Source organism: Macrotis lagotis, chromosome 7 (assembly GCF_037893015.1).
Source record: "Macrotis lagotis isolate mMagLag1 chromosome 7, bilby.v1.9.chrom.fasta, whole genome shotgun sequence".
Taxonomy (NCBI): Eukaryota; Metazoa; Chordata; class Mammalia; order Peramelemorphia; family Peramelidae; genus Macrotis; species Macrotis lagotis.
In genome coordinates, this window is record NC_133664.1 from 106,845,713 (window position 1) to 106,899,306 (window position 53,594).

At 36.1% G+C, this 53,594-nt stretch overlaps 1 protein-coding gene across 1 annotated transcript; it reads right to left on the reverse strand.

Moving 5' to 3' along the window:
- Positions 1–8,716: 8,716 nt before the first annotated feature.
- On the reverse strand, positions 8,717–48,051 carry WEE2 (WEE2 oocyte meiosis inhibiting kinase). Its single transcript, XM_074195121.1, has 12 exons — positions 47,963–48,051; positions 41,688–42,149; positions 35,276–35,466; positions 31,502–31,553; positions 28,828–29,039; positions 27,599–27,720; positions 18,588–18,734; positions 17,015–17,125; positions 16,803–16,888; positions 11,123–11,293; positions 9,399–9,541; positions 8,717–9,263 (listed from the first exon to the last, which is right to left on the reverse strand). The coding sequence occupies exons 2-12, from the start codon at positions 42,111–42,113 to the stop codon at positions 9,098–9,100; spliced, it is 1,827 nt and encodes a 608-aa protein (XP_074051222.1). The 5' UTR covers positions 42,114–42,149; positions 47,963–48,051; the 3' UTR covers positions 8,717–9,097.
- Positions 48,052–53,594: the final 5,543 nt, after the last annotated feature.

Here is a 53,594-nt window from a genome sequence, read left to right on the forward strand (position 1 = left end):
ATTAATTTCTTTAAAATTCCAAATCAAGGAAGGTAGTAGATCAAAACAGAAATTAGAGCAATATATGAGATAAAAATATATAGTTGACTGATTCCTAATCCTTCCTTACCTCTTGAGACTAATCAATGGAAAGCAGTAGTTTTTTTCTCTTAATTTAACCTTTTTCATCAAAGGTAAACATATTGACTTCTATGCTAACTTAACTTCTTAAAGGAAGAATTAAGTTGCAGCATTTTTTTTTTTAGGTTTTTGCTAGACAATGGGGTTAAGTGGCTTGCCCAAGGCCACACAGATAGGTAATTAGTGTTTGAATTCAGGTACTCCTGACTCCATTTCTTAATTATTGAGACATTTCTATATTCTTATCTGGATGCTTAGGCTTCTAGTTGTGAAACTCACTTCCTAGATTCCTCTGGCTGAAACAGAAAGGACAATTTATTTTAGAAAGACACTACTAAAATGTTGAAAATCTTCACCTCCCTAAAAAATGAATATAAATTTAAGTATTGAACAGAGTAGTTATAGAAATGCATCTTTAAAAAGATGTTTTTAGTAGTAGTAATAATAATAAATATTGTAGCAGAAGTTGTGATATTATAGAAAGGACTGTCTATAACACTAGATTTAGACTCAGAAAACCTGGGTGCAATAAAACGTAAGACTGAAGCCATATCACATCTCTCTGATCAGTGTCTTCATTGATATAATAAGGGATGAAATAAATAATCCCCAAGCTTCCTTCCAATTCGGAAAAACCCATGATTTCCCATAAGACAGAGGAAGTTATCTTTCAAATGAGTGGCATTGTGAAAGACACAATGAATGGGAGAAAAGAAAGTCATCTTTTTGTACTCTGACAGTAGTGTTATATTTTTCAAGATGATGGTTTCTGAATCTGCATTTCCTATCTTTCCTTTAAAGAGAGTCAAAATTTAAATAGGAATATAGACAGAACACCTTCAAATCCTCCAGGAAATTAGGAAACTTTTTGATTGGTTCTTGCTACAATGAACTCAACTGATTGTCACCAGAAGAAGGCAGCTTATGGTGAGCATGGCAAATTAAAAATATTTTCTATGATGTTTTCTAGCTATGTGACCTTGGGTAAGTTACTTCAACATCATTAGCTGGTGACTTTCAAGTGTGTACCAGATTTGAGGAACACATAAACATAAATAGGTATTTATCAGTTTTGGGGGTCATATATGTCCTTAGTAGTTTATCAAATTTGGGGAAAACCCATCATTGCCAAATTATACCACTAAAATCCTTATTACAGAAAATTTACTATTGTCATAAAATGGAGTCTTAAAATAAAATGGAAATGCTTATCCTACTTTATTCCCACAACACATACCCAGCAATTCATCCAAGTAAGAATTTAAAAAACAGTAATACATAAAACAACAAAATTTCTTTAAAAATCTAAATATATCAAACATTACAAATAATGTTCCACACATGTAATCTCCTATCATTTTTTTAAGAGGTAAATTTTCTCATTTCTTTAGGAAGAATATTGGGGGTCCAGGATTTTTTCCAAGGCAGTCTCTAACTTGAGTAAAAAGAATGAAAATAGGAAAGAACATAACATTGTCTTTGCACAGAATATGTACTTAAGTATTTGTTGAACTGAGTTACCCAGTCCAGGAAGGAATTAAAGATGATAGTTTAATTTAAAACCATAGTGTAAAGTTGCCAATAAAATTCCAATCATAAAGATAAGGAGAGCCTTGAAGCATAGCACATAATCCCCACAAAGAATTATTTTAGACTTTCTTTATATATGTGCAATCCCCCATGGTGGAGGCAGCATTCTGATTCAATTCTATGCAAAGCAACTAAACTGAACAGTTAAAATAAGTCAAGGACAGGAAGTATCGTACTGGCTGTGGACATGTATAATTGCAGTCATTAATAACGAAACATTGGAAAACAAATAGTCTTTTTTGTTTTCTTCAAATTTCTTGATATTAAAACTATCACATGGGGCTAAAGGAATTTTGTTTTATTTTTTCTTCATTTTGTCCCTAGAGTAAATGATTGGGAAATCTTTAGTCTTTATGGTATGAACTCCTACTTGCCAAATTTGTGTTTGATTTAACACCACCTTTGTGCTGGATAAATCCTTTACCTGAATTGTTCTCTGTCCTCATTCCTGTCTCTTGCCTTCATCCCAGAATGAGTTAAACTCATACCTTTGGAGAAGACCTTCTCCAGTTCCATCAGCTACCCTTGCCTTCCCTCTGAGATTACATTCTATCTATTCCTATCTCTATCTGCCTATCTCCTCTAAAAGATTGTAGGTAGGAACTATTTCTGCCTAAGTAACTCCAGTGCTTAATACAGGACCTGGCACTTAGTTTGTAATAAATGATTGTTGATTGACTTTAAATCCATTTTAAGATCAAATGACTCACTAAAAGAACATCTTCCTTTTTCTTGACTCCTGCAAGTCATTTTGCCAGAGTTTTCAAGTTATGTTTCTTTAGGTATGTTGTAGCTTTTCTGTGAACATATTTTCTAGAGTCCCAAATCTTCCTTTCATCTCAGCATATTCTTGGCACTTAATGAATATATGTCACCAGTCAATTCAGGTAATTGCCAAAAGAAAGATGGAAAGTTTAATAATTTCTGTCTCTCAAGTTTCTAAGTTCTCCAGTCAAAACAAGTCTTCAGGAATAGCTCTTCTGAGACTAGATGTTTGAGTCTCTCAAACCCAAACACACACTTAATTTTTATAGGTGACCCACAAGTTGTTACCAAATTTGTTCTATCAATTTGAAATCATTTCCTGTTTAACATAATTTCAATTGATCAAGAAGTTTTCCCACATAGTATAAAGTCTATGGTTGATTGACTGAAAAGTACTATTCTTACCCTGGAAAGGTATCAAGCATCTAAAGGCTCAGCATCTTAATACTTTAAATGAGACGAGCCATTTACTTAGCTCCCTTTAAAGAACAATTTGAGAATGGTTCTAAGTTTTATTTTAATATTTAGTTTGAATGGCTCTCAGAGTTAAGAGATTCCACAAAGCTATAAAGATCCAAATGGAAATGTAGTAATTAATATATATATATATATATATATATACACATACACACACATACACACACATATATATATATTTAGGTTTTTGCAAGGCAAATGGGGTTAAGTGGCTTGCCCAAGGCCACACAGCTAGGTAATTATTAGGTGTCTGAGACCAAATTTGAACTCAGGTACTCCTGACTCCAGGGCCGGTGCTTTATCCACTGTGCCACCTAGCCTCCCCTTAATTATACTTTCTTAAAGACAATAGTCACTTTTCAATCCATCCATCAATTACACAAAGTTTTGTTAAAATTTGACTAAAATATTTTCATCTCCACCAATGTCAGTCAGTTGTTCTTGCAAAATAATTGGAAGGGATTACATTTTCAAAGTTCTAACAAATGGGTTCAAGATTCACCAATTCTTCATTTGTAAAAAAAAAAAATTCAAAATGTGTTTAGAAAATTTTATTTCTGAGTTCATCTTTAAAGATGTATAATTCTGTAAATAGTATTTACATGATTTTGATAATATAAGCAGGTTTTAAAATATCTTTTTAATTATGATGGCTTCATACTATCAACTAATCTCAAAAGGATAGCATATTTGTAGAGACTCATCATTGATAGTGAATATAACATATAATTGAGATTTCAGTCAACTTCTGTCAAGTCAATAATTGTTTTTAACCTCATAATCTATCTGAATAAGAGCTCATATCATTATTATTATTATTATTAGGTTTTTGCAAGGCAAATGGCATTAAGTGGCTTGCCCAAGGCCACACAGCTAGGTAATTATTAAGTGTCTGAGACCAGATTTGAACCTAGGTACTCCTGACTCCAGGGCCTGTGCTTTATCCACTGCGCCACTTAGCCACCCCAACAGCTCATATTATTAACTCAAAAGGTATCAGCTCTGGCATTTTACTACTTATTGTACTTACTTTAGAAGTATCTTTTAACTATAGTTTCTTTGTAGGAATTTATCTTGTCAGATTTGGTTAAGACTAAATAATGTGATCTATAAATGTACTTAATTGTATCTATATATCACAATAAGTCACAACATACCATAAACAAATAAGTAACAGAGTTATTATCAATCCTCCTATATGTGGACCTCCCACTCTGCCCCTCAAGATACTCTGTATACCTTGATAATGTATCTAAATTGCATATCAAATTGGAGCGGGGGGGGGGGGGGGGGGGGGGGGGGGGGGGGGGGGGGGGGGGGGGGGGGGGGGACACTAGTCAGTGTGTGTGTGTGTGTGTGTGTGTGTATATTCATGTTCTATATTAGTAAAGCTGATTTCTCACTTAAGATAAAAACAAGTGGTGGAGGTCAGATTTGAACTTAGGAAGATGAATATTCCTGACTCCAGGCCTGGCACTATAGCTACAGCAGCACTCAGCTATTATACCCCCTATTCTTGCCCAGGGGAAAATTCTAACTTTATACTGCCTGCAACTCCTGATTTCAAAGTTGGTGGTGGTTCCTTGACCAATGACATCAGAAGAATGTGATCCTATGTTGAAGGAAATGAAGGATTTTGGGGGATTTAGAAGAGGAGTGAATTCACAGCTTATGCACCGTGACTCAGGTTATTAAGTACTGTAATACTTTTTTTTTTTGCAAGGCAATGGGGTAAAGTGACTTGCCCAAGGCCACACAGCTAGGTAGTTATAAAGTATCTGAGGCTGGATTTGAACTCAGTTCCTCCTGACTCCAGGGCTGGTGCTCTATCCACTGTACCACCTAGCTGCCCTTATAATACTTACTGATTTTATGTTAAAAACTTTACTATTCCTTAGGGAACCAACTCCATTAGACTAAAGTGAAATGACTATAACATTCATTGAAATATAGGACACTTTAAAAATGCAGTAGGTAGGATGGGGGCTCAGAGCTAGTTTTGACTGGTAGATTCATAGATTCATATAACTTTTCCACAAGTGTGCTTTGAAACAAAGTATGCAAAATTCATTGGAACGAGGGAAGAAAAATATTAGTTAACAATTGTTCTTATCTTAAGTGAGAAATCAGCTTTACTAATATAGAATATATATACACACACACACTGACTAGTGCCACCACCCCCCCCTCCCCACTCCAATTTGATATGCAATTTAGATACATTATCAAGGTATACAGAGTATCTTGAGGGGCAGAGTGGGAGGTCCACATATAGGAGGATTTGACAATAGCTCTGTTACTTATTTGTTTATGGTATGTTGTGACTTATTGTGATATATAGATACAATTAAGTACATTTATAGATCACATTATTTAGTCTTATCCAAATCTGACAAAATAGACAAATTCCTACAAAGAAACTATAGTTAAAAGATACTTCTAAAGTAAGTACAATAAGTAATAAAATGCCAGAGCTGATACCTTTTGAGCTAATAATATGAGCTGTTGGGGTGGCTAAGTGGCGCAGTGGATAAAGCACGGGCCCTGGAGTGGAGTACCTAGGTTCAAATCTGGTCTCAGACACTTAATAATTACCTAGCTGTGTGGCCTTGGGCAACCCACTTAACCCCATTTGCCTTGCAAAAACCTAAATATATGTGTGTGTGTGTGTGTGTGTGTGTGTGTGTGTGTGTGTGTGTGTACTAATTATTACATTTCCATTTGGATCTTTATAGCTTTGTGGAATCTCGTTTAACTCTGAGAGCCATTCAAACTAAATATTAAAATAAAACTCAGAACCACTCTCAAACTGTTCTTTAAAGGGAGTTGACTAAGTAAATGGCCTGTCTCACTTAAAGTATTAAGATGCTGAGCCTTTAGATGCTTGATACCTTTCTAGAGTGAGAATAGTACTTTTCAGTCAATCAACCACAGACTTTATACTATGTGGGAAAACTTCTTGATCAATTGAAATTATGTTAAACAGGAAACGATTTCAAATTGATAGAACTGATAGAACAATTTTGCCCTGTTTGCCTCAGTTGCCTCATCTGTAAAATAAGGTGGAGAAGAAAATAGTAACCATAAAGAATCATATGTGACTGAACAACAATGACCACATAGGATATTTGACTCACATTTCCCAGAAGACTGGTCAGTAGGAGCTCTGAAATTATCTGCTCATTGGAGCCACAGAAGCTAATGTTCAAGATCCAGTGGATCCCAAGAAGTTTGATACTCTAAGCTAGGTTGGTTTCTGACCTCATCTGAACACAGGTCACCCATAACACAAAAGGGAGAACAGAATCAAATCAAATCTGGCAAGGAGCTTCAACCCAACCTGTCCCTGCAGGCTTCCCTTTCTCTTTGAACTTTCTAACAACTTCTAAAAATCTGCTGAACAGCATCATTTCCTCTTAGTCTTCTATTCCAAAGTTCCTGCTGTTGTTCCTCACAGTAAAGGGAAAGGAAGGAACAGAGAGTTGGAAAGCTGGGGACACTGCAGCTAATTACAATGCATATATTTAGCATTTACTTATGGGGCATCAATTTGGGCATCCACTAATGTAATATAGGAAGTTTACGGGTAGGGAATGTTTTCTTGTCCAGCACAGAATTGGAATGTTAGAAAGGACTTCAGCAATTCATTCCATACAAGAAATACCCTAAACATACTTGACAAGTCATCATTCAGTCTCTGCTTGAAGACTTCCAATGAGAGAATACCCTATGCTTCTTTTAGCAGACCGTTTCACTTTGGGACAGCTCAAACTGTTGGGAAACCTTTTGCTTGACAGCAATCCAAAAATCATCTCTTGCAAACTTCCAACCCCTGCTGTTTAGCTCTGGGGCAAAAGGGCAAATCTAATCTCTGATAGCCTTTCAATATGTGAAGATAGCTATCCAGTCCCTCCTGATTTTCCCTTCTTGGGTTAAACATCCTCAGTTCTGATATCCCCAGCAAGTACATAGCTGGGGCCCCATAAATATTTGACAATTGAATGAAGTCTGTCATCACAGGATGGACTGACAGAGTTCCTCAGTGTACCTAGTTTATTGTTGGAACAGGTTTGCATATACTCTTACTAAGGACAAAGAGTGTAATGTGATGGAATTCTAGTTTAGTTTAAGGAAGACTGGTTTCAAATTGTGCCTCTAGCATTCAGTGCTGATCTTTGAACAAGAGATCACACACTGATCGATGGGCAAATCATTTAAGTCTATGCAATTCAGACAATTACCAAGTCACATATGAGAAGAATGATAATTCCCCCTTGCCTAGAGGATTACAGATCTTTTGTTTATTCCCAAACTCATTACTAAGAGCAATAAGACAAAAGATATAATCAGGGCCTCTTGTGCATTGTATATATTACTTCTGCTTCTATCCTTAATTCTGTTGTATAGCAAAGATATTGGCTAAATTATTTGGATATGAATAAAAGGAAAATAACTGGGGTAGTTGAAAAAAAAACAAGACATACCAAAGAATGGTGAGATAAGAGTGAAATCCCAAAAAATATTCAATAAGTAGGGTTTTTTTTTTTACCTTTAGCAGCAAATTTTAAAAAGAAATAAATTCCAGTTCTTCTGGATCATTAGAAGGGGTACCAAGCCTCATTTTTTTTTTATCATGTTACTTTCTGAAAATGGGAATAAGTATAAGAAAAAGGAAAGTCAGTGAGGTGATGATATAGTGGATAGAGCACCAGACCTGGAGTCAGGAAGACCCAAGTTTAAATCCAGCCTCAGACATGTAGTGGCTGTATGACTCTGGGTAAGTCACTTAATACACATTTGACTCAGTTTCTCATCTTTAAAATGAGGATATACTGGAGAAGCAAAGGGCAAATCAGGCCTGCATCTTTGCCAAGAAAGCCCCAGAGGGGTCACATACAAACACAACTGAATAATGAACAACAAAAATAAGAAAAAGGGTGGTTATATTCAAATAAAGTAAAACATTTTAGACAATTAACAGCTGTTTTCCTTAGAACTGGAGATATTCCAAATTGACTCTGTCAAATGTTCAGGTAGATATAGTAATACATAGAGAAGCCAAGTAGTCTGCTTGTTAGAAGATAAAATGTTGTAAATACTATTCATTATCAGTTTCTTGAACTCTTATCCAAATCAATATAAAGTGATTTTTGTGGAGGATTTTTCAAGTTACCAAGTGTTCTCTCCAAAATAAGAGAATTTTCGCATATTTGGCTTTGGAAAAATAAAACCTTTATTTACTTATGTTCTTTCACTTAAAAAAGATGAAAAGGGGAAAACACTTAATAAAATTAATATCTTTAAAAATCACTAGAAACAAAGCCAAATTCAAGTTTTAAAATCAAAAGAAACTAGTGATTCCTAGGGGGGAAAATTAAAGCCAGTCATACAGTCACCAGAAGGAAAAGGGTAAGACTGTGAGAAGAGAGCAAAATCAGATTCCTCTTCCAATGTTTCATCAGAGTTTCTTGGCAACCTCATAAGTGTCCCTATTTGTAAATATAACTTCCCATTATAACTATGGCTAGACTATTATGTAACTACAGAAAGAACAGAGAATGATCTCTCCCTCCAGAAAATGTATTAGAAGAATCACCAGTTCCAAACCCATCAGGAATTCTCTATTAGGAGAAGGTATTACTAAAGTCTGTTTGCCTTATTTCCAAAGTTGAGGACAAGATCCCACCCCCCACCCCAGACAAAATGATATCTTTTTGAGGATTTTTTTGAATGTAATAACAACAACCTCCTCAGCCTGGCAAGTCACTCGACCATCTTACCATTTATCAATCTCTTAGAACCCCAAAACTTTTGTCTCTGTGTTCAAATGCACTAGGGGTGTGATGGTAGGCAGAGAGAAATGCCTACCAATTAGTATTATTTTTTTCAAGTCTATATCCAGTTGAAAAATCAATAAATTTAGAGAACTGTTAGACCTAAGCTACAAAACCCAGAAAGAGAACTTGAAGTGGAAAGTTGCAGTTATTCCCATTGGTCTTTTTTCCATTTTAAAGCAGCAGTAATTTGTGTCAAGGTCTAAATTGGAGGAGCCACCAAATGTTTCTAGTCATATTTTCAAAGTGGGGCCAGTGGGCATGAAAGGGAGCTCTTCCAGGGGTTGTATGGAAGGGGAGTAGGACCAGGTTTACTCTGATTTCCCAAAGGTGAAACTGTGTGACCTTTTGGTTTTCCCTCCCACCAATCTACTGGCTCCATTTGACACATTTTTGGCAATGAACTCAAGGGATCCGGGAGAGCCTTGACTAGTATTTTCTTCATGGCTCTGGGCAAGATGAACTTCTTTCAGTTCCCTAAGAACAAAATAAAACAAGAAAGTTTGTTTCACTTTATCCCATTAGTTAATGACAACAGTAAATATGACTTCAAGTTATAACATGAATGTTCCTTAACTAGATTCTTTATTGTCTCCAATACTCAGAACCCACCTCTCCAACTCAGCTGTCTTGGACTTTTCTCTGTCCAGTGCCTTCTGAAGCTTTGAAGTTATACTCAAAGAGGGTCTGAGGACTGTGTTCCTAACTAAAGCTGCTGCTGTTGGTCTCTCCTCTGGTTTAGGATGGATCATAAACTTTGAAAGGAAATAAAGTATTAGTGCCTTAAATGTGGTCCTGTTTGGAGATTGCATTAACATTTTCTCCATTCCTTTAAATCTGGACAGTTAAAGAGAATAAATCAAGCCCTGATTTGTAGAATTTGGCAGTTTTCAAGGAGCAAATATTAACAATGAAAATTTAACAGTTGACTCTCCTGAATCTGTAAGAGATGGTAGCATACTTCTGTCTTTGTTCCCCTTGACACTAGTGACTATTTGGTCTTCCTTGTGAAATGCCATTCTTTCCATAGTCTTTTTTGCTCTTATTGTTTAATTGGTCCTCCTTTTTATCTTTTTTTTTAATTTATTTGATTTTTTCCCCCACTTAAATGAAGAGATAATTTTCAATATTCGTCTTTTTGCAAATTTGTGAGTTCCACATTTTTCTACTATATAGGCTACACATGTACAGTCATGTTTAACATATTTCCATAGTAGTCATATTTTGAAAGAATTAGAACTAAGAGGTAAAAACCATAAGAAAGAAAAAAACACAAAGTTCAGACACTATAGTTTTTTTCATTGGATATGAATGGCATTTTCCATATGTGTATCTTTTTTCTTCTTCTTCCTCTTAACTGGAATAATTTCTGAGGGATCAGTCATCTGCTTCTGTATCTTTCTAAGCTTGCCTAGTCTTATTGCTTCCATTATTGTCTCTGTATGGGTGACTCCATAGACTTTGTGGCTGCTTTAACTTTTCCACCTGAGCTCCAGTCTCATATGTACCACTTATTAGACCTTTCTAATTAGATGTCTAATCACCACAATCTCAACAGGTATAAATTGAATATTTTTTCAACTTGCATAAAAATGCTTATTTTTTAGACATCTCTTATTTTTTCATGAAGACACTACTGCCTCTCTAGTCCAAGAGCTAGGGAATATTTAATGCTTTTCTTCACCTTCTGCCTGGGATGGCTCTACTGAAAAGGAAAGGAAGAAGAAAAATAGGGAAGTAGAGAAGTAAAAACTAAATTTATTTTTAAAGGGAAAGGATAGAGAAAAATTCTTTTGTATTTTTCTTCTCTCTACCATCCAACCTTAGCATAATAGTTGAGTAAACACTTGAACTGTAAATGCCTTTTTTTCTAAAAGTACAAAAGATAGGTGACCTTTTTAAAGTATTATAAAAATTGAGCAGCTAGGTGGTACAGTGGTTAGAGCACCAACCCTAGTCAGAGGACCTGAGTTCAAATCTGGCCTCAGACACTTAATAATTACCTAGATGAGTAATCTTGGACAAGTCACTTAACCCCACTGCCTTGCAAAAGCTAAGAATAAATAAACAAAGAAATTATTATAAAAATTAAGAAGGACCTAAACAATAAGAGAGCAGTTTTTAACCATTCCCTCTTACATTCCAAGTTCAAATCTGTGTAGCTTCAAGACCCTGATCCTGCCTTGATGTCTTCCCCTCTTTGCTCTCCCCTTTGGATTATGCTTTTAAATCTTTCCACTTCCTTCCACTCTAACTCCACCAATATACTTTATTCTTCTCACCCAGTTTCTATCCCTACCTCCCAAATGCCAACCTGATGTTATAAGAGATACCACCTTAAGCAAGTTGTAAAAGTTTTCAGAGAGCTTCTGTGGAAGAACTGGAAGGTTGCCTCGACGGATATGATGCCAAGGCTCACCATTGCTTGGTAATGACTTTGCCCCTGCAGCCACAGCGATTGTCAATCCAAGGGCAAACACATCTGCTTTGGGGAGGTATCGATAGTCCTTAAAAAAAAAAAAAAACCAAGTGAGGAGTCTACCAATGGTAATGAGACAGGGCACATCATTCCTAAGAGAAACTCCAGTTATTCTCTTATATACACTCATGAGTATAAATAGATACATTTCGAACTTTTAGGTTACTTTCTTTGTTCCTGGATGGAAGGAAAAAAATGTAAAGAAAAAAAGTTCATACTTGGCTCATGAGCACTTGTGAATTTGGAGATATCTGATGGAATCATGATATGCTCAGGAAGAAGATTTTAAAAAAGAAGCTAGTATACCTAACTACCCAGGAAAGAAGGTTCTTTCTCTTCCCCCATTATCAAAGTCATGAAGGGCTTGCCATGTTACACTATATTTCACAAAGTATATCTTCAAAGATAGAAGATTCCTAAGGCTAAAGCAATTACAAGGGGCAGTCAGTACTACCACAAGCATTGATGAGGAAAAAGAGGAATGAAGGCTTAATAGGAGCTTAGCAGGAAGAGAAGAGTTGAATTTATCTGACCTATTGATATTTTATCTCAAACCAACAAGAAAACTTCTCTACAAGCACGTAAAGTCCTTGAGGGCTAGCCCTATTTTTTTTAACCTTTTGTCTTTATGTCACCTAGCACATAGCAGGCACTTAATAAAAACTTAACCTGCACTGATCCATAATGAATGAAGAGATTCATGCATGCAAGGCAGTAGTTTTCAAACTGTCTGGTCTTAGGTTCCTTTTTATATTTTTAAAATTGAGGACCCCCAAAGATGATGGAGTAAGCAATAAATCGCCATGACCATCCTATATTCACCTACCAAAAACACCACAAAATAGCACCAAAAACAGTGGGGTCAGCTAGGTGGTACAGTAGATAGAACACTGGCTCTGAAGTCAGAAGAACCTGGGTTCAAATCCAACCTTAGACACTTAATAATTACCTAACTATGTGACTGCAGTGTGACCTTGGGCAAGTCACTTGTAAAAAACCAAGAAACTTGGAAGGTCAGCAAGAAGGATTTATGCAGGACAGGAAGTGTCTCAGCAAACCAGCAGCAAGCCCCATCTCAGCAAACCCAGTCAAATACCAGTATCAGGACACCCCTAGTGTCTCAGCATAGCCAAGGGGAATTGGGAAGACTCCAAGAACCATCTCATGCTTCAGCACAGTTGGGGTAAACAAGCATCCTCCAGCAACCAGATCTCCAAGTGCTTCAGCTTAGCTCCAGGCACCTATGGGTGTGCAAACAGGCAGCCTCCAATGGCTGGATCTCCATGTGCTTCTGCACTGACAAGGGAAATGCAGAAACATCCTAATACTAGGACCCATCCTAATACTAGGACCCCTGCTGAGTATCATGTATGTTAATAGACCTCTACGGCACCGTCCCACCCCTTACCCCACATCACAGTGCAGAACCAGACTCAAGGGTCTTCTGGGAGACTCAGGGCAACATCAGTGTATCAGGTAAACATCCAAGACCTGCAGCCCCTGGCACAAGAAGCCTGACAAGAAGCCTAAGATAGTGCTCCTTCCACCCCTGTAGCAGAGTTCAAATTTAAAAGAAAGGAAAATGCCAAAATAAAAACAAAAAATAGATGTGCAAAAAAACAGAAAAAAAAAAAGAATCTGACCATAGAAAGTTATTATAGTAACAGAGAAGGTCAAGACACAAATACAGAAGAGGACAATGATGTCAAAATACCTATGGGCAAAACACCAAAGAAAAATAGGAAATAGTGTCTCAAGTCTTTCTCATAAAAGGTTAGAAAGGAACTTGAAAATCATATAAGAGAGGTAGAAGAAAAATTAGAAAAAGAAATGAGTGATGTAAAGGAATTATGAAAAAAGAGTCAACAGTAAAAAGAAAACAATTCCTTATAAAATAGAACCAGCCAAATGGAAAAGGAGATACTAAAATCCACAGAAGAAAACAACTCCTTAAAAAGTACAAGTGTAAAATGGGAAAGCTAAGGAAAACAAATCCTTAAAAAGAATTGAGCAAGTAGAAGCTAATGACTCTATAAAACATCAAGAATCAAACAAATTAAAAAGAATAAAAAATATAAGAAAATGTAAAATGCTTCAATGGAAAAACAACTGACCTGACAATATCAGAAGCATTGGACTCATCTGAATCATCTGAAAGTTATAATCAAAAGGAAGGCCTGAACAGCATCTTTCAAAAAATTATCAAAAAACTGCCTTGATATTCTAGAACCAGAGAATAAAATAGATATTGAAAGAACCCATCAATCACTAGAGGAAAGAGATCCCAAAATAAAAACTCTAAGGAACATTATAACCAAATATAGATATCAGGTCAAGAGAAAAAAAATATTGCAAATGGCTAGAAAGAAACAATTATAATATTGAGGAGTTACAGGATTACACAGGACTTAGTAGCTGCAACATTAAAGGTTTAGAGATCATGGAATGTGACAGTTTGTGACAGGTAAAAGAGTTACGACTACAACCAAGAAGCTAACCAGCAGGATTACACATAACACTTCAAGAAAAAAAAAAGTCATTTAATGAAACAGGATTCCAGGCTTTCATAAGGAGAAGACCAGAATTGGGGAAAAAAAATCAATCTCTAGTATCAAGACCCACAAGAAGTCTAAAAAGGTAAAAAGAGAAAGAAAAATTAGGTATTCTATGAAACTGAACTATTTATAGCCTTTATACTGGAAGATGATCATAAATCTTAAAAATCATGCCATCAATGGTAGATCTAGAAAGACTGTACATAGAAAAAGGGTATGGATCTAAGAATTTTGAGGGAATGATATAAAATAATTAAGGGATGAGAATGAATTACAGAAGAGAGGTAGAATGAGGAAAATTATTTCACATGAAGCAGCATGAAAAACCTATTACAGTAGAGAGAAGATGAAAGGATAGGCAATGAGCATTGCTCAAATCTTACTCACAAACAGTTGTAGAAGAACAGATTAAGAAAAGGGGTGGGGGATTCTAATAGAAGAGAGGGCAGATGAGGCAAGGTGGAAAACAAATACAAAATACTGTTGAGTGGGGAAAGGGTGAAAGAAAGGAAAAAATAGGATGGAGGGAAATACACAGTATCCAAAACTGGAAATGTGAATAGGATGAGAAGATAGAGTAGATCAAAAACCAAAATTCCACAATGTTGTTTACAAGAAACATACTTGAAGAAAAAAAAAAAACACACACAAACTAAAGGTAAGAGGCTAGAACAGAATCTATTATGTTTCAACTGAAGCAAAGAAAGCAAGGGCAGTAATCTTTTTTTTAAGGGTTTTTTTTTTGCAAGGCAATGGGGTTAAGTGGCTTGCCCAAGGTCACACAGCTAGGTAATTATTAAGTGTCTGAGGCTGGATTTGAACCCAGGTACTCCTGACTCCAGGGCCGGTGCTCTATCCACTGCACCACTTAGCCGCCCCCAAGGGTAATAATCTTAATATCAGACAAAGCAAAAATAAACCTAATTAAAAGAGATAAAGAAGGAAACTACATCTTACTAAAAGGTACCATAGACAATGAAATAATATCAATATTAAACATATAGGTGGAGTAGTTAGGTGGCACAAAGAATAGAGCACAATCCTGGAGTCAGGAGGACCTGAGTTCAAATCTGATCTCAGACATTTAATACAAGTCACATAACCACATTGCTTTGCAAAAAAAAAAAACCCAAAACAAAACAAAAAGACAGCATTTAGTTCAAATACTAAATATATTTGTACCAAATGGTATAAGCATGCAGATTCTTAAAGGAAATACAGGTTCATGACCAAAAAAAAAAAGAAAGCATCACAAAATATAAAAGAGATAATTTTGATTATATTAAATTAAAAAGGTTTTGCATAAACAAAATCAATGAAACTAAAAGTAGAAGGAAAGCAGAAAGCTAGGAAACAATCTTTATGGCAAGTATCTCTAATAAAAGACTCATCTCTCAAGAACTAACTCAAATTTCTAAGAATACAAACCATTACCCAACTGATAAATGGTCAAAGGATAAGAACCGGTAGTTTTCAGATGAAGCAATCAAACTAAAAGCATATGAAGATGTATTCTAAATCACTATTGATTGGAGAAATGCAAATTTAAAAAAATTCTGAAACATAACCTCACACCTATCAGACTGGCTTATATGCAAAAAATGGAAAATAAAAAATATTGGAGAGGATGTGGGAAAAATTTGGGACACTAATGCAGTGTTGGTGGAATTATGAATGAATCCAGCCATTCTAGAGAGTAATTTGGAACTATGTCCAAGGGCAACCAAACTGCATAGCTTTTGATACAGCAATTCTACTACTAAGTCAGTGTTGCAGAGAGATCATTAAAAAAAATGGGGGGGAGGGAGGAAAAAGTAGCTACATAAGCAAAAATATTTATAGCAGCTCTTTTTTGAGGTGGCAAAGAATTGGAATTTGAGGGGTTGTCCATCAATTGGGGAATGACTGAACAAGCTGTGGTATATGACTAATGGAATATTATTATGCATTAAGAAATAATGAATAGGCAGATTTCAAAAAAACCTGAAAAGAAATACATGAACTGATGCAAAGTGAAAAGAGCTGAAACAGGAAAACATTGTACCCAGTATCAGTAACATTGTGTGATGATCAACTATGCATTCTTAGCTCTTCTGAGTAAAACAGGGATCCAAGACAAATACAAAGGTCACATGAAGGAAAATCCTATCCACATCCAGATAAAGAACTGATAAACTCTGAATGCAGATAGAAGCAAACTTTTCCCCCCTACCTACTTTATTCTTTTTCATGGTTCTTTTCCTTTTGACCTGTTTCTTCTTTTTTTTTGAACCATTTCTTCTTTCACAACTATGACTAATATGGAAATAATGTTTTACATGATAGCACATGTAAAAGCTTTAACAAATTTATCAAATTTAGGAAGCGAGGAAGGAAGGAGAAAAAATTTCAACTCAAAAATATTGTAAAAATGAATGCTAAATTGGGGAAGCTGGGTAGAGTAGTGGATAGAGAACGGGCCCTGGAGGCAGGAGGACCAGAGTTCAAATGTGACCTCAGACACTTAATGCTTACTTAGCTGTTGGACCTTGGACATGTCACTTAGCTCTATTGCCTTGCAAAAAAAAAATAAATGCTAAAAACTGTCTTGACAAGTAATTGGGGAAAAAATAAAATACTATTTTTTTTTAAAAAAAAAGCAAAAATATTAAGCCCCCCAAAAGCTTTTGATCATGAGGATTCTAACTATATATGTGTATATATATATACTATATTAGAAATTAAAATGTGTTATTATTCTGAAAGTTTTGATCTTTCAGACTACTTGAAAAAGTCTCAAGCAATCCCAGGGGTCCCATACTTTGGGAGCCACTAATCTAGGAAAATATTTATTTGTCATTTCTCTCCTACATCTGGGCTGACAAAGAGATTTTATATGAATATAGGGATATTTTTACATTTCCTAAATATCTGAATGTCAGCAGATTCAGCATCTGTTAGTATATACCATCCCCAACTACCTCCCTGATTTTACAGTTGTACCTCTTGTAAAATCTCATTGGCCAAGAAGCGACTATCTCCCTCCTCTACTTGGGGATTCTGGATTGAAGTCACAAAGCCCAGATCACCTAAGAGAAAGAATGAAAGAATCACTTTAGAGGAGTTCTCTCCTAGAAAGTGTTAAAACAGGAAAGGATTTAAGTATAGATTTCAACTGATCACAATCAAATGTTATAGAGAGAAAGCAGCCTCACCAATTTTATACATCACATTAGCAGAAAGGAACCAGTCATCTTCTTCATTCTCCATATCTTCGGAGACATAAGGGACATCAATTTCTTGCTTTTTACAGATGAAGATGTTACCTGTACAGAATTGGATTTTATTAGTTAATGTTTCTTCTCCCCAGAGCAGAAAAAAAATTGAAAAATATTTAATTTTGAATAAAGGCTCCTAAAATTACCCATGACTACATCTTTGAGAACTCTTTTCCTGCCTCAAATCCCCTTCCTTTTTTGTCCTTGCAGTTAAGGCTGAAATTTTCTCTCATCTTTAACATGATGCAATTCAACTGGATAAGATATGGATTATGGATTAAGACTAAAATTTGTCATCTGTTTCTCATGAAGGAAGATTTTCTCCATTTTCATCTGACCATCTTTTTCAATTGCTAAGTTACCTAACAAGAATAAATGAACACTCATACAAATGGCATTTATGGGTCCTTGAGAACTTTTCTAGGTGTACCTCCATCAACATTTAACATAGTGCTTAGCATATTTGTTTAAATTTATTTATTTTTGCTTTGCATACTTGTTGTTCAGTTATATGGGACTCCATATGACTCAACTGCCTTGGTCCATGGGGCTTTTTTTGCAGAGACAATGGAATAGTTTGCCATTTTCTTCTCCAGTGTGACAGCTCTTTTACAGAGGAACAAAAGCAAATGTGGGTTAAGTAACTTGTCCAGGATCAGGCAGTTAGTCAGTTCTGAAACCCAAACTGAACTGAACTCAGATGTTCTTGACTCCAGGCCTGATGTTCTATCCACTGTACCACCTGGCTGTCCCTTGAGTCCTTAGAGGTTAAGGCACTTAACTATAGCTGCCCAGCTTTGCATATAGTAGGCACTTAGTAAATACTTTCACTTTTCCCAAAATGGCAAATATCTTGATTAATATAAAACATACACTACCATTCTTTTTTTTTAAATCTGCTGCTTTTATATAATCCTGTAAGTTCACAAAATATTTTATATTTATCATCTTATTTGATCCTGCCAATCCTATAAGGTTGGTTCAATAGGTACCATTATTCCCATTAACAGACAAATAAAGTGAGCCTCAAAGCAATTAAGTCACTTGCAAATCATACTGCCATTCTTTCCTTACAAGTCCTAAAAAGCAAGAAAATATACATAGGGTCAACTCCCGATGTTCCACTTATGAACTTATGACTGCTCAGTTAATTCAAGATCTTAAAAACAACACTACTGGATTTTTATCCCAGTTATTACTAGATGCAGAAGAAACAGGTATACAAATCTACTCAATGTGCAGATTTTTACTAACAGTTGGAGAACTGTTTCCTTTTCCCTTCTCAGGTGAAAAGTGGATGTAGCTTTGTTTTCCCCAACACACATTACACTATAACTTTTCCCCCCTTTTATCCCCTCATACTGAGGAAGGAAGAATTATATCCGATGTTATGCCAATGAACAGAAATGTTTGTTTTAATACACCCATGTATTCTGATATCAGAATATATTGGAAGAAGTACAAGAGTACAGCAGTAGTAGCAAGAGGAAGAAAGTAAAGATATACTGACTGGGCTTGATATCCAGGTGTACGAGGCCCATTTGATGGATATACTTCAACCCCATGGAGATTTGCAGGAGCATATTCTTGAGTTCTGGCTCTTGGAAGAAATGACCAAGTTTCTCACTTTCAGTCACAGCAACCTGCAAGCTTCCACCTAGAAGAGAACAACACAATGAATGGTAAAGCATATAAGCCAATCTGCTAGAGAACAAACCCATGAGGACTTCTGGGGCACAGCACAAAGCTAACATGCTTCCATAGCTTTTCCCTAACAAAGATAAATGAAGCCTCTACTCTGACATTCAAGCTACAAATCCCATCAAGAAAAAGAGAAGTTTCAAAGAAGTTTTCAATGGTAGTCATCATGGAGGATCTTCAATGAAGATCTGTCTCTTTGGGGGGAAAAGGGGAAGTAAAGTCCAGGAGGCAGGAGAACAGGAAAATCAACTGGAGGATTTTAGCCACAGCTTGACAACTGAAGAAGTCCTATCAGCTAGATAGCAAGCCATCAGGGAGGATCCCAACCCCAAACAAAGTCTGAACCCTAGGAATACTGGGGTAAAAAGACAGGAGTAGGGATAAACCACTGCTAAGTCAGAACCTGGATGTAAATGAAGGAATAAACCTCTGCAAAGGCAAGGCCTGGGCTGCACAGGCAACATCTTGGCCAAAGATAAGCCAGGAATCAAAGCCCAGTCCCAGCAAAAAAAAAAGCTTGGATCTATACTCCCTATACCTCAGGAGCAGAGCTAAAACAACAAAGATGAGCAAAAAAGCTAAGAGTGCTCACTATAGAAAACTACTTTAGAAAGATGATAATATGTCTGAAGAAGATGTCAGTAAAAAAATCATTCACAGGGAAATTCTCAAAACAGTCTATAGATTGAATTCAAATACAAAAACTCATCAAAAAGCATAAAAAAGAATTTAAAAGCCAAAGAAGAGAAGAGAAAGAAAAATGAAAAAAAGAAATAAGAATCATGCAGGAAAATGATGAAAAATTGACCAGAGAATTCAATACCTTTAAAAAGGAAACAAAAGGTAATTGAAGAAAATAAAACTCTAAAAATTAGAATTGAACAAATAAAAACCAATGAATCTACAAGACAGGATTCATCAAACAAAATAAAAACTGAAAAAATTGAAGAAAATATAAAGCACCTTTTAGGGAAAACAAATGGCCTGGAATATAGATCCAGGTGAGACAATATACGAATTATCTGACTACTAGAAAGTCTAGATCAAAAAAGAACCTGGAAAACATCATGCAGGAAATTATTAGGGAAAAACTACACAAATCTGTTAGAACAAGAAGATAATATAACCATTGAAAAAATACACAGATGGGCAGCTAGGTGGTATAGTGGATAAAGCTCTGGCCCTGGAGTAAGGAGTACCTGGGTTCAAATCCGGCCTCAGACACTTAATAATTACCTAGCTGTGTGGCCTTGGGCAAGCCACTTAACCCCATTTGCCTTGCAAAAACCTAAAAAAAATACACAGAACCCCTCCAGAGAGAGACCCAGGATAAAAACTCCAAGGGCTGTTATAGCCAAATTCCAGTCCTCTCAAATAAGTGAGAGAATATTGCAAGCAGCAAAAAGAAAACAATTCAAATACAAACAAAATACAGACTCACACAAGACATATCAACCTCAGCAATGAAGGATTGGAAGACCTAGAATCCCATATATCAGGAGGGCAAAGGACTTGATATTACAACCCAGAAGGTACTGCCCTGCAAAATTCAGCATATACTGTTAGAGAAAAGATGGGCATTCAACAAGATAGAGGATTTCCATAATTTCCTGACACAAAGACCATATGTTAAAAGAGAATGCAATTGCCAAATATATGATTCAAGTACTGCATAAAAAGGTAAATGAAAAGAGGAAGGAAAAAACAAAACAAAACAAATGTTGGTCAAGACCATCAAATTGTATGCCCCCTAAAGGGGAAGATAGAACACTTCTAATTTTTGAGAACTTTTTTCCTCTTAGAATAATTAAAGGGTAGAACATAATTGAAAAAACTGGACTTGAAGGGATTTGGGTATAGTTGGGTCTTGTGTCTCCATTGTAGAGGTCCTAGATGACATTACTGCACTTGAGATAAAAAGTCCTGATAAAAGCAGGGGTGTTAATTTTTAAATTTAAGTGTCTCATTATCCTTTGGCCCACTTTAATTCTATTGTGCTTAGCACCTGGTCTAATGAGGGCATCATAAAATTTGAGGTCCTGAGTCTGTGTCTCTGTAACTTACATTCATTTGTAAAGTTCTCAGTGCAAACTCCAGAACCTCCCAGTACTTAGAGACATTTAAGGTTCTTGTAGTTAATTATATCAGGGTTTGACTTAAATCTTGCTTCACTTAACAAGGGGTCAAGGACTGGGGGTAAAGTGGGAGGGAAAATAGGCCTGGGGGGAGGGGTACAAATAGATCAAGAAATGGTTTGGCCTTGGATGATACCTTGGCTCATGAGGAGGACTGGTGTGTCCTTGTGAAGATACTTGATAAGATGGTAAGGTAAAAAAATGATTGTAATTATAATTTGATGTAATTTGAGACAATACTGCTTATCAAGCAATCTGTGATGATCTTTTGATAGTAACATGAACTTCTCAAGCAATCAAATAATCAAACTGTGAAATGAAATAACTTAATCTTAAATAATGGGTGGATCAAAAAGTAAATAATAGAAATAATAATTATATCCAAGAAAATAATACTAATGAGACCATACCAAAATTTATGGGGTGCAGCCAAGGCCGTTTTGAGGAGAAACTTTATATCACTAAATTCCTATATGAATAAAATAGAGAAAGAAGAGATCAATGCAACCAAAAAAGTAGAAAAAGAGCCAATTTAAGATCCCCAATTACATACAAAATTAGAAATTCTGAAAATCAAGGGAGATCTTAATAAAACTGAAAGCAAGAAAATGATTGATCTCAAATAAAACTAAGAGTTGGTTTTATGAAAAAAAAAAACAATAAAAACAGACAAACTTTTACTAATCTGATTTAAAAAGAGAAAGAAGATAACCAAATTACCAGTATCAAAAACAAAAAGGGCCTGATAAAAGCAGGGGTGTTAATTTTTAAATTTAAGTGTAATAAAAACAGACAAACTTTTACTAATCTGATTTAAAAAAAGAAAGAAGATAACCAAATTACCAGTATCAAAAACAAAAAGGGCCTGATAAAAGCAGGGGTGTTAATTTTTAAATTTAAGTGTAATAAAAACAGACAAACTTTTACTAATCTGATTTAAAAAAAGAAAGAAGATAACCAAATTACCAGTATCAAAAACAAAAAGGGCCTGATAAAAGCAGGGGTGTTAATTTTTAAATTTAAGTGTAATAAAAACAGACAAACTTTTACTAATCTGATTTAAAAAAAGAAAGAAGATAACCAAATTACCAGTATCAAAAACAAAAAGGGACGACTAACCACCAATGAGGAGGAAATTACAGAGATAATTTGGAGGTTCTTTGCCAAATTGTATGCCAATAAATTGGATAACCTGAGTGAAATGGATGAATATTTACAAAATACAAACTACCCAGATTAACAGAAGAGGAAATAAAATACTTAACCCCATGTTTCAGAAAAAAAGAAGAAAAAACTATTAATAAACTCTCTAAGGAAAAAAAGTATTCAGGTCCAGATGGATTTACATGTGAATTCTACCAAACATTTAAAGAATAATTAATTCCTATTCTACAAAAACTATTTTTAAAAATTGTAGAAGTTCTGCCAAATTCCTTTTATGACACCAACATAGTACTGATACATAAACCAGGAAGAATCAAAACAAAGAAAATTATAGATCACTCTCCCTAATGAATATTTTTTTTTAGGTTTTTTGCAAGGCAAATGGGGTTAAGTGGCTTGCCCAAGGCCACACAGCTAGGTCATTATTAAGTGTCTGAGACCAGATTTGAACCCAGGTACTCCTGACTCCAGGGCCAGAGCTTTATCCACTATGCCACCTAGCTGCCCCTCCCTAATGAATATTGATGGAAAAATCATAAATAAAATTTTAGCAATGAGCCTACAGCAAGTTATTACTAGCATAATACACCATGATCAGGTAGGATGTATACCACCAGGTAGGCAGAGATAGTTCAATATTTGGAAAACACTCAACTAATTGACTGCATCAATAGCAAAACCAACAGAAATCATATGATTATATCAATAGATGCTGGAAAAGCCTTTGATAACATCCAACATTCATTCCTATTAAAAACACCAGAAAGTTTAGGAATAAATGGATTTTTCCTTAAAATAATAAAAAGTATCTAAAACCATCAACAAACATATGTAATGGGGATAAACTTGGAGTATTTCCGGTAAAATCAGGGGTGAAACAAGGATGCCTACTATCACCATTCTTGAAACAATCAACAAATTCAGCAAAGCAGCAGGTTATAAAATAAACCCATGTAAATTATCGGTATTTCTATATATAAACAATAAAGCCCAAGACCAAGAGATAGAAAGAGAAATTCCATTTAAAGTAACTATAGACAACATTAAATACTTGGAAATCTACCTCTCGAGACCATCTCAGAAACTGCATGAACACAATTATAAAGCACTTTTCACTCCAAGTCAGATCTAAATAATTGGAAAAATGTCAATTCCTCATGGTTAGATTGAGCTAATATAATAAAATGACAATTCTACCCAAATTATTTATTCAATGCCATACCCATCAAATTACCAAATAACTGTTTTATCAAGTTAGAAAAAATAAAATTTATCAGGAGCAACAAAAGGTCAAGAAATAACAGGGAACTGAAGAAAATAATGTAAAGGAAGGTAACCTAGCTCTACCTGATCTAAAACTATACTATAAAGCAGCAGTTATCAAAACTGCCTGGTACTGGTTAAGAAATAGAGTAATGAATCAGTGAATGAGGATAGGTTCAAAAGATACCACAATAAATGACTATAGCAATCTACTGTATGACAAACACAAAGACATCAGCTTCTGGAATAAGAACTCACTATTTGACAAAAATTGTTGGGAAAACTGGAAAATAATATGGCAAAAAACTAGGCATAGACGCACATCTCAAACCCCATACCAAAATAAGGTCAAAATTTAGACATAAAGAGTGATACCATAGATAAATTAGTAGACCAATAAATACTCTATCTATGGAAAGGGGACAAATTTATGACCAAACATGAATAGAGTACATTATAAACTGGAAAATGAATGATTTTGACTATATTAAATTAAAAAGTTTTTGCACTAATAAAATCAATACTGATAAAATTAGAAGGAAATCATCAAGCTGGGAAACAATCTTCACAAATAGGAGTTCTGATAACGGTCTCATTTTTAAAATATACAGAGAATTGCATCAGATTTATAAGGTTGCAAGTCATTCCCCAAATGATAAATGGTCAAAGGCTATGGATAGACAGTTTTCAAATGAAGAAATTAAAGCTATATACACACGTGTGTGTATATACATATATATAATATATATATATGTGTATACACATATACATATCATATGAAAAAATGCTCCAAATCATTATTGATTAGAGAAATGCAAATTAAAACTACCATGAGTTATCACTTCACACCTATCAGATTGGTCAAGATGAGAAAAAGGGAAAATGATCAATGTTGGAGAGGTTATGGAGTATTGGGACATTGATGCATTACTGGTGGAGTTATGAATGGATCCAACCATTCTGGGGAGCAATATGGAATTACACCCAAAGAGCAATAAAAATTTCATTCCCTTTGAACCAGCAATTCCAATTCTAGGACTTTTGTGCAAAAGAGAAATCTTCTGGGGGAAGCATGAAAAGAAAGCAAAGACTTCAGAAAAGAAAAAAGAAAAAAAGAGGCTGAAGGAATGACTTTCTAATATCCTCCATGGTACTGAAATGCCTCTGTACTGTTCTCACTATGTTAAATCACTGCATGTTCTTTACAAATGACTTTGGGCCATGGCTCTCCTTTAGCTGATATCAATGAACAATTCTGGAGTGGAATTATTATTGTTTATAATACCTATCTTCTGAGGTAGTATTTTGATTAAAGAAATGCAAATTAAAACAAACTCTGAGGTATCACCTCACACCTATCATATTGGCCAAGGATGAGAAAAAGGGAAGATGATCAATATTAGAAATGTGGGAAGATTGGGACATTGATGCATTGCTGGTAGAATTGTGAACAATATGGAACTATACCCACAGAGCAATAAAAATGATCATTCCTTTTAACCCAGCACTTCTAATTCTAGGTCTATATGCAGAAGAAATCAAAGCAACAGAAAACAGGAACTTTTCCATAAGCTTTAAGTCACTCAAGTGACCACATCCTATTTGGAAGATGAGGGCAAAGACAGTGAAAGAGGAGGAAATTCTCTATGTGGATTTCATGTTCTTTGGAGTCTCATTGGTCTGATTCTAGGAGATAAATTGGAAAGCATAACTTCCTAGAAAGAAGAGGAAGCACAACTTGAAGTTTCAGGCAGGGAGATGAGGGCAATTATAGATTTTAATTCCTCAAGAGGAAAAAGAGTCAGTCTGCCTTTCTAAAATCCCCCCCCCCACCAGTAAATTACTAGATTATAGAAATGAATTCTGGTTTGTTTTAGTATTCCAAGGAACACACTATGACTAGTACAATGTCTGACCTAGAAAAGGCTTAAGACTTCTTATTGTATTGACCTAACATGGAACTCTAATAGAACTTGGTAGCCTCAAGTGAAATATTTCTCTTTTTTAAAGAGCTTAGGCTTTTAACATGTAGAAGGCCCAGTCAAGATGATGATGATGATGATGATAGTAATTATGTAGCACTTTAGTTTTCCAGTTCTTTATATATTTTCTCATTTTATCCTCACAAACTGACACATAAAGAGGCTGACACTTGACAAGGACAGATGACTAGCAAAGCATTTGACCTCAGGTGTTTCTGAATCCAGGTCTTATATTTATCTACTGGGCCATCAGGTAGACTGTACTTTGGATAACTCAGGGTAACCTAAGTGGCCAATAGGCAAGCAAGGTTTTTAGAGCATTTCCAACACCAAAACAGTCAACCATTTGAACACTTGAGAACTTGGGCTTCTTTTCAAAAGTTCAAAAAGTAAATAAAAACCAAAAATCAGACTTTTTTGGTAGTCCATACCTGTAGATTTGTTGGCATAAGGCATTCATTCCAAAAACAAGTCTGGAAACTCCCCTGGGTTCCCTTTTCAAAGCTGTATCTGTAATTTAAAGTTCCCTGGGGACACATCAGTCAACTAGCTAGTATATGTGAGAGGGAGAATTTGAACTCTGGTTTTCCTGACTCCAAAATTGGCCTTCTACCTCAATATGCCACAGATCTTCTCTAAATAACGTTAGAATAATCAAACAGAGAACATGGGGCTCTAGGAAGAGCACTAGAGAGAGAATCTGGTTTCAAATCATGGATCCTGTGAGCTCATAGGCAAGTCATTTCATTTTCTGGTACTAAGTTTTTTCCAATTTACAAAATGAGTGAAGGGAAGAGGGGGAGATGAGGATGTTAGATAACCTAAAATTCTTTCTAATTCTAAATCCTATAATCCCAGATTAGCTAAAAGGTACTTAGGTGGTTTCCTTAAATCATGCTACAAGCTTATTACACAGCTATAGAAAAAGTAAATGTGAATAGTGAGATGACTTGCTACTCTTGACTAGTTAGACCTAAAGAGAATTTTACTGCACTCAAAACCCAAGGCTCTAAAGCTAGGTTACAATTAGTCTGAATAATGAATCTCCTAAAGTAGTTGAAAGTATTTGAATTGGAACTCTTTGAAGTTATAATTATGCAAAATATGTTTACTGGTTCCAGCCCAATTCATAAACAAAGTATGAATTTGAATAATGAAATTACTTTAGGAGAAATCATGAGTCATACTAATTAGGACCCAGCTATATAGCTTATCTGATATTGCTACCAGAATTGCAATAGCACTCTACAGAAGATACAACCAGCTTTTTTTTTTGATGGTGGCAAGATAGGAGGTGAGCCAGCACAGAGGGATGAAGGTGGAGCAAGATGGCCATCACCACTAAGTCCCATGACCTTTTGAGAAAAATCTCATTTAAGCCCAAGCAGATCAAGTCAATGCAATGTCATCTGAAGGATCTTAGGAATTTCAAAACCAATCCATATCCCACAGAGATCTTCTAGTCCTCCAAGTTCAGCCTTCTCTAGACCTATATAACAGGTAAAGATGCAAACATCTTTTGAGTTGATTCCAATTAGAAGCCTTTAATTCTCAATCTTTTTTTTTCATCATAGATTCCCGTTTGGTGAAGTCTATGGATCCCTTCTCAGAATAATATTTTAAACATGTAAAATATATAGGATTATAAAGGAAATCAATTATATTGAAATACAGCTATCAGAGAGAATATAAAGAAAAGTTTATGGACTCCAGATTAAGAATCCCCCATCCTGGAACAGTTAGGCAGTGCAGTGGATAGAGCATCAGCCCTGGAATTAGGAGAATCTGGGTTCAAATTTGGCCTCAGACACTTAATAATTACCTGGCTATGTGACCATGAGCAAGTCACTTAATCCCATTGTCTTGTAAAAAAAAAAAAAAAGGAATCCCTATCATTTTATCTGAATTTTATAAACATCTGACAAGTTGTTTAACAATAAGTTTATGATTTAAAGAAAAGCAACTATCAAACTTGAATTATATGGTAACACATAAACATAAATCAGAAGGGATCAATAAATAAACATTTGCCAGATTTAGCCATGGTTGAAATCACGGAGTAGAAAATGGATTTGCAAAGTTCATGTACTTCATTCCTCTACACCTGAGCAAGAGTACCATTGAGACCATCCCATAGATATGCTGTCCCTGTAGTAGACAATCATTTTTGTAAGTTAGCAGCAGCTACTATAACATGAGGTACCATCGATGGAAGACAGTTCCTGAAGACCTTGGATTTCATTTCATTCCCCAAAGATCAGAATCCCCAGACTTACCATTGCAGTATTCGTTCTGAATGATCATATGGCCATCCTCTGCCCATGCAGAATAGTAACGGACGACATGGGGATGTTGTCCAAGCACTGCATGTGCATAAACTTCTCTCAGAGCTGAGGGTCTTAGAGACCAAAGGATATAACAAAATGAGAACACATACGTTTGTAAACATTCACACATATAAGAGTATATGACCACATGGGGCTAGCCTTAAGAGTGAGCAATAGAAAAATGAGAAATACATGGAACAGGAGAGTATAATACTGGGTCAATCTCAGCTTGAATGCCAAGACCATATTTTGAACTCACATCTTTAAAATTCTGTATTACTAATTTTTTCTTATTCCATCCCAACAAGATTGTAAAAGTCATCGTTAACTTAATTCATATGACTAACTTACATGAAAAGAATGAGCAACATCAGTATTTTTATACTCCAAGCTAATTAATGTTTTGTACTTCTTCACACAAGAATGTTATCTGACTATCAACCTGATACTAAATGCAGTTTCATTTCACAATGCCCAATTGTTCAGTTCTAGGACAAGAAATAGCAGGCAAAGTTGCTAATTTTTCTCATTCATTAATTAGGATTTTGAATTCTTCAATCATTTGTACAAAAGTTAAAAGAAAACTGCTTAAAGCCAACATGAATGTTCTATGGGCAGAATTCCTGAACCATTGGATTCAAGAAGGATTCTTTCAAACATAGTAAGAACTAATTTATGCAAAGTTAAACAACAACAAAGAACTATGTACAAATTATGCTGACTACAAAGCATCATCAAGTTATTCTCTAAGATTTAAACCCTGCTTCTGAACCCGAAGTCTTAGGAATGTCTCAAAAAAACTAATGATAATAACATTTATGCTAAACACTTGATAAACATTGTCTCATTTGATTCTCACAGCAGCCCTGGGAGATATAGGGAGAAAACTGAGGCAGATATCAGTTAAGTTACAAAACTAGTGAGTGCTTGAGAATGGAATTTAATTCAGATCTCTCCGAGAGCTAAAACTCTATTCATAGTACCATTTAGCTACCCCAATGTTATGGTCACAAGGACATTGGGAAAAAAGCAAGAAAATTTTATAAGGCATTTCAAACTGGATTTCAATTAAATATCTAAGGATATATTGAAATATTACCATCTTATGAGGTTGTGATAGAAATCTTGAATATTCTGGATGAATTCTTCTACTCCAAAGTAATACATTTTAAACTTACTCATTTGAGGATTCTTCCAAACGTCTTGTTGAACGTTTAATAGCATAAATACATCCATCCAGCCTCTTGACACATTTGTAGACAGAGCCAAATGCTCCTACCCCAATTTTTTCTAACTCCAGGAATTCTTTTTCATAGCGGGAAACCATGTTGATTTCTCTAATGACACATCTCTGAGGAGATTGAAGGAAGGGAGGATGGAATGAAATGGGCTAGGAAGGACATAGAAAGGAATTTTAGTCATCTTGCTTTCCTAAACTGTTCTAAGGTCATCAGCAATCTTTTAATCAAATCCAAGGGATTGTCCTCCTTAACCTTTGACACAAATTACACTGGTGACTCTCACCTTAATTTTTTTTTTTTTTGCAAGGCAATGGGGTTAAGCAGCTTGCCCAAAGCCACACAGCTAGGTAATTATCAAGTTTCTGAGACTGGATTTGAACCCAGGTACTCCTGACTCCAAGGCCGGTGCTCTATTCACTGCGCCACCTAGCCGCCCCTCACCTTAATTTTTAATAAACTTATATTCTACCAATTTCTTCTGATACTGAACTTTCTTTTCTTCTTATCCCATACAGAGGTTTGTTCCCCCAAGCTTAATCCTAGGTGTTCTGTTCTTCCTCTGTCATCTTTTTAAAGAGCTTAAACTACCCATACACAAAGGACTCCCAACTGTAGTTGACTTTTGCAACTTCAAAGTCAAACCAATCTTTTTTTTTTAGGTTTTTTTTTTTGCAAGGCAAATGGGGTTAAGTGGTTTGCCCAAGGCCACACAGCTAGGTAATTATTAAGTGTCTGAGACCAGATTTGAACCCAGGTACTCCTGACTCCAAGGCCGGTGCTTTATCTACTATGCCACCTAGCCGCCCCCAAACCAATCTTTAATAACACAGAATTGGGGAATAGAATGGCAGTAACACCACTTGTACAATGGAGGAACTGAGAAGTAAGATATCTAAGAATAAAGATAACTTTGACTTGCATGTCCTCAATTCCCAAAATTTCATATCATTAACAAGTCTTGCTAGCTCATCTTCTGCAAGATCAATTATATTCCTTTTTATATGCTTTTAGATACAAGCTATTCTAAAGTGATTTGCTCTAGGGCCTAGACTATTTATGTCTTCCCAAGTGTCTTTCCCATCTCCAGAACTGCCCTTCAATATGTTCTAAATATGATGGTAAGAATGATTTTCTTATGGAAAAACCGAAGAAAATCTTTGCAGCAAATTTTCTGATAAGGGTCACATTTCTAAGATATATAGAAAACTGATTAAAATTTATAATAAAGGCCATTCTGAAAAATTATATGGTTAAAGGAAATAAAATGACAGTTTTCAGAGGATGAAAAAAAGAATGCTTTTCTTAAAACTTTATAAAAAGTATTTCTATAAAAGACATAGAAATTGAGATACCTCTAGTTGCAATCAAATATTCTCACTTGAAATTTAAGTTCTATAGAAGATTTGAGACCCTGTCTCTACCAGCTACTTCTTCTATTTAGAGGTCCAGAGACAGTGTGGACAAAGCACTGGACTTGGGAGTCAGTGAGACATGGGCAGCTAGATGTTCCAGTGGATAGAGTCCTAGGCTTGATATTAGGGTAACTCCATTTTCCCAAAATCATATCTGACTTCAGAACTAGTTGTATGACCTTGTACAAATCTCTCTCTACCCTGTTTGCCTCAATTTCCTCATCTGTAAAATGGTATGGAGAAATAAAGGGCAAACTAATTCATTATTTCTGGCCCAAATGGGGACATGAAAAATCAGTTACAACTGAAAAATGACTCAACAAAACTTATTCACATTGAGCTATTCAAAAGTGATGTGGGATCCTTGGGGAGATAATAGGATCCTTCTAAATAAAAGTCTTCAAATCTAGTCTGATGACTAATTGTTCGATTTTGAAAAGGAGGTACAGGTTGGACCAAATAGCCTCATCAAGTTGAAAACAGAGTAGGGGAAATTTAAGTTACCAGTTTATTTGGTAGTTTCTGGAAATTCAAATTTGCATTACTAATCTTGCCAATTACTTTAAATTGAATTCCAGATCACCTCCCCACCCCCCTTCAAGAGTCTTGAAATACATATAATTTTTGTAAATTAGCTTTTTCCAATTCCTACACTATTTAAAAACTATTCATGGGACAGCTAGATGGTATACTGGATCGAGCACTGGCCCCTGGACTCAGGAGGTACTGAGTTCAAATCAGACCTCAAATAATAATTACCTAGCTGTGTGACCACGGGTAAGTCACTTAACCCCAACACTCAGCAAAAACAATAAATAAAATAAAAAAAAAAACAATTCAGGGATTCCATGAGCAGCCTAGATTCTCAATTCTAGTTTTTTTAACTCAAAGGTCTGCCTACATTTATCTAACTGGAATATATATTACATCTTTCTAAACTTCCAATTCTTTACCTCCATCCTTCCTTACTTCTTCCTAATGTCAATCAGGGGCAGCAGCCATTGCATTTGGAAAAATACAAGAGCTAAAGAAATTATAGGTTATAAAGATAAAAATGTTAACATAACAGTAATAAGATGCAGGATTAAAGTCCAAACAGATCTAGGCACTGTGTGGTATTACAAACAGATGGCAAATCTCATGAAATTCTCATGCTCATGTTAGAGTAAAGACACCAGGTTCTAGAAAATCTCACTCACCTTGGCAGGCAACCCTTGCTCTCCACTGTCTTCAGAGAAGTAGGATCCCTCACTAAAAAACAAAAAACAAACTAAAAACCAAACAGAACAATAACCCATGTAAGAAAGCTGTGCCATACCCCTCAACTCTATGGTTAAATGAACTACTCAATCCTTTATCAGGTGAGAAACTCTAGATTTACAGAATTAATAGTGTAAATAATTTCTAGAGACCTATATTAAATCAAAGGTATAAAGGAGGAAGAGTGCTATAACTAGTTATAGAGAATCAGATATGCTAGGTGGGTAGGTAGCACTGTGACTGAAAGCCAGATTGGAATCTGACTTTTGATAATTGGCTAGCCCAGTGGTAGTAGAATAACTCTAAGCAAAACCTTTGAGAGAGAATCCCCAAGACATAGGGAAAAGAGTCTATCTTCACCTTTCATCCCTCTCTCTCGATCTTAAAAAAAACAAAACAAACAAAACTCTCTCTCCATTTATTCTTTCCAGTCATGGTAGCAGTAGACATACTAATCACGTTTACTACCATCTACACTGTTTTTGGATTCCTTTAAACCTCTTTATCTTCCTTACACAGAAAAACTCGTATTTGGGAAATCTTTTTCTGTAAGATTGAAAGTACTTGGTATTCTAATCTCATCAGTACCTTCAACCCTATGGATTCCAGGGATTCTATTTAAGGAGATATCTCAGTACAGTCTTTACCATATTTGCCACATAGCTTTTGGACTTTTGGGGACTTCTCCATGATGCTTGTTTTGCACAGAACCCTCTCTTCTCCCCTTCCTTCCACCTTCAACATCCCTTGCCTTTTTTTTTAAGTTTTTGCAAGGCAATGGGGCTAAGTGGCTTGCCTAAGGCCACACAGCTAGGTCATTATTAAGTGTCTGAGGCTGGATTTGAACTCAGGTACTCTTGACTTCAGGGCCGGTGCTCTATCCACTGCACAACCTGGCTTCCCCTTCCCTTGCTTTTTATGTGTTGTCTTCCCTCAGTAGGTTGCAAGCTCCTTGAGGATAGGGGTTGTCTTTGTTTTTCCATGTGTTTTCACCCCTAGAACTTTACAAAGTATCTGGCACATAGTTGGCATTTTATCAGTTTATTGATTGACAGAAGGATAGGCAGCCTCAGAACTCTACTAGGGTGCTTCCTCTCTAAGTTCAATGGGAGCTCATCTAAGGTATATTTCATGAGAACTACATGAAGGGGAAAAAGGGACTTCTCTTTAACCAAAAGCTGTGAGTTACCTCTTTGCCCCTTGGGAATATTTTTACTAACTGTTTTTATATTGAATTATTAAATAACTAAAAGCTAATTAACTCTAGTTGGCTGACAATTAATGGGGAATACACTCTTAAGATAAAAAGTTGGAAGAAATGGTATTAGAAATTAGAAATTACCTAGCTGTGTGACTTTTGGCAAGTCACTTAACCCCACTGCCTTGCAAAAAAAAAAAAATAAAAATAAAAAAGAAATCCACCCAACTCCTCAGGGTTATGAAGTCATAGGTGAGTAGTAACTTTGGAAACCCAATCTACCTATGGAAGGAGAGTGCCATACTCTCTACTTCTCACTATACTGGTGGAAACAAACCTGGATAACCATTTATTGTGATTCATAATTTGGGTAAGAATTAGACTGACTTTTTGAGATCCTTTTCAACTTGGAGTCTAAAATAAGTAAACTTATCATGGATGAAATATACTAAGTTTCTTATAAGACAAGTTTAGTATAAGATAAAATCAGGTTCAACAATGATAAAAATTGCTTTCTTAATCAGGAAAATAAAACTGTTTCTAGAGCTGACAGCTTTAGGACTTGCTGCCATCTGGCAATTTCCTATTTAACTAGCAGCTCTTGTTAAATGTTAAATTCGCTTGTGTTTACATGTAACTGAAGGACTTTGATCATCAATTCATTCTAAAATTCATCAGAGGTGGGGAGTGGAGATATAAACCTGTTCTACCCTAACTTTTAGACAATTTCAATGCCTTAACCTTCTGAGGGTCTATTTTTTCTGACCAGGATGGCAAAAAACCAATAAGACATGATTCACTTAAATATCAGTGTCTTTACTTGATCACCTGTGAGTGAAACTTGCAAGCATATTCACAAGTGTGAGTTATATGTGTTTCATTGAAGCAAATCTCCTTTTCAAAGTCCATAGATTTAACACTGGCCAGAAAATTCATCACCTTGAAGGAAGTTTACATTGTCACTTCTACCTCGTAGTGAGTAGTATACATTTATACAAAGGTTAAATTTCAAAGAGAAGCTTCCACTATAATAATTGATACCAGAAGGAAGTTAATAACATAATTTGTGCAGAAGTTCTATTTACTGAAGATTCTGGTGATATAATCCAGGGAATCTACACTGGTCAACACAATAGACCTAGCCACAAAGGAAATAAGACATAAGCATAAGGAATATCTCTTAACATAAGAGATTCTTCGGTCATTAAGTTTCATTTCCCTGAACTTCAGGGAAAAAATACTATTAAAACAATGAGACTATACTGAAACACAGAGCCCCACCCCCCAACTATTTTTTAGGGTGATTCATTTCAGCTATTTAACTACCTAGCTCCCACAGGATTCCCAATTATCAATGAATACCTCAAACCTTTTCCCTATAGCCCCCCATAGAATAAATAAAAACTAGGCAAGATAGCAAAGCTCACATTATGAAGGTAAGTTGGTTCCTCAACCATTCACCTTAAAAAAAAAATCAGCAAACATTTACAAAGCCACTAGGTGTCTGATTATGGGAAGGTAAAGAATCAAACAACCTATGATGTACTAAAGGAGTTTACATTCTATTGGGGAGAACTGTAAAAAAAAAAAAAATCGTATTTGCACATATATATAAACCCAAACAAGGATTATCATATTTTTATTCACTATCAATAGCTCTGTTTCCTTTGCAAATGCAATGCATTTTAGCTAAAATGGTCATAGTTTCATATGTTCATGGGAGTACTATAATAAATTTTAAATTGACTTCAATTGAAATTCTATTTTACTTCTTGAAAATCCTTCGATCTCATTGGGAGAAAATTGTAAAATTCAAAGTAAATAAAATCTTTCTTTTATGAACAAAAAAAAATCCTTCCATCTCTCTCAAGTTGTGCTAGTTAACTATTCTTAAAAAAGTCAGGCATGAGCATGAATAACCAATGGGGTAATCTTCCTTACAGCTAAACAAATGTTTGCATATGAATTTAATTGAATATTATTATACCAAACAAAGCTCTCACAGATTGTCAGAAAGGAAACTGAGGCCAACTAAAAAGAGTGAAGCAAAACAAATTATATATTGAAAATACAATGGGGCGGCTAGGTGGTGCAGTGGATAAAGCACTGGCCCTGGAGGCAGGAGTACCTGAGTTCAAATCCAGCCTCAGACACTTAATAATTACCTAGCTGCCTAGCTGTGTGGCCTTGGGTAAGCCATTTAACACCATTTGCCTTGCAAAATCCTAAAAATATATATATACTGGTGTGAAAATAAACTCTCTTAAATGCAATGACAACCCACAAATTTTAGAAGTCTGAAGTTAAAATATGTTCCTTCTCTCAGAGAGATGAAGTTAACTGCAGAAAGACATTTATATTTTAAGTATGACCAATGTAGGAATCTGTTTGCCTGAACTATGCATGGATGTTATTCACTTTTATCAATTTTTTTTTATTTTTCATTATTCAGTGCAGGGAGAGATTGTAAATGCACAGAAGACAAATTAAAAGAGAAAGGTATGATGACACTCACGGTTCTCTCATTTTCCTCTTGCCACTGCATTGAGAGATCATCGTCCTATAGGATTCTGGAGTAAAGGGGTTCACATTGACTAAAGCAGATGAAGACATCTGTAATGTGCTAATGGCAGGCATAAATCGGGAGTGCTTACAACTTCTTGAAGATGGTTTTCCAGAAGAATATATATTACCTGTTAGCAGAGTCTGATTTGAGAACAAGAATAAAATTAAATTTCAAAGGTATGTAAGGATCGGACTAATAATTTTTTTTAGGAACCTATAACTTCAAGGGAGCTCATGGGGATACAGTCTGGGCTCTGAGTAACTAACCAGTGTGAGGCAGAGGCAAGACCTGAATTCAGGTCTTCCTAATTACTAGGTCAGCATAAGTTCATGCTCTCTCCTCCTTGAGTCCTGTCTCTCCTTTCTTTCCACCCCTCCCCCATTGACTTTCTAATACACCTCTCAGTCACTATTCCACATTAGATAAATAAAGGTCACCATGTAGGACATTCAGCAGCTGGAAACCCTTAAGACACTCATAGTCTCATCTCATATCATATCACAGTCTATGTTCTCATATGCAATGATAACCCCTTTTAAAAAAAGGGACAAGTTGTTGATTTTTCAAAGTGCATGCTTCCCTGTGTGTTGGGGAAAATGGGGCAGGGAAAAGCAGAATAAAAGATCTCCAACCTAATAAGGTCCCCATAATGACTTGGTATCTATGCCCTCCAAAAGTTAAATCCTTCATTCTACACTTTCCATGATAATACAGGAAAATATAGACACTGATATGCAGGGAATTCTCATCAAGTACCCAGTATATTTGACCCCAAATTCCTCCATGAACTGGATGAAGAACATATTTTCTGCTGGAGAGAGAACCAGTCTCAAAAACTGGACCTCAAATTCCATCTTTGATACCTATTGGTTACATTGTTCTACTGAATAGGAGACTTTCATCTGTTCCCTCTATATGGACTCCCAAGTCTGGGAGGTTTTATCCACTTCATCTCAGATGCTTACTTTAAGATTCAGCTCAAATTCTACCTTTTAAGGGAGGTCATTCTCCCTTAACCCCTCTTTGCTTACTAGCAGAGATGATCTTCATATGCCTTGTATATAGCTTGTATGTTCTTAGATAGTTTCAAGTATATTCTCTCATTGGAGAATGAACTCCTAGAGAACAGAAACTTTTTTGTTGATAATTTTCTCCCTCTTAGCTTTTTTAAATATCCCGAGTCCTTATATAAGTGCTTTCTGATTAACTGGCTGTGTGATCCTAGGTAAGTCAGAATACTGTAGATAACTCTTCAAGACTCTTAACTTGGAAATTTTTCAGCAAGCATCTTTTGTTAAAGGTACCATTTTCAAGGTATGTAAGAAATAGATTCAACTTTACAAGAGTAAGAACCATTCCCCAATTGAGAGTCAAAAACAGAAGTTTCAAAGGAAAAATCCAAAATATTAATAGAGATTTATGGGGGGGAGGGGGAGTTCTGATTTACTAATTGGTAGAGAATTGCAATTCAAGCAGCTCTGAGGTTGTCTCATACCCATCAATTAATAATATCAATGGCGAGGGAGAGGCAGACAGAGATAGATGTTGAGAAAGAGACAGATGAGAGAGACAGACAGAGACAGACAGGTGGAAGGTCCTTTGGGAAAACAGGTACAGTAAAATGCAACAGAACAGTCATTTTGGAAAGAAGTTATTAAATAGTCTTTAACAGAACAATACCACTACTAGTTGTATTAATCAAAGAAGACCCAAAGGAAGAAGAAAGACCCATATACTTTCAAAAACATTTGAGGCAGCTCTTTTGTGTGGTAAAGAACAAAAAAACTAAGGACATACCCATCACATGGGACTAGATGAGCAAGTTACTATCTATGAATATGTTAAAAGAAATGATCAAGGGGGAAAACCTGAAAAGACATGTATGAAATGCTACAGAACAATTTGAGTAGGATTAAGAGAACAATTTATATAGCATCAAGCATTGTAAAGATAAACAACTTTAAAAATCCCAAGAACGCTGATACACAATGACTAAGATTCCATTGATAAAGAATGCTACCCACTTACTGATAGTGATGCACTCACTAGTACAGAATTTTAAACATGGCCAATTCAAAAATTTATTTTGCTTGACTATGTATTATTGTTTTAAGGATTTTTTTAGTGGAGGGGAGATAGATTCTCATTAATTGAAAAGGTAAAATTAATTTTTGAAAAATATGCTAAGTTGGGGCAGCCAGGTGATGCAGTGGATGAAGCACCAGTCAAGAGGACCCGAGTTCAAATCCAGCCTCAGATACTTTATAATTACTTAGCTATGTGACTTTGGGGAAGTCACAAACCCATTGCCTTGCCAAAAAAAAAAACCAAACCCCAAAATAAACTAAGTTCCAGAGAAGGTAAAGATCTACATTGACAGAGGGAATGTTCTCATATCACTGAAATCACAGGTCTGGTCATTATTCCCCATAACTTAATCCATGGGATACTGAGAGGTCTAGAAAGTTAGTAAAGAGAGCTTGGGTCAAGAAGAATCCTTTTTCCGAGTTCAAATCTGGCTTTAGACACTTAATAGCTGTGTGGCCCTAGGCAAGTCACTTCACCCTACTGACCTCAGTTTCCTCTTCTGTAAGATGAACTGCAGAAGGAAATGGTAAACTACTCCAGTATCCTTGCCAAGAAAACTCTAAATGCGGTCAGGAATAGTTGGACATGACTGAACAGATGGGTACAATGGATAGAGTATGGAGGACTGGAGTGTATTTATTTACTTATTTAACCCCAACTGCCTCCAAAAAATACAGTTGAACTGAAATAGCAAGAGAGGGAAGGAAGTGGAGACCAATAAATAGAACTATCATTTAACCTCAAAAAGCAGCTAATGGCTCAGTGAACAGAATACAGGGTTTGGAGTCAGGAAGCCCAGACTTCCAATCCAGCTTTAGAAACTTCCTAGCTGGCAAAACACTTAACCTCTATTTGCCACTGGAGAAGGAAATAGCAAAGCACTTCATTATTTTTAATACTGAAAATCCCATGGACAACTGAATAACATCATTTACTTCAAAAGACTGTTGTGAAAGACCAGATGAAATCTCTTAATCATTTACCAAATACCATACAAAAACCAAAATGACTAAAATACATTTTGGTATCAGTTCACAAACACTGAGCATTTGTAGATTAAATAAAAATCTTTCCTGACCAAAATGTAAAGAGCTTCAGATTTTAGAGAATCAAAAAGAACAGAGCTTGAATTCTGGTTCTGCCACTTTTACTATCTAGATAAACCTGGCCACCTCACATCCAGTTTCCACTTCTGTGTAATGAGGGTTTTGGATTAGATTAGGGGTTTTTAATCTGGGGGCCATGAATTTTTAAAATATTTTGATAACTAATTCAATACAATTGTGTCTTCTGCAATCCTATGTACTCTATGCATTTAAAAAGGTTATTCAGAAAAGGGAATCCCATAGGCATCACCAGATGACCCATGTCATGATAAAAAAAAGGTTAAGAACTACTGGATTAGTTGATTGAAAATCCTTTCCAATTCTAGAAATACTAAGAATTTCTTCCAGTACATCACTTTCCCAAAACCATTTGTGGGATACACAGGCATTTGTTAAAGTTAGTTGCATTGGATTTTGCTACCTAATGGAAACAGCTAGGCTATTGAATTTCATCTCTTTGCAGGTAATTTTAAACCCTTATTCCTTGTCATAAATTATTAAATACCTACAGTATTTTCAGTTTATGTTCAGTAGGGATAGTTTATACACTATCTCCCAACTCTTATTCTATAGAATTGAGAAGACTACTTTTGCTTGACTGCTGTCTGCTATCTTTCAAAGAGAGAAAGAGGGTGAAGAAGTTCTGATGGCAAATGGCAGATGTAAAAAATACAGGATGCATTCTACCAGCTTTCAAGAGGTGAACTTTCAAAAAGCAAACTATTTACTGATGTCAAATATGATAAAGGAAGGGAAGGGTGATTGTTTAGCTGCTTTTCAGTCAAGTCCTACTCTTTGTGACCCCATTTGGGGTTTTCTTGGCAAAGATACTGGAGTGGTTTGCCATTTCCTTCTCCAGCTCATTTTTCAGATGAGGAAACTGAGACAAACAGGGTAAAGTGACTTGCCCAGGAATAAGCATCTGTTATATGCTAGAGACTGTGGTAAGCACTTTTTACAAATATTATCTCATTTGATCCTTCCAACAACCCTTTGAGGTAGGTGCCATTTCCCCCATTTTACATCAAAGTAAAAAAGAAATGATTTGCCCAGGATTACACAGCTAATAAGCATAGTGACCTCAGTTGAGTTCTGGTCTTCCTGACTTCCTTGACTTCTATCCATGGCACCACAGCTGGGAAGGCAGAACAAAAAGCCAACTATAGAAGGCTATGCAGATGAGTAGACAATGAAAACAGATGGCAGAGAATGAAGTCTTGGAGGCTCTTAGAATGAAGGAGGTTCTTATATGAGCTTAAAAAAAAAAAGAAAACTGCCTAAAACAAATAATGAAACAAGCACCCTAGAAGGGTGAGGGGGAAAAAACCCCACCATTATTTACTGAGAATGGCAACTGATCATCAGTTAGAAAGGCTAAAGGAGTCTGTGCCTTCCTATAGATTTATCAACTTTATTTTCAGGTCATTGCTATTCTTTATAAGATCTGAAAATGGAAGGTCTAAATGGTCAAAGGGTAGGACTAAGCATCTCCTCAATAAGATCTGAAAATGGAAGGTCTAAATGGTCAAAGGGTAGGAACAAGCATCTCCTCAGAGAGAAACTATCAATAAGTAGAAAAAATGCTTCAAATTACTAAATAAATTAAAACAACCCTGAGGTTTCCACCTCAGTAAATTAACAAAAATGCCAAAAGAAAGATGCTTTGGAGGAGGTGGTAGAATTTCAGACACACCAAAGCACTGTAGGTTGAGTTGGGAATTCTAACCATTCAGAGAAGCAATTTGAACTTAGATAAAGTGACTAATCCTTTGATGCAGAGATTTTACTTTTAGACATATATACCAAGGGAATCATGGACCAAAAAATAAAAAGTTCCTTTAAATATCAAAATAATCTGAGTAGTACTTTTTGTAGCAAAAAATTGGAAATAAGGTAGATGCCCATCAGCAGGAAATTGGTTGAACATACTATAATACACAAACTATTATTGTGCTAAAGGAAAATTTAAACATAAGGAATACAGAGAAGTCTGCAATGACTGATAGGAACAGATGCAAAATAAATTAAAAACTAGGAAAATAAGGCATTCAAAAATTACAGCGATGTGAATGGAAAGAACAATTAAACAACCTAAATTGAATTTCAGAAATATAATAATCAAGCTTTGCCTCAAAAAAAGGAGGCATAAGAAGGGAATCTGCCCTCCACTAGTGCAAGGATTGGGTTCACAAATATGGAATACTGCAATAGTTAGACTTTTTTCTTTTTAATGCTTTTTTGGTTAATTTTGGAGCAGCTAGATGGTGCAATGGACAGAGCACTAGCCCTAGAATCAAGAGGACCCAAGTACAAATCCTACTATCACTTAACCCCCAATGCCTTGCAAAAAAACACCAAAAACTGTTTTGGTTAGTTTTGCTTAATTTCCTTTCCACCTTTTGTTCACACTCCTCTTTTTAAAGTTTTTTTAAAATTTGTTTTAAGGATTGTCTCCTATAGGAGCAGAACAGATGGAAATGTAGGCACTATGAAAAGAAAGATCAGTAAAAATATATATTTTTTAAAGTACATACTGGAAGGTTTCCATAAGATGGATGCAAATATTATCTCAAGAGTTACCTATCTGAATTCATGGTCTGCCTCCCCCTTATTAGTTCTAATTTATCTTGCATATTATTTGTTTGTATATAATTGTGTTTGCTCAGAGCAGTTTACCTTGTTTCCTCTATGAGTTCCTGGAAAGTAAGGATTTGTCTTTTGCCCTTTTTTGTCTCTCCAGTACAGTTAATAAATGTTTATTGCTAAATAGCACCATATAAAGATTGTAGACCTAGAGTCAAGAAGACTAAATTCAAATCTGACCTCAGGCACTTTCCAGCTGTGTGACCCTGGGCAAGTCATTTAACTCTGTCTCAATTCTTTATTTGTAAAATGAGCTAGAGAAATAAATGAAAAACACTCCAGAGTCTTTGCCAAGAAAACTCTAAGATGGGTTATGGAGAGTTGTACATGACTGAAATGACTCAACAACAAATGTTTATTGACTAATCATTTTAAGAAAAAGATTAAAGTTGTTAAAATTCACAAATAGAAGACCAAATGGAAATATAAAAGTGATTGGACTTCTTCCCCCCCTCAGAAAATAAAGAACACTTTGTGTCTCTGCCTGATACAGAAAGACTTAGGAAATCACCTAACATGCTTACCTTGGGGGTACATGGAGAGTCATAAAGTTGCAAATTTTCCCTAGATGCTACTGGGGTCCTAGAGAGGTCAATTGAAGATCGTGACAAAGGACTATCCAGCAAGGAAACATTTGCCAACTGATTGGGACTAGCTCTGGAATTGCTGTAAGGGGGTGTTGCTTGATTGAAGACCCCCTGGGGCATCCCCTCATAGGCCACATTAGTCAATGGGGACTGAGGCTTAAAGGTCTTCTCTGGGGTCTGAAATGAGAATGTGAGCCAATGGGAAGTTGGAGAAGACTCCGGGGAGAAGCTCTGGGGTACTTCCTGCAATTTCTTATTATTATTTCCTTTCTCCTTTCCTTCTAAATTCCCATCATATTTTTCAGTAGAGGAGGAGACTCTGTATTCCAACTCTAGGCCATCCTTGTTCTTATTTCCTTCCATCTCAGTCAAAAGAGCTTCAAAGTACTGGTCAGTAATCTGCAGCAAAGAGAGAATAAGAAAAGATGTGGTCCTCAGGATTAAATTTCCCTCTATCCAGTACAGAGGTCAAGGTACACCTTTGGTACACCAATTGATGGATCTTAAATATTACCCACCAATTGGAACACCTTAAATATTACCCTCCAAGGGTACATCTTGAATATTACCCACCTCTGCAATCCTCAATTTGTGTTTACAAGACTTGCTTGTATTTGGAATAAAGAAAAATCTCCTTGAGGCGATCTCCTAGAGATATTAAAAACAGTTCCATCCCATAATCCCACCTTCTAGGTTCTCCATTCATTCTCCCCTTACCCCTACGTTTCACATGCTAGCCAAACTTGGATTTCATTTCCAGGATGTAATTTTTTAAAATTCCATTAACCAAGGCTTGGGATGAAGTCCATTCTTGCAGAGAAATAAGGAACCAGTAACCCTAGCAAACACTATAAATACTCACCTGCCGGTGGTTTAAGCTAACAGCTTGTAATTACCATTCAGCTCACCGGTACTTAATCACCATAGCTAAAGAGCCTCACATAGACTTTGGCTTTAGTTCAGGTCCCTAATAAGGCAACTTCTCTGGCTCCTCTAACATATTCAGATCTACATGGGCTGCATCATTTAAGTTTTCAGAGTAAAAAGTGATCAAAGAGCTTTTGGGAAGGATGAAGGGACAGGCAAAAAAATAATCTTAGGCTTTTGGAATTGGAAGGGTCTTTAGGGGTCATCTCTTCTATCAAGTAAGAAACTTAGAAAGGAAGATTAACCGCTCTTAGAAAGTGAATAAAAATCACTCCCAAGAAAACTGCTACTATTACTAAAACTCTATTTTGTATAGTGTATAATGTTTTATAATGTTAAAATATCTTTCACTAGTTTCTCATTTCATTCTCTTTTTTTAATCTCATTCTTATGATATCATGATCATTCTCATGATAACCTTCGAGAAGGAGAGCAAATAGTGCCCCCAAAAGATGAAGGGAAAAAATATGAGAGAGAAAACTGTCACCTAAACTTCTAAAATCAAGCAAGAATACTTACAGGAAAAGTGAATACCTCTCTTCATTAGACTCTCTCCCTGTTTAAGGAAGAGATCCTAAAAATCTTGAGAATAGGAGATAGAAATCTTTCTCTTTCTTCCCTCTCCTTCTTTTGACTCAGCCTCCTATAGAAAACTTCCAAAGGATAAACTTGGAAAGATTTAAAGCAATTAGCACTACGGTATGAATGACTGGTAGGCTTAATTCTTTTAAAGATTTGTATCCTAAACTGTTACCAGTTCTGGATTTTAATCGCAACCCTGCTACTTGCTATATATGACCTTGGGTAATTCACTTCCCCTCATCATTAGGCTCTGTTTTCTCTTGTGTAAAATGAAGTAATAACACTAGAAATTTTTAAAAGCCTTCCCTAGGGGCTGCTAGGTGGTGTAGTGGATAAAGCACCGGCCCTGGAGTCACGAGTACCTTGGCTTCATATCCGGTCTCAGACACTTACTAATTACCTAGCTGTGTGGCCTTAGGCAAGCCACTTAACCCAATTTGCCTTGCAAAAACCTAAAAAAAAAAGCCTTCCCTAGTTTTCTATCAACCAATACTGATCCCAAAGCTCTCTAAATGGAGGAATTGGGGGTGGAGGTGGCATTGCAGTTTTTTTAAACAAATTATCTTGCTTCTGTGCCTTGGCTACTCAGGATGAATTCAGCCAGTCGCTAGGAAAGTCCCGGGTAATAAAATACAAAGAATGAGCTTTGTTTATCAGCAACTAGCTCCACCCCTTCCACCTGCCCTTATTCATTCATCTTTGGAAGCCATACTTGTGCCCCAAATTCTGAAAAAAAACAAGTCACTCACAGGATGAAAATCTTTTCTTTGTGGGTCACATTCATTTCCAGTATGTTAAAAGCAAATGTCTAAGGATAAAATTTTTGTCTTTTTGTTTAAAGATTTGTTTTTAATTGACAATTGCTGTTTAAAATGTCTCTTTTTTTTTTAGTCTCCAAAAGAGAAGGCATAGGGTTGTTACCCATGTACTTCATGAAGTGATAAGGAAAGGAGACCAAGCCCTGCAAAGAACAATATGTGAAACTATATTTTTTTTGATATGTGAAACTATGTGTTTCCTCTATATGTGAAATTGGGAGTGGAGACTGGGAAAAGAAAACTTCTCCAAGGTAGTATTTGGGACCAGGTGATCTGCCTTCTGGGAGTGATATTTCTCTTGGCTCTATTTAATTTGTCGTTTCTGCTTCTCCTTCCTAGGGTATGGCCTGCTCCTAGGGAAAAATAAGATTAAATATGACTCACAGTGGCCCAAGGAAAGTAAAAGATGACTTTGGAGGAGGCAAAGGAAATCTGGACCTGTGATTTTACCACATAAAAGTTCAAATTTATATTACACTTATGTGTCAGTCCCCTGCACTGATCATTTTTTTATTCCTTGATACAAATCACAACCCTGAGAGGTAGGAGCTATTACTTTATCCCTCTTTTCCATTTGAGGAAACTGAGGCAAACAGGTTAAGTGACTTGCCCAAGGTCCCACACCTAGGATCTAAGACTAGATTTGAATTGTTTAGGTAATTCCTTATTAGGGATAAGCCAAAATTCTTGTCTTCTCTGCAATTTATAGTCTCAGAGAATTGCCTGGGACCCTAAGAAATTAATGACTTATGCTGATCACGTAGTCCGTAGGTGCCAGAGGTAGGTTTGGAACCCAGGTCTTCCTAATCCTGAAACCAACTCTACTCCTCTGGGCCATGCTGCCTATTTGACTTGAGGTTGCTTAAAGTAGTCATGCAATTCAGTTTTTCCATTAGTTGCTTTTATTCTACATTAAGCAGTGGAAAGATCACTGGATTTGGAGTCAAAAGGATGTGAATTCAGATGCCATCCTCCTATACCACTACCTGTGTGATCTTGGGAAAGTCATTTATTTTAATGTTTAATGGGATTGGTTTCCTCATGTGTAAAATGAAGGGACTAAATGGATTAGACCAGAGCAATTTAATGTTTTGTATGTGCCATCATGTAAAACATCTCCATATTAATTATGAGGTAAAAAAGGAACAAATCAAAAGTAAAAATGAATACCCAAAGAATGTGAAAATAATGTGATTTGATCTACATTCAGATATATCAGTTCTTTCTCTGAATGTGTATAGCATTTTCCATCTTGAGTCATTGTTGATCATTGTACAATGTTACTCTTATAGTGTTCAATGTTCTTCACTCAGCTTCAGTTGGTGTTAAGTCTTTCCAGGTTTTTCTGGAATCCACCCACTCATCACTTCTAATAGCACAGTAGTATTCCATGACATTCATATACAATCCCCAATTGGTGGACATCCCCTCAATTTCCAATTCTTTGCCACCACAAAAGAGCTGATCCATCTAGATCCTTTCCTCTTTTTTTGTGATCTCTTTGGAAAATAGAAGTAGCAGTGATATTACAATGGATGAAAGGATCTGCACAGTTTGATTGCCCCTTGGCCATAGTTCCAAATTGCTCTCCAGAATGGCTGAAACAATTCACAACTTCAACAATAGTGAGTTAGTGTTCCAGTTTTTCCATATCCCTTCCAACATTTATCATTTTTTGGATATTAGGAAAGATCATTTTAAAATAATAATAGCTAATATTTAGAGAGCATTAATTTGTAAAGTGCTTTATAACTATTAACTCATTTTATCTCCATAACCTCCCTAGTGGATGTTATTATTGTCCCCATTTTCAGATGAGGAAACTAAGGAAGATAGGTTAAGTTATTTGGCCAGGGTCAAATAGTGTCTGAGGGATGATTTGAACTCAGGTCTTCCTTACTCCAGGTCTAGCTCTTGATCCACCTGGATACCTCATTTTCTCAGTAACTTGTTCATGACCACATAGCTAGTAAGTATCAAAGGAAAGAGTAAAAGCCAGATACCTACTGATTCTTAAATTCAGAACTTTATTCACTGCCTACCACTTCTTCAATCTTGAACTGAGGATGCCAATGTGCTGTTAGGATCCTGAGGTGTTTCTTGCCAGACTCACTGTTCTCAGCAGTAAATTTTCCTGAGATGTTTCTGATGGTGATGGCTTTCATCCCAATATTCACATTTCCACATCCTTGTTACTCAGCAACAGCACACCTTAGGACCTGATTGGTTTGCTTTATTCCATTATCATATTTGGTTTTGCTTTACTTTCACTGTGAAAGACCTAAATGGAATGTCTGGTAAAGTATTCATGCCCTGTCTCATGCTTTAGGGAAGCTATGTTCATTTTTATTTCCTTTATGACAGACATATTAAAGAATCTTTGGAATGCCCTTTTTAATCACAGGAACTAAAGAAGTTAATTTATGTGGCTAGGCAGAAATTAAAGTGTTTATTGCATGCTGAAACCAATTTTCTTAGGAAAGGACCCATGTGTTTCACCTCCCCCCAAAAAAGAGGGGCAATCACCTATACTCTAATGATAAAATATGGTTTGCTTGAGAGGAAGAGGAAATGACTAAATTTTTTATAGCTTACTATACTTCAGGAACCAGTACTAAGTACTTGACAAATATTATACCATTTGATCCTCACATCAACCATGAGAAGAATATTCTCATTTTACATTTCAGAAAATTGAGAAAAAAACCAGTTAAATGACTTGTCCAAGGTCACACAGCTAGTGTCAGAGGCAGCACTTGAACTCAGTTCTTTTTGTTTCCAGGTCTGGTACTCTATTCCCTACTATTAAGTTCTCTTCTTGCTCTTATATGCAACGTCCTTATCTAATTTAATTTTGTAATAAAATTATGGTTTCCTTATTGAAAATTTGTATTAATTTGAAGGATGACAAGAATTTAATGGAATACTTCTTAGAAAACATTTACCCATTATGCCCAAAGGGCAATAAAACTGTGAAATCCTTTGATCAGCAATACTACTACCAGATCTGTATCCCAAAGAAATTCTGAAAAAAAGGATAAAAAAAAAACCCATAAGAACAAAAATATTCAGAGCAGCACTTTTCATGGTGGCAGAGAATTAGAAATTGAGGTGATGCTCAGTCATTGGGAAATGACTAAACAAATTCTGATATACAGTATTGTTCTATAAGAAAGGGATAGGACTTCAGAAAAACCTGGAAAGACATACATGAACTGATACTGAGTGAAATGGGATCATGATCCCTTGGAAGAGTCTTGATAAAGTTCAGGAGTTGGGTGATGATATAGGAAAAAAAGAACTTGCCATAGCAATCATGGCGAATCATTTTTTTTTTTTTTTTAGGTTTTTGTAAGGCAATGGGGTTAAGTGGCTTGCCCAAGGCCACACAGCTCTATCCACTGTGCCACCTAGCTGCCAATCATGGTGAATCTTAAACATCAAAATAATATCAAGAAGTAACATGGCATAGAAGATGCTTGATTTTGAAGCCTGAAAGACAAATTCCACCTATGACACACACTGGTCAGGTAATCCTCAACTAATCATTTAACCTCTCTCAGGATTCTAGGCAAGAAAGACTAGATATATCACAGAAAGGTGTCCTTGGGCAAAAATTCATTTATGGAGGGGCAGCTAGGTGGTACAATGGATAGAGCACCAGCCCTGGAGTCAGGAGTACCTGGGTTCAAATCTGACCTCAGACACTTAATAATTGCCTAGCTGTGCAGCCTTGGGCAACCCACTTAATCCCATTGCCTTGAAAAATCTTAAAAAAAACAAAGAATGTAGGTATGTTTTTATTTATGTATTTCGAGTTCCCTTTAGTAATGAAATCCCAAGTCCAGTATCAATTCTTAATAATATCAAGAAATTAAAACTCACCTGGAAGAGGAAGAGGCTTTCAGTTACATTTCTCTGGCTTGCTCCCGGAACTCAGGATTTAGAATCAAATTAGAAAGTTGAGAGATTTGCCAAGATTTAAAAGGGATGAGATGTCATCAGCATTTTGAAAAGACAGACTGCTCTGCTTTCTGAGCTACCATGATAGGGGAAGTAACTTTTACTGAAGTAAGCTCCCTATCCTTCCCTCGCAGGGTTAGAGACCATGGGAGGGGGAGAGAGAGAGAGACAGAGACAGAGACAGAAAGAGAGAGAGAGTGAGAGGAGAGAGAGCTGTCTATGACCACCGACTCTAGCTAGGGTTTGAAGAAGCTGGCAATTCATCTACTTTTCTCACTGAGATATTGACTGCAATATATAGAAGGAAACAAAATACAACATTTTAGAAATATCCTGTGTGAATTAAATGGCAACTTTGTTCTTTCTTTGGAAAGGGATTTCCAGTCACATTAGTTGAACAAATAGGTCATACCAAAAAAACTGCTAAGCCTCCCATTATTGGAATCTAGTATGGCAAAACAATATCCCATTGGTCCAGTTACCCATATGCTGTTGATTTGCTTTATACTCTAAGGGCTTGAAAAGTCATTATCTAAATTGGTGCTAGGTGGGTGACCCTGCTTAGGACACTGCTAAGTTTCTTTTCTTTTCTGTTTGGTTACTCACTTTATTTGACTTGTAGAATAGTGGACGTACTGGAAAGTGAGATTTTTCTCTGGGTTCCCTTTAGGATCTCAGACTCAGAAATTCTCCCCAACAAATGGTAGTTCTTCCCTAATAAAAGCATTGCAGTTCACCTGATTATAGATACTGACTTGAGATCATTGAGGGGAGGGGTCCAGATTTCAGAAACCTGCTGGCTGGTTTGGGAAGTGAAGTTATCATACCAAGTTGTCAATTTATAGTCAGTTTGGGGACCAAGCACAATTCCAGAGGACTCTGGATGAAGCATATTATCCATTTCCTGGTGGGGATGGATTCAATATTTTATTTAATTTTACAACTATATGCTATGGTAGTTTTGACAATCATTTTTTGCAAGGATTTGAGTTTCACAATTTTTTCCTTCCCTCTCCCGGATAGAAAGTAATCTAATTTAGGCTATACATATATAACCTAACACTGGAAAGATCCTTAGAGGTCATCTAGCACAATCTCTTCATTGGGAGGGGCAGGGTGAGGCAATGGATTAAATTACTTGCCCAAGGTCATACAGCTAGTAACAACTGTCTGATTTGAACCCAGGTCCTCCTGACTCCAAGGCCAATGCTCTATCCACTGGCACCTAGCTGCCCCCCCCCACCAGGTCATGGATTCAAAATGAAGAATAAACAATTTAAATAACAGCTAGTATGGGGATTTATTTTGCTTGATTATGCATATTTGTTACTACTGTTGTGTTTTTCTTTTCTTTTCCCACTAGGGGTAGAGAGACATGAAAGGGAGAGAAAATATATACTTGTTAAGTGAAAGTCAAGCTGTTAATGGACCAGATGATGTTGGCTGACTTTTTACCAGAGCAGTGAGCAAATGCTTGATAAATATTTGTTGATTGATTTTTTGCATTTGTATTCCCCATTGTCTAGCACAATACCCATTAATTAATGTCTATTGATTGAATGATAAAGCTTTCCTGGTACTCCTGAAATCACATCATTTTGTCATCCCTGTAAATAAATACTGTACAGCTAAACACAGATGGATATTCTTGGGAAGAATCCAATGCCAGTGAAATTATAATGGGCTTATCCTAAGTAACTGTGTCCCTATTGCCTTAACTTTTCTTTCTATCATCCTGGTGATCCAACTTTCTCAGTCATTGGTAATTGGCCAGAGTTAGTCCTCAGAGTCCATTCTCAGTAGTTTAAATCCCTGATGAATTTCAGGTAAGTAAAAAAGTGAGAAGGGTCATTTGAGCTTGGGAAATTCCTTGCCTCTCTCCCAGTGTCTAAGTTTTACCATTCATAAAAAGAAAACTTTGAAAAATTCTCCCTTTATCTACCTCTCAGGAACCTGGACAGGAAGAATGAGATCTTGTCTATGACTTGTCCAAGGAGTGCTGGTGGTCAACCCCAGACCAGAGAACAGGCAGGAGAGTGGCCAGAGCCTCTCTGAAGACAGGATTCATCATGAGGACAGGAGTTTTGATAGTGATGAGGAGTTGTATGAATTTTATGATGAATTAAACTTGAGTTCATTAACTTTTAGTAATATATATTTTTTTCAATTTTGGGCTGCAAAATTAGGGTGTGTCTTATACCTAGGGAAATATGGTACCTAAATGCTTTTACTTCTTTTTTTTTAATTTTATCTATTTATTTTTTGCAAGGCAATGGGGTTAAGTGGCTTGCCCAAGGTCACACAGCTAGTTAATTATTAAGTGTCTGAGGCTGGATTTGAGCTCAGGTACTCCTGACTCCAGAGCCAGTGCTCTATCCAATGAGCAACCTCCTAAATGCCTTTACTTCTAATCTTTCTTTGCCTTTCCTGATTTATACCAGAAGAGTGGTACTGAACCAGGATAGTGCTTGTGCTTTGCCATGCAGTCTTAACTTAGACAATCAGTCTTGTCAAGAATGGTCTGAAGTAGCAATGATTAAAAAAAAAAGTAATAATTACCATCACCTTTACAGGACCAGTCAACATACAGATCCTGATGGCACTTGATCAGCAACCTATTGTTTGACCACCTGGCATCCTTATAGTCACATGTGTACAGATATAATTTTTCAAAATAATTACACTTGGCTTGTTACACAGAACTCCTGGTTCTGCTCTTTTTACTTTACATTTTCTTGTATTGATCTTTCCAAGTTTCTGTTTGCTCTTTGAGTTTGACCTTCTGTGTGGCCACGTCATCCATGCTGCCTTGCTGGAGTTAACATAGTCTGCTTAGTCATTTTCCAACTTAAGACATTTAGGTTGTTTCCAGTTTTCCTCTATTACATATGGTATAACTGTAAACATCTTTAGACACAAAGGTCTTTGTTTTGTCCTCTTTATTTACTTGGGAGAGATTCCAAAGGATGGGATCATGGGGTTTGACCAGTTTTATGACTGTTGTTACTTGCCATATTGCTTTCCAGAAAGACTGAGCCAATTTTCATAGGGACTGCCACTTATGAAAGGACTGAAGAGTGGTTACTGGGGAGATAGAGGATCTGAATTCAAATTCTATCTCTGATATTTTCTATCTATATGCCCTTGGGCAGATCATTCAACCTACCTGTGCCTCAATTTCCTTATCTGCATAATGAACAAATTAAATTAGATGACCTAAGGTCACTTCTAGTTTAGTCTTAATGTTCCTGGGACCTGTTTCCCCAATTCCTTTATAACATTACATTTTGTCCAATTTCCTCTTCCCTATCTTTTCATATAAACCAAGAAGGGTTCTTTCTAGGAAAAATATTCAAGAAGCAATGTGAATATCTGATATAAGACAATAGATTATTTGCATTACCATTAAAAATGCTTATGACACAGAAGAACTATAGAATCATAGAAGGTTTAAACTGGAAAGGATCTGGATTTTAGTTATTTCATTTTACAGGTGACCTGGAGGTCTCTCTGGAGGAGAGAAGTGATTTACTGAAGAGAAGTAGTAGAGTCTGGGATTTGAACCCAGGTCTCCTGGAATTCTTATTTTGTGCTTTATTTCACACAATGATATTTCCTTCAGGTGAGATTGGACCTCATGACTATTTTAATTTGCATTTCTTTAATTATTAGTGCAATCAAACATATTTCAGGTTTTTAATAATTTTTTGGTTTTCTCTTTGGTGAATTAGATAAATTAAGATTAGGTTTCCCACCCACTGTGCTACAGCTTAGTTCTTTTTCTAATAATCTAGGTAGCATCCTAGGAATTAAGGTTCAAGCTGCATAGCTGTTGAAGCAAATTTCTAGTGGCCTCAGTTTGTATTAAGGGATTCCCCATTCAACTTGGGCCTGCACATTTGGAGTGGAGGCCCTTCTGGACTTGGCAGATTTCCCAAGATTTAGTGAGGCACCACACCCTATCCTGCTGACCTGACCCATTTCCATTTGAAGATTAGGGAGGCTGAGTCTTCCAAAAACTGTTACTTGTTGAATTACTTTTTCAACAAGGCTTAGTAAACCTCTTTTTAACTGAAGAATAATATATTTCAATATCAGGCTTAAACTGCCAGAAGATTAGCTTCTGTGACCTACCCTACCATCTATCTTTTGACTATGCATTGAGAATTGGTCATTATCCTTATAAATTTGTTTAAGTAAATTTTTGGATATTAAGCTTTCATCTGGAAGGTATTTCACAAGTCATTTTTCCAAATGTGACTCCAGGCCCAGTAAGTCACTTTCCACAAGGGGTTTTGGCTTTAAATTTACCAGATAGCTTCATAGGTAGAGAGGCAGGAAGGAGAGTGACTGGGAATCAAGTTCCTCTTTGGCTCAAAACTCCCACACTAAAGTAAGTTGGAAAAATCTTTAAAACAAAGCTTACAGGGTGGCTAGGTGGTGTAGTGGATAGAGCACCAGCCCTGGAGCCATGAGTACCCAGCCTCAGGTACTTAATAATTACCTAGCTGTGTGGCCTTGGGCAAGTCACTTAACCCCATTTGCCTTGCAAAAACCTAAAAACAAAACAAAACAAAACAAAAACAAAACACAAAGCTTATGTAGGATCCACATCTAAGCTCTACCCCTAAGCAGATAAGAGGGTTCTTTCTAGGAAAAGTACTGTGAATATCTGGTATGGGACAATCTATTATTTCTTTCACTATTAAAAATGCTTATGACCAAAACTGTTTGGTATTGGCTAAGAAATCGAGTGGTGGACCAGTGGAATAGACTAGGTGCAATAGCAGGAGACAATTATAGTAATCTGCTGTTTGATAAACCCAAAGAGTCCAGCTATTGGGATAAAAACTCTCTCTTTGATAAAAACTGCCGTGAAAATTGTAAGTTAGTATAGAAGAAACTTAGATTAGACCAACACCTCACACCCTTTACCAAGATAAGATCCAAATGGTTACAGGATTTAGACATAAAAAAAATACTATAAGCAAATTAGAAGATCAAGGACTAGTTTACCTGGCAGATCTATGGAAAGGGGAGCAGTTTATGACTAAGGAAGAGATGGAGAACATTACCAAAAACAAATGATTTTGATTACATTAAATTAAAAAGCTTTTGCACAGATAAAACCACTGTAACTAAGATCAAAAGAAATGTAGTAAACTGGGAAACAATCTTTACAACTAATGATTCTGACCAAAGGACTCATTTCTAATATACAGAGAACTGAGTCATATTTTTAAAACAAAAAGCCATTCCCCAATTGACAAATGGTCAAAGGATATGCAAAGGCAATTTACAGATGAGATAAAAGCAATCCACAGCCAGATGAAAAATTGCTTTAAATCATTAATTATTAGAGAAATGCAAATTAAAGCTTCTCTGAGGTACCACTTCACACCTCTCAGATTGGCCAATATGACCAGAAAGGATAATGATCATTGTTGGAAGGGTTGTGGGAAATCTGGGACACTATTACACTGTTGGTGGAACTATGAACTCATCCAACCTTTCTGGAGAGGAATTTGGAACTATGTCCAAAAGGCAACAAAAA

What these genes read in the sequence shown, in the direction of transcription:
- WEE2 (XM_074195121.1), bottom strand. Translation starts at nt 42,113, where the DNA reads ATGGAAGGAAATAAGAACAAGGATGGCCTAGAGTTGGAATACAGAGTC. An exon ending in TCAGAACGAATACTGCAATG is followed by an intron (nt 18,735 to 27,598) that starts GTAAGTCTGGGG and finishes GTTCTCTTCTAG; the next exon opens with GTGGAAGCTTGCAGGTTGCT. An exon ending in AAGACAGCTGAGTTGGAGAG is followed by an intron (nt 9,264 to 9,398) that starts GTGGGTTCTGAG and finishes TTTTGTTCTTAG; the next exon opens with GGAACTGAAAGAAGTTCATC.